This window comes from Theobroma umbraticum, unplaced genomic scaffold, assembly GCF_002168275.2.
Source record: "Theobroma umbraticum cultivar Fairchild unplaced genomic scaffold, ASM216827v3 scaffold_20.0, whole genome shotgun sequence".
Classification (NCBI taxonomy): Eukaryota; Viridiplantae; Streptophyta; class Magnoliopsida; order Malvales; family Malvaceae; genus Theobroma; species Theobroma umbraticum.
This window is the reverse complement of record NW_018397266.1, coordinates 6,326,043-6,397,873: the sequence shown is the minus strand read 5'-3', so window position 1 is coordinate 6,397,873 and position 71,831 is coordinate 6,326,043. Positions and strand designations below refer to the sequence as shown.

Genomic DNA, 71,831 nt, shown 5'->3' with positions numbered 1-71,831 from the left:
GTGTTTCCATGTGAAAAAGTTTCAAACTTGCTTAAACATTGTTTGAGTGATCCTTAAAAGTCTACAAGCTTGATTTAGATGATGAGTGTTAAATTTTTTTAAATAAGCTTTATAATCTCTCTAACACTTATTCTTGAGATGTTAAAGTGTTCAATTTCTAAGGTAGGTTCATCAAGTAAAGAGGCTAAGGTGTGTACAGCACAAACCAACTCAAAAGAACCTTCAGAGCGCTTTCTGTCTCTTATCTATCCATAGATGTTCTTCATCTATTGATAATGGTGGTTCTGCCTAGTAGCTATCAATAAATATACATGAACTATCAATAGATAACGACCATTCGACACAAAATTCAAAAGGAAAATGGATAGTTTCTTCACCAAACTTTCTCCAACAGCTCTAAAGCTTTTCCAACTATAAAAGGGATTTCTCCAACACATTTAGAAGGTTAAAAGAGTAAAGAAAAACATCATTTGAACAAGAATAAAACCTTATGAAGAAAAAGAAGAAAAAGAGGGAGAAACCAAGCTAGAACAAGCAAACTCAATTCTTCCACCAAGCTTTTAAGCTTTCTTATGCTATATAATTCATTTGTGCCTTCATTCCCATCTTTTGTAAACTTTCTTATCATTATCATACTCTTCCAACTTTGTATTTACTTAGCAAAATCCACCTTAAAAACATACATTTGCTTCAATCTTATAAAAGAGAAAAAGGTTATGTCATAGCCTCTAAAAGGTAGTGTTGCAAAGGTTGTGCTTGATCCATAAAAGGCATTATGTTGAAAGGTTGTGCTTGATCCATAAAAGGCATTATATTGAGAGATTGTGCTTGATCATTGAAATGCATTGTAAAGGTTATACTTGAGCCTTAAAAAGTATTTTCATACTGAATTTGAAACTCCTTAGCTTGCTAAGGAAAGAGATGTAGGCACCTACAAGGAGTGTTGAACCTCTATAAATTTTGTGTCTTTTTTCTTTACCTTTAACTCTTTTAACTTTTGCATTTCATCTTGAAGAAGTTTTAGAAATTTGTCTACAACTTACTTATTCTTCACTTTTACACTTGTGCATTTTACATTAAAGAGTTTAAAAAATTTGTTTTCAACTTGTTTGTTCGTTAAGTTGCTAATTAAATTTCCTTTGGTATGTTTTAAAGTGAAAAAAAATTTAAGAAACTTGTCTTCAAGCTTGCCTTCATTAAAAGTTTAATTTATTGAAAATTTTTTTTCTAAATCCAATTCAACTTCCCCCTCTTAGATATTTCCTCATTATTATTGAGCTAACATTCCTAACGAAGGGCTTAATCATATGGAGATAAAATATTTGACAGTTGAAGAACTTGTAATTGAAAGTGCAAATGGTATGCCATATAAGCCATTCAGTTGGTTGTAGAGATATATTATGTTATTTTTTGTACTTAATTTTAATATAAAGCTCTCTTTATCTTTATGTTTGTAATTATGAATGTTATTAACTAATAAGATGAAGTACATGGAATAAGTTCTATTTGTAATTATGAGATTTTTGTTGCATCAAAGCACTATTCCAAAAATTTTCCTAATCAATGCCTTATCAAGATTGGACATTTATAAAGGCAAGAGACAAACACATGGTTATGTTCCTTATTTATGAAGTGAGCTATCAATCTCATAGATTGAAGTATTAGGATATTTGACCTAACATGTGGATGCTTGTTACGTGAACAAGTACACTGAATATGATCCAAAATGAGAACATCATTTGGTATTTCACCCAAATGTCTATGGAACAAATTCTCATATGACAATTGTGTAAGTGATCCTTCAACTTGAGATCATCAAGTTTCCTTATGTATGGAAAGTTATACTTTGATACTATTTTTAGTGATCCTAATCAAAGATGCTCATAAAAGATAGTTGTTGGGTATAGCATGAGGTATATGAAGGCAAATGAATGATCGATTGAAGATTCATCACCTTAAGTGATACTAAAGAGAATATCCCAATTCCTTCTTGATAAGCAATAACTCAAGGAGTCCTTGACCAACTTAGAATGGGATTGGAAAAGGAGTTTTTCGAATCTTATTATGGAGTTGATTACAAGTATCAAGTGCTACTCTAAGAAAGATAATAAATAATAGCCGTTGAGCCAAGTTTTATGTCTTCTCAAGATTTAGTAAATGAAGAGATATTAATTACATGGAAAGATTGTTCATTGAAAGGTTGGCTCTTCTTAACATTTGGTTAGTCATGACACGTTGTTTGATGTCAATCTTGACTTATAAATATGAGCTAACCAATTTGGGAATTGATGATGAATACAAATGTGTTTGATTCATCTAATCCGAATTTGTTCTAGATTATAATTGGTATTTATTGCTAATATGTTAGAAATCTAATGAGTCATACATAGTTAAAATGTCTATTTAAGGATGTAAAAGTAAGGGATTTAGTTGGATTTAATTGAAGAAGCTATGGACCTTAAGGACTTAATTGAATATTTTTATAAATTAGGGTAATTTTTGTAATTAATATAAGAGATATATTAAAGCCTACTTTAAAAGTGGTTGTGATTATGTGTGACCATTTGAGAGGCATGAAAACAAAGAAAAAGGTGTTCAACGAAACCCTAGAATCTTTTCACCTCCCTTTACCTTATGTTTTCGCTTATGTTTCCCTTTTTCTCATTCTCCTTCTCAGCTTTCGTCTTTCCTTGACTGAAGAATGAGCAATCAACACCTCACATACCTAGCTAGCACTAGCCTTGGTATTAAGCAAACTGCAAAACCACCTTTGGTGGTTTTTTAAGATTGCTTCTTATATGGATCAATATTGGAGGCTGCACAATTGGGTAGCTTACAGTTTGTAAAAACCCAAGCTTGGTAGGAGGTTCTTTGAAGCACAAATTGTTGTGGGCTTATTAATTAAGAAAACAAAGCCACAAAGGTAAAACAAACTTCTACCAAATTGGTAAGATTAAGTCAATATTTAATAACCAAGGATGATTTTACTTGAGGGAAAAGTTTTAAGTTTTTGTTATGTTTTTTAAATTGTTTGGATGGCTTTTCCTAACTATAAAAAAAAGTGACATTTCAATATGGCATATTGGGACTGATGATAAAATAGTTGAGCCTCTAATCAAGGGATTGCGCCTTCTCACTTTCAAGAAACATATTATTAACATGAATATCGTGGAACCTTTTGATGCACTTAGTTAGTGGGAGGATTTGTCATTGTTTTATGCTTTATTCTTAATTTTATGTGGAGTATATCACTAATGATGTATTTGAATTTATTATTAATAATAATTATTTAAGGATATTTAGTCATAAAGTATTTATGTATATATACATTTTGTATATGTGAAGAGTGAGGACTTAAGACTTGGGTTAGTCTTGAACATAGGTTGAGGCATAAATTAATAGCCTTGAAGATATATCGTCTTTGACATGTGAAGTATATTTCTAGATATGTAAGGTAAACATACAAGTATATTGAATAAATCATAAAATATATCCCTTGCACGCTTGGGCAGCATAAAGTAGAGAATAAATTAATGATTGATAAATTAATACAGCACATAAAACAAATCATCAAGATTATTCACAACTACATTGCTACATTGAGTTCACATCTATTAGATCAAGTGATATATGTGATTATAGTAGTGTTGTGTCTTTATAGACATAGTTACTATTATTTTTCAATGTCACAAAATTTTATTGGATAGATTGATGTTTGGAATAGTCTCAGGATGATTTTTTAAAAAAATAAAGGAATTAGACCCATAAATTTTTCTATTGTCCTAGCCTATGAGTCGGTAGTAAGAAAATTTATTTTTCAAAATTTAAATTTAAATAATGTAGTTCAAGTCGAAGATTGTTAGATTTTCCCTAATAATTGAAGGGTAGACTTACATTATTTAATTTACTTTTTGGGTTTTGTAAAAGTCAAGCTAATTTAATTTAATCTTTATAAAATGATAATATTATAATCCATAATATGATCTAATAAAATGAATTACACTCAAATGTTATTTGTGGATTTCTTAGTGTAGGTTTATTTAGAAAACTTTAAATAGAACTAACGATTTATTATATAAAGGAAATGATAATTCTTCTCTCCTCTTTGCAAAGAACATTAAAAATCTCACTCATTGAAAAGTTATAAATTAAGGAGAAAGAAGATTGCAATACACTAAATTCTAATAGTTAATCTGATGAGTATTATTTTTATTGTCAAATCATATATTAAGAATCAAATATGCTTTTGTGATCTAAATATCAACTACAACATGTCCTGGATTCAATATATTTTATTAAAAATAAAATTTAACAGATTACTGACCTGTAGCTAAAATTTTTTGATTAAATTAATCAAATTTCTCCATCCCAAAGTTCCTCAGCAGTCCTGAAAGGCCCATATTTGGAGATGTAATCTTCACCGCCGCAAAGTCTGCTTTGTGGGATCTCATTGATCGTTTTCACCTCGTCTTCGCTCAAAGTCCAGCTGAATATCTCAAGGTTGCTTTTCATCCTGTCCTTGTTGAAACTCTTCACTAATATACTTATCCCTTGCTCATATGCCCATCTCAGACAAATCTGTTTTTGGATGTAGAATTGTTGTGTGTTGACTTTTTTTATTTTTGTTCTTTTTTCACAACGAAATATTGGAGAAAAGAAAGAGCACAATTTTTTCTTTTAATTTGGGGAAGTACCTGAGCAACGGTCTTTCCTTTTTCCTTAGCTATTTCTTGGAGCAATTCACACTCCAGAACTCTGTTGCTGCCCCATATGGTACCTTTGGCTCCCAATGGAGCGTAAGCTGTCAAGAGGATACCATTTGCCCTGCAAAACTCTCTTAGCTTCTTTTGTTGCCACAGTGGGTTCAATTCCACCTTGCACAAATTGTAACAACTTCCTTATCACTGTTCAAAGTTCAAACCAGAATGAAATGCTTTTGAAAGGAGAGTAACCTGATTAACAGCTGGAGGGATCTTTGCAAAGGCTAGAATGTCAGCCAACTTTTTGCAGGAAAAATTGCTAACACCAACAGACTTTGTGAGGCCAAGCCTTTGGCAATCTTCCATGGCTTTCCATACCGAATTGAAATCCACTGGGAGGAAATCTTCCTGCTTTATGGGGAATTCATAAGTCCCTGGTTTTGAGCTCACTGGCCAATGAATAAGATAAAGATCAAGATACTCAAGCTTGAGATTTCTGCAGGACAAACAGTTTAAACCAAAGAACTTTCATTTTGACATAGTTTACAGAAAATTTTGTGTAAAGAAAGAAGCTAAAAGAGGAAATATAAGTTGGCACTAATTTACCGTAAGCTCCTCTGAAGGGCAGGGAGAACAAGTTCCCCATGGGCATCGCCGCACCAAAGCTTGGAAGTGATGAAGAGCTCGTCTCTACATTTAATTAAGCCAACCGAAAATGCTTCTGCGATTGCTTCACCAAGTGGCTGCTCTGTCCCGTACAAGCAAGCTGTATCAAAGTGCCTGTAACCAAGTTCCATTGCTTGGAAAATCGCCGTTTTCGTAAGTTCTGATCCTACAGGTGGAGAAGCTGCAGTGCCAAAGCCCAAAAGCGGCATTCGCCGGCCACTGGAGGCCAAAACGCATTCTGGAATGTTGAAAGAGGTTGCCTTAAAATTGCTATCCATCTGCTTCGCAGTGTCAGCCTGGGTTCTTCAAGAAGTCAACAATGTTGTTTCTTACTCTTGATTTAGCAAAGTAGTAGTTGTTGAGCTTGGCATGCTTTTGGATGGTTTGAGTGTAGTGTACAGGAGCAACACGACAAGGATGGACCGGGCAGGTGAACTAAATTATTGCAATCAGGATTCCACTGACCACTTGGGCTTGGCCTTTGTTTAATTCTATTGGGGATAGAAATCTGCAGTTTTTGTCCTTTCTTCAGTTGCCTTGGACTCAGACTGGACATAGTGCCTGATCTGTTGCCTGTAGGTAGCTTTGGTCACGAGCGGAGAGCTTTGGACCTTCATCTTCTTGCTTCTGGTTCCCCCACTGGATCAGTTCTTCATCCAGGCTTTACCGTCCCCAGTCCAGCCGTCAAAATCAAAATCCAAATCCTTCCATTTTCTTAGGGATGGCAATGGGAAATTTGCTACAATGTATCTACAAGTATCGAACTCGATTATATAGAATTAGGATATGGTATAATCAGGTTAAAATAAAGTTTGGATAGTAATTTTATTATCTATATCGAGTTTGGATACCACTCCTTGAGTATTCAATACCTGAACTCAATTATGTTTTTTTTTTTAATTTTATGTAATTAAAGATAAACTCGTATTATTAATTAAATTAATTTATGAAATTATGATTATTAACTTATAATATCTTTTAATGCATATACTCTATATATTATACTAATTTATAAGGAATATAATTATTATTATATATATACTCTTAGTATATATACTTTAAATATAAACATATTTACTTTCTATTTTACATTAATGTTACAAAAATTATAACTTATAAAATTATTAGTTATAATATAATACCTTTGTTTTATAAACTTATAAAATATATACATAAAACAAAGTTGTGAGATTAGAATAATTTTGGAACCTAGTTATTTTTTTTTTAATTCAGGGACAAACCCATATAGTTAATTAAACTTGTAATGTTTAAGTTGTTATTTGAATATTTGTTTTTAGTTATTTAAGTTTATATTTGAGATATTTGTTTTTTATTTTTTAAATGTAAATTTATTGTTTGTGTGCTTTTATAAATTTAATTATTAGTCAATTATATGGAATATGGATGAAAATATTATTATATATAGATATGGGTACAAATTTGGGTTCGGGTAATTGGGTACTCATGAAGAGCATTTTAATATATTTTTTTTAGATAATCGGATTTTTAAATGAGTTCAGGTAATTATCGGGTTGTAAGTATGCATTAAGATTTAGGTTAGGATAGTAAATTTTAAAAATATTCAAGTATATAGGGTTCGAGTACCTCATTTATTGATTAAGCTCAGGTTTAGGTTCAGATATCTCAAAATTAACAAGTACCATACCCACTGACATCCCTACATTTCCTACCTTATTTGTGTCTCAACTTTCACAAAATGCCACTTGAATTTTTTTTACTATTTAACAATACACGTTTAGGTTTAATTTTTTTTCCTTTCTTTCTCTCTCATATTTTTTCTCTATTTTCTCTATCAATCAATGGTTGGTAATCTTTTTCTTCTTCTTCTTGTTATTGTTCTAGTGAAAATGCAAATGGTTCATGGCTTTGGGTTGGTAAAGCAATCAAATCGAGGAGAAAAGCAAATGAATCATTCTTCTGTTTTTTGTTCTTCCAGCAAGAAAAGTAAATGAATATGGCTTTGGGTTGGGTTGGGATCCGATGGAAATAAGGAGTCGTTTGGTATGTTGTAAATGGGAGACATTCCTTATAATTTAAATAGCTGTAATGACTTTGCAGTATTTAGTTTACAATTTAGACATAGGAAAGTCTTCCCGTTGCAAAGTCATTATAATGTGATGAACGAATATCATTCCATTTTCTCACAGAGGCAAAGCAACTTTCCCTTTGTAAAAGGAAAGTTACAAATTTTATTTTTTCCCAATTATCTTACCCATTGCCCGACCTTCCCTTCTATTTTTTCCTCCTTTTCTTCTAAGATTCCTTTCACTATTTACTTTATCTTTTTTCTCCTTTCTACATTCATTTCTCCTTCTTCTTTTTTTCTTTTTCTTTTCAAATTTTGGATTTTTGAAAAGGAAATGAAAGATTGAAGATTTTGGGTTTTTTGATAAATTGATTTTTTTTCATTTTTTTATATTCCGATGATATATCTTTATGATTGTGGGCTTGTGGATCTGAGTTTTTGTGCTTACAGTGGAGAATTCCTATGTCTAAAAATATTTTGTGATTTTTATTGGCTTAGGGTTTAGGGATTTTTCTTTTCAGCTTTCTTGTTTTTCTTTTTAACTTGGTTTCTTCAACTTTTATTTGAGTTTTATTGTTTTTCTTTCCCAAGAGGAAGTCAAATGAAAATCTTAGGTGGCATAACAAGAGGCACCAGAGAGAGCCAATCTCAAGGAAGCTAGAATGCATTGGACATCATTTTTTAAGTCCTCAAGGCTCTCAAACACTATTAAAGATTCGAGATCTATTAGAAAAGTCAATACTGAACTTTGAACCCTTCACTTCCAAAAGAGCCTTGCAAGTCTTAAGCTTTAATAGCTAGTCTTGACATTTATCATCTTGCCACACCTCATGAGATTAAGAGGGTGTCAAAATTGATTACGATTTGAGCAAAATCTTTTTGTAAAAGAAATTTTGATTCTAAAAATGCAAGTTTAGAGAATCATATTTCATTTACGAGCTTAGACGAAGAAATACCAATTTTCTTCCTTTCTCTATGAAGTGGTGAAACCTTTCTTATTGACTAATGCCTTAATGTGTTAAACCATCCAATCCATTTGAAAGACCAAATTGTTATTTGACTCATCCAAAGCCCTTTCAAGCAATAATCATCAATTTTCAAGAGATTGAAGTATCACATATTATAAAAGTGTTGTATTGACTCATTTTTGTATCAAAATTTAAATATCTTTGGTGATAAAATATAGTATTGTGGGACAATTTTGTTGTCATTTTGTGAAAATTCAAGATATTTCTAAATGCAAAAAAAAAAGTGCTTCAGAAAGGAAAGAATTCTAGATCTTTGTTAAGTGTTAGACTTGAGTTGCATCATATTTTGATTAGACAAAAATTACATATTACCTTGAACTTAATGTCAAGCATTTGAAATTGTTCCAAATATATTTTTAATCTCTTGAGGTTACATAATTGCTTGAAAAAGCCATACATCATTAGAAAATATCATAAAAGCTTTCAAACAATACATATTTAACTAAGAAAATAAAAAGCAAACATGCTTTGAATTATTATTTGATTGTAGGAACAAGGCAAGGAAAAAATAGCTGAAGAAAAGCACCAAAATGCTAAAGAAACCTCAAGACATAAGTTAAGAGTCGATCCTAGAAAAGCTCAAGTCAATCCAAAGGCAGAAATAATGCAAAACTTGAAGAACATAAATCTATAGTTGTTGTTCAATTTTCTACCCAAGCAAGTGTATGTATCACAAAGATAATATAGAGATGAGTAGAGTATCGATCCCATAGAGAATTGAATTAGTCCTTACTATTAATTACTAAAATTAACTCACCTTAATTTTATCTAAATAATTAAAATTAACAAGAAAAATTGAAACTAATAAACTAATAATTAAAACTAATATATCAGCAAAATTACTTATAATGATTACCAAACTTAAGATTATGATATCCCTCAATACTTTATCTAAATATTGTCTCTCTCTCTCTCTTAACTTAGTTTAATATATTAAGTTGCTAACCTAGAGTTCTAAATTATTTACAAGTCTCTGTTGAGTTTCTCATAAAAATACCTCATCCAATTAATTTACTATATGCCTATGCAAATTATATTAAAGAAAGATTCATTAAGTTTGTACTCTAATTTTGGCTATGTATGGCTTATTGGTGTATGTCTACCCTATATGTAAATCAAACCATCTAATTACCTAAGTGCATTCGATCATACGCTATTCTATTCAGGGTCTACCTAAATCTCCTTCGTCATTGTTTAACTCAGGTTTCCAATTCAATCAAATTGATGGCCAGTCTACCAGAAGCATTAACAACAGAAGAAAAAAACAACTTAAATCCATCAAACATAAGCAAAAAAAAAATCAGACTACATATTGATTCAATCATAATCTTGGATAAAAAGTTTAGTTTCCCATCAAGTCACACATCATCATCAAATAAAATTTAAACGTTAAAAACAAAACCAAGAGAATAAAGAAGATAGAAAAACTCAAAAATTGTATTCTTGATCTCCAAATCTCCTTGAATCCTTCAAATTCTTCTTAGCTTCAATGACTTTGTGGCTTAACTCTCAACTGTCAATCTGGTGTTTCGTTCTCTTTCAAAAGTCCTCCAAAAGTTTGTTTTTACAAGGCTTTGAAATCAATTTAGGTGAAGAAAGAAGTCAATTTCAGTTGGGATTTCCTGATCAAACAATGTGGGCCATAGCCTTATCCAATTAATTAACAGAAATCGATATTGCTCTAGGACTACTACAGTGGGTCAACTCCAACAAGATTTTTGACCACCTTCTAAGTGAAACTAGGTGAAGTGGTAAAAATGAAAGTTAGCTTTTTTTCTCTTAGCTTTCCAATGGTATCAGAATCATATCATTTGGAGTTCTGTAGAGCAAGTTATGTCCAAAATACGAAATATGTGCAATAAAAGTATACACCTTGAAATGGCTCTTCTTCTTCCATTAAAATTCTTCTTTCATCAAATACCTACAAAAATACAAATAAATCAATAACAACCTATCTTAACCACAGTAACACCAAATTAAACATAAAATTAACTAAGATTAGATTGACTCACTTAAATTAACTAATTTAAAATAATTAAATAAAATTTACTAATTTCTATGCATTATTACAAAAACTATACTAAATGACTATCACAATTAAGCCCAAATAACTCTATATTATATAGTTGTCAATAGTCGACCTTATTCTAAAAAGCACAAGAAAATGAAGAATTGAAGAAACATAGTCGACCTTGATCAATTAATTATTTTGTGCATATGTGTTGTTAGTTGAGTACACACAAGTATACGTATCGACCAAGTAATATAAACAATAAGTCTATAATCGTATCCCACAAGGATTTGCTCCTAATGTTTCACTAAATATTAAGATTATAACAGACTAATCTTATTTGAGTAACTCGATTATATAAAAAATCAATTAAAACTAAATTTCAATCAAACAGTAAACTAATTGAAAAAAATTAAAAATTCACTAGAGAAAGGCACTAGAGTAAAAGCTAGAATTATGGGTTCATTCAATACTTCATTTGACATTTGTTTCTTTCAATATTTACATTCATGGATAGTTTGCCAACCTAGAATCCAAACCTATGCACAAGTCTTTGTCAAGATATTTGCACAAATACCTAACTCAATTAGCTCACTCTATGTCTATAGTAATCAATTAAATAAGGCTCATTAAGCTAGTGTTCTAATTTGGCTATGTATGGCATTTAGGCATATGTCTACCCTAATTGTGAATCAAATCACCTAAGTGGCGTGAACATATATTATTCAAACATTAGTCCAATCTAAAATCACTTTGTCGAGTCTTATTCAAATTCACAAATTATTCAATAGTTGGCCAGCCAATCAAAGCATTATGAACAAATTTGAATAAACAAAATCACACCTATTCATAGTAAATAAAAGATAAACAAATATTCAAACTACATGTTGATATCCACCACAATCCTTGAAAGGTAGTTTAGCTCATAATATCTAATAAAAACAGTGTCCAAAGGAATTAGTCATTAATCCAAGTCAAAAAAATTAAGAGAAAAGAAAAAGTGAAGAGGGAAACTAATAATTGAAGCTTTTCTATCTCAATTCTCTTTCAAATTCTCTTGTTTTCTTGGTTTGTTCTTGGTTCTTTCTCTCCAAAATAATTTCTTGTCATCCTCTCTTGAAAACTCTTAAAAAGGTGCCATAAATAGTTCACAAAAGCCTTACTTTGAAAAATTCCTATCAAAATTTCAATTTTGGAAATACGATTGGCATTGCGGCCTTGCTTTCCTTGGCGTCACGATGCCCTGGCCTCGGGTGCCGGTATGGTGCCCATTTTTCTTCCAATGCTGCAACCTCACTTTACCAACACCGTGGCACTCTGCTCTCGGGTCCTACTAGGGGACACTAATACAACGTGGCATCACAGCCTTGAGTAACTCAAGGTTGCAACCTTTACTTCCTTATGTTTCCATGTGCAGAACTGCAGTAGTCTAACCTTTTCTAATATGATTTTCACCTTGATATTATCTAACTTGGAGCTCTATCTCTGAGATATTCCATGATTCAAAAATCACTTTAATTGGACTTCTTTAGCTTAAATTATCCTTGAAATACTACATCATATATGAATGAAGCCATCACCATACCTACACAAATTTTTATCAACTAAGGTCTTTTCATCAACTTTCCTACAAGAACAATAAAATATATCAACAATAAAAGTAATTTAAAGTAAAATAATATAAACTTAAACTAAGATCACTTAGACTAACTAATCAACTTGTATTAAACTAAATTAAGCAAATTAACTAATATACTTAAATTTCAAACATAAAATCTAAAAAACGTAGCTACTTAAGCCCTCAAATCACAAAATGACTCTATATAATAGAGTTATCACACCCTTAAAATTAAGATTTGCTAATCCTTGGGCAAAACATAAACTAAAATGCAAAAACATTAGTGAAGAAAACAACTTAACTAGAAATAAATTGCCCCAACTCAACAATCACCTTTAATATCCTCATAAGTTAATTCATAAACTCAACTCTAAGCAACACATAAATACTCTTCAAGTTCATGTTTCAATTCAATGCAAGCTCACCATCAAGTGGATTTTGGTGTGTGTGTGTGTGTGTGTGTGCGCGCGCTATCTTTTCACTAAGAATATCATAAAATCCAGATAAGTTTATGCAAATGCAAAATTCAAATTAGTACAAAAGTTCCATAGGTTTGCTTTTCATCTTTCTCTCCACTAGTGTATTCTAATACTAAATTAAGGATCAATAGTTATTTATCAAATTTTAATGTATGGCTAGGGTTAAGGTAATATATATATATATATATATATTAGCTCGAATCACCCTAAGCACATAGTCATTCTAGAACCTATCTAAAACTTTACTTTTTTCACCAAGCAGACCCTTTTTTCATCAAATTTTTCTTTTGTTCGACACTTCATTTTTTTTTCATTTTTTTCTTTTTCTTTTACTTATTTCTTTTATTAAGTAGTGAGATAAATACAATCATGCTTTCAATCTTTTAATCGCTTTTCATTTTTACTACCTTTTTCACTATCTAGCTCATTACACTTCCTAAATTGATTTATGCACTTAGAAGTGACGGATGCACAAATTAGAACTATTTATGTAAGGGTCTAAGGTACTAATTAAGTGCTTAAAGAAAGAAAAGGTTACATTAGGCTTTAAGGGGAATTCTAAGGATAAATATATAACAAGGTTGGCTCAAAAGGCTCAAATGGTCCAAAGATTCTCCATGAGAGAAAATCAAACAAATTCTAGAACTCAAGACATAATTCAAAAATTCAGATTCACATAAACCTTCTCTAGATATGTACAATAAATCTAAGCAAAAGCCACAATTCTCAAATTATAAAAGTTGCATTGTAACAATGACGTTTAGTATAAAATTTACATAATACTCAAACAATATTCACATGTTTCAAAGAATCAAAATAAGAATATAACTAAGTTCTCATCATTGAATAGGTAAATTAAAAGAAATTGGTGCAATTAAATCTAGCTCAAGTTTCTAAAACATGGAACAAATTAAATGATAATCGACTTAACTAAACATAAATGCAAAATAATTAAAACAAAGCTTAAAAAGTGAAGAATCTCTAGTGAGGATGAAGAAAATGAAGGATTCAACATCTCAAATTGTGTCCCCAAGACTCAGGATGGAGCATTTAACACATTAGGCATTCCAAGACATCCTCATTACTTATTTCAGAATCCGTAATCAAAGAAGCTTCGAGTAGGTTAGTAAGGTGACTATCCCTTGAAACTTCATATGTGATCCTATCAACCACATTCATTGTAAAACATTCATCAAGATTGTTAGTAAACTTTAAAACTTTAAATATATTAAAGGTTACTTTTGATATTGCACTCTCAAGGTAAGGTCTCCCTTCTCCACATTGATTAGTGCTCTAGCAATGTGTAAGAAATGTCTCCCAATGACGATAGGGACTTTTCAATCCTCCTTCATATTAAGGACTATGAAATCTACAAGAAAGATTAATTTAGGGTAATATACTCCCACTCTTAAGTTTTAATCTAAATTTCAAACGGGTCTATTACTTTTAGAAATAGACATTCCTCCCTCAAAAAATATCTTTTACTGGATACATAGGTTCAACCGTCAATCAACCATTAGTGTTTCTATTAGTTTGATGATGTGGCAATATTAAAATCATAATTTTATCTTTTATTAATTTTAAAAATTACCATTATATTTTTTTATTACTTTTATATTAGTTTTATTTTTTATTAGTAAAAAAATGACATTTTAGTCTTTTCATAATCTTTGTTAACAATGTTTACACTTTTGGGATAGAGTGTCCATTTCAAAAACTAATGGACCCGCTTAAAATTTTGATTAAAACTTAAGGGTGTAGGGGTATTTTACCCATGAATTTATCAACTTTCTGAGCACATCTTATACTATTCGTCTCATATATGTGAAAGTTAGATCTGTCAATTGTAAAGTCACAATAGTGGGCTTAGTCTCCCCCCAACCCAATTTATTGTAGATAAATAAAGGAATCAAATTAATACTTACCCCCAAATCACCCAAAGCCTTGCCAAAAAATAATGCACTAATTGTACAAGGAGTAGTAAAGCTACCAAGGTCCTTAAGCTTTAGAGGAAACTTGTTCGATATGATTGCACTGCACTCCTTAGTGAATGCCAGTGTCTCAAATTCACCCAACCTCCTCTTCTTAGACAAGACCATGATGAGAGGAACTCCTAAGCAGATCCTTGTATCTCTCCCCAGCCTTATAAAAGATCTCGCATCTAGCTGCATGAATGATGTGATATCATTTCTTATCTTTGCTATCTTGGTGAAAGGAAAGAATTTGGTAAGGAACTTCTAAGCAAGGTCATCTCATGTCATAATGAAGCTAGTAAAATGCGAGTACAACCACATCTTAGCTTTGTCCCTTAATGAAAAAAGCAAAAGTATCAAATGGATTACATCATCTGTGACTCTATTGTGTTTAGAGGTGTCACATATCTCCAAAAAGTTTAAATGTGGGCATTTGGATCATCATTTAGAAGTCCCTTAAATTGGACCGAAGTATAGATCGTGGTGATGATGTCCGACTTTATCTTGAAATCGTTGGCTTAAGTAACTAGCCTAGGAATGCTCGAAGGAAGCCTTTGTACCAATGGAATAACATAATACCTTAAGCAATGATTTTCTTCCATTACTCGCTCTTGTATTTGTTGCTCACCCTGTTGATTAGCCATTGTATTAGCCTGGGCAAACCCTTGTTGATTTTCTCGTCAAAATCTTCAAAATATTCTCTCAATTTTTGGATCATAAAACATAATCTCTAAGTGTTTTACTTTTCTCATATAATTATAAAATGAACCTGAAAAAAAAAAGAAAGAAAAACTCAAATCAAGACTAATCTGTTGAATTTTAATATTAGCAAAATAAATAGGAATCACAAATCCCCTGACAACAGTGTCAAAAACTTATTGTCAGTTTAGTTCATGCAAATATATGTATCGAACAAGTAATATAGACAGTAAGTCTAGAATCATATCTTGTTGGGATTTACTCCTAATGTTTTACTAATCTTATTCCAGTAACTCGATTATATAGGAAATCAATTAAAACTAAATTCAATCAAACAGTAAACTAATTAACAAAAACTAAAAATTCACTAGAGAAAGGAAATAGATTAAAACTTAGGATTATGGGTTCATTCAATACTTCATCTGACATCTGTTTCTCTCAATATTTACATTCATAGGTGGTTTTACTAACCTAGAATCCAAACCTATACATAAGTCTCGGTTGAGATGCTTACACAAATACCTAACTTAATTGAGTCCCTATATATTTATAGTAATCGATTAAATAAGGTTCATTAAACTAGTGTTCTAATTTGGTTGTATTAGGCATTTAGGCGTATGTCTTCCCTAATTATGAATCAAGCCACCTAAGTGATGTGAATATAAACTATTCAAACTTTAGTCTAATCTAAAATCACCTTATCGAGTCTCATTTAGATTCACAAATCATTCAATTGTTGGCCAGACAATCAAAAATTTTATGAACAAATTTGAATAAGCAAAACCATACCTATTCATAGTAAATAAAAGCGAAACAAATATTCAAACTACATGTTGACATCCACCACAATCCTAAAAAGGTAGTTTAGATCATGATATCTAATAAAAACATTGTCCAAAGAAAATTAGTCATTAATCCAAGTCAAAGAAATTACGAGAAAAACAAAAGTAAAGAAAGAAACTAATAATTGAAGCTTTTCAATCTCAATTCTCTCTCAAATTCTCTTGCTTTCGTGATTTGTTCACGAATCTTTTTCTCCAAAATAATTGCTTGCCATCCACTCTTGAAAACCTACTAAAATGGTTCCTTAAATAGTTCACAAAAGCCCTAGTTTACAGAAATCCCATCAAACTTTTATTTTTGGAAATACGTCTAACATAGCAGCGCCCTAGCTGTGAGTATCAATGTAGTGCTCACTTTTCTTCCATAGACACGGCCCTCTACTCTCAAGTCCTACTATGGGACACTAGTGCATCTTAGCGCCACAGCCTTGAGTAACTCAAGGTCGCAGCCTTCATTTCCTTATGCTGCCTTGTGCATAACTACAGCAGCTCAACCTTTTCCAACGTAATTTTCACCTCGATTTGATCCAAACTAGGCCAAGTGGTAAACATTAAAATTATAGCCTTATCTCCTAGCTTTCCAATGGTCAAGAATCACATCAATTGGACTTCTGTAGCTCAAATTATCCTTGAAATACTGCAATATATACGAATAAAGCCATCATCATACTTGCACGGATCTTCATCAACTAAGGTCTTTCCATTAACTTTTTTACAAGAATAATAAAATAAATCAACAATAACTAAACTTAAAGTAATTTAAATAAAAATAATATCAAATTAAACTAAGATCATTTAAACTAACTAATCAACTTATATTAAACTAAATTAAGCAAATTAACTAAAATACCTAAATTTCAAACATAAAATCTTAAAAACTTAGCTACTTAAGTCCCCAAAATGTGACAAAACAACTCTATATGATAACGTTATCAATATGTTTGATTAGAATAACCCTTAAGGATCCAAAGAAATTTGGATACCAAATATCTAGTAAACGTGATCTTTATAGGTATCACCAACAAGGAAGAGCAATTTGTAGATTGAACATCAAATGAAAAATGGATGATATCTATTTTCTTATCTCTTTTAAATTTGACGAATGCTTGATTGAATGAAATTTGATTGATTGTGAATTACTTATTTGATTATTGAGTGTAGTTTACTTTGCATTGGCTTCAAAATATATGTTTAAATACTGATTATGCAACATTGTTGATTGCAAGAAATGTGAGCATAAGATGCACTTACAATTGAACATAAATGATTTAATGACGATGATAAGATGATAGTTTGAGCATAACAATATTTGACTACTTAAATTGATTTCATCAATATGAGCTTATAGGAGAAAATCATTTGCCATGCTTGAGCTTATATTGATATTTAGCTTAACAATTCTATCACATATTGAAAATGCTATTATGACTTGTTCTTGATGAAAATGAATGCATGAATAAATGTTTGAATTTGTTGATCTTATGTGCTTGCATGGATGACATTATTTCTTTGGAATGAAAAGTGCATATGATCATATTGATTAAATCATTTCTGGAGGAATTGAAATATTAAAATGCTTGGTTTAGAATAAATTCTTGGAATATGCTTTATGATTGTGCTGCTTTGATTGTTTCAAATTAATTTCTTGATTATGCATATGGAATTGGTTATGATGAACACATTGAACTTAATGAAAAATATTTTTAGTTCATTTATCATTTTGGTCAAGTCATCTTGCTTGATCTTAAGATTTGAAGTCTGTAACTTGACTTGGATTATGCGTTTGAATGAGAAATTTAAATTCTCAAGTTACATCATGATATATATTGTGTTGATATGGTTGAAGAATCTTTAAAATGTACTTTTGAATGTTAACAATGTTCTTCACGAGCTTAAATGATTGCATGATCTAAAGACTTATATGCTTCCAACCTTAGCTTATAAGCTACCTGATTGACTTAGATCAAAATGATAAATGGCTTGTAGCTTGAGTTAGCAATGAATATCTAATGAGCCTTAATTGAATAATTATTTCTTGAATCTTAACAATTAGTATTCATTAATACTTGGATGCTTACATTAGATATATTCATGAGTTAAGTGCTTTATTTCCAAATATTTCATAACAACTAGTATCACTCATGAATCATGGATCATTAAGAAATAACATACATGAATGAAATTCAATGTCTGCATATTCTTAATAAATATATATTTATACGTTTGGAAATTGAAACTTTGCTTGTGACATGATGAAAATAATTGAAATCATGATTAGTGTAAATAGTCAAAATTCTTTGTGTAATCATGCTAATGCTTGCTTGATCATAATATTTTCTTATGTATGATTACAACAAGTGCAAAATGACTTAACAATACTTCATTGACAATCAAATTGTCTTGATGAGAGAACTTCTCCTTGATTTGATAGCTAGAACTCTTATTGAAATGCTTACTTGAAAATATTGTTGAAAAGAGATCACCAAAAAGGGCTAAATGATTATGTTTTCATGATGACATGCTAATATTGAGGAAATTCTCTCTTAAATTGCTATTCTTATATAATTTAGAGAATTTCTTCAAAGTACTTGATTGATAATGTTTGGACAATGCATGATGATGATTGGAAAAGATGCTCAATGAAAAATGATATCTTGGACATGCATTAGAGCTAATGTGCATAAACTTTTTGAAATTATGAGTATTTGAAGCATATTTTGAATATTTATTTAAATACTCATACTGTACTGGTTCCTTGAATATATGAGTATGAAATTGACATGTTAAACATTCTATTTAAATACTCATTTATCATATGATCATTAATTGTCCCTATACTTAGCTCATGATCCATCTAAGGGCAGGTAAGATTATGCTTTGATGTGATTAACCACTTAACTCCTTCTTGTTGGAAAGGAATCTAATGAATGTTTAAGGGAGAATTGATCATTGACATTGTCCTATGATAATTGACTACTTGAAATCATCAACAATGATCTTGACAAAATCTCAACAAGTGGTGTTCATCTCTATTGGTAATGTCCCTTAAACACCATTTCATCTCAACAAGTGCTTGAATAATGATTACCATATCCTTTGATATACATGGTTATGTATGCGCTTGTGAATATATTTGCATAATTGGTTGTGCACTTAATATGTTACTTAATTTTTTTTTTCAAATGAATATGTGCACGTACTAGTATGTAAAGTTGCACACACATCACTAAATCATGTTCACATTACATAAAGACTTATGAATGTCTCATACTTAATTATGCATATCCAACTTGAACTTAAAGGATAAAATGCCTACACTTTTGCCTATGCATATACATATGTGTGGCATTCTTGATTGATTGATAATATACTCCTTATTGACTTACTTGAAAATATATGAAATGGAGATATATCTTAATCTATTGATATATTTCATAATGCCTTGATTGAATATCTTACATCGAAATATGTCTTGGTTGAAAATATCTATATATATTGCTCATTGGATGTGCTAAATGAGTATATTTCCCTATGCTTTTGTTGATTATATTTTGTTTGGAAATATCTCTTGATTTAATGCTCTCATATTATGATGAATAAATATATTTCTTTATCTACTAATTGAATATCTTTGCATGGAAATATATCTCATTGTTTTGATCTGATGATTAGTGATTATTTTTGGACTTAATGCTTATTTATACTTTATGATTATTACTAACGATTATCTTGAGTTTAAGTGCTTAAAGCTCACACTTTTTAACCAATTTGATATGATAAAAAGAGGGAGAAGGTTTATGAGCATATTGAAATGCTCTTATATTAGCTGAATTTTTCTTGAAAATATTTTTAAACTTCTTGCATAAATTGAGAGTGAGAATTTTCAAAGTTCATATTCATTTCTTATACCCTTCTCACTTACACTTAAATGTTTTCATCAAGGGCAGGGAGACTAATTAAGTTAGGGGAAGATTTTAAGAAATTTCAAATGCAATATGCTCATGTTTTTGACATATCAAAAAGGGAAAAATTGTTAGCCTTAAGTTACATCATGTTTTTATTTAAAAAAAATTACATGTTATCTTGAACTTAATGTCAAGCATTTGAAATTGTCTCAAAAATATTTTTAATCCCCTGAGATTTAGGGATTGTTTGAAAAAGTCATGCATCATTAGAAAATATCATATAAGCTTTCAAACAATGCATATTCAACTAAAAAAATAAAGAGCAAACATGCCTTGAATTATTATTTAATTGTAAGAACAAAGCAAGGAAGAAATAGTCGAAGAAAAGCACCAAAAAGCTAAAAAAACCCCAAGATACAAGTCAAAAGTCAACCCTAGAAAAGCTCAAGTCGATCCAAAGGCAAAAAGAGTGCAAAAATTGAAGAATATAACGCCATAGTCGACCTTAGAGAGCCTATAGTCGACCTTATTCCCAAGAGCTCAAGAAAATGAAGAATTAAATAGACATAATTGACCTTGGCTCGAATATAGTTGACCTTGACAAGTCAAAAACATAAAAAAGTGAACTTTACCTAGACATAATCCATTATAGAGAAGGCATAGTTGACTATAGCAGCTTAGACTTGCGAAAAACAAGCTTTCTAGAATTAAATCGAGTAAAGGAAGGTTGTACTTAACTATGGAGTCCTAATTTGAGAAATTTAAAGAACATAGTCAACCCTAAGAGTGTTGTAGTCAAGCCTCAAGATTCAACAATGGTCTAATTTGATTTAAACTTATGTCTAATGGCTCCAAACTTCACGCTAGCTATAAATAGTCACCTTTGAGCCATTTGGAAATAAGAAAAGACTTGAGATAAAGTTTCAAACCCCAAAGAGACCTCCAAAAAACCTATCCTCGCTCTCTAGCTTTTTCCTCCAAGCTTAGAAAAGTTTTATATTTGCTTCATTTAAGCTAATATTTCTTTTCTTCACATACTCAAGCTTAAACTCCTAGCACTCAACCTTTGTAGAGGCATTTTCTTGCTAAATTTTGTACTTCATTATAAAGGTTCTAGCTTAACTTTGAAAAGCTATTTATGGGTTTATAGTTGAGCTCTTAAAAACCATTGTTCGTGGGTTTCGCTTTATCTCGTGAAAAGCTTGTAAGGGTTTCGAGCAAAACCTAGAAAAAGCATTATGAGGATTTCACTTTATCTCGTAAAAAGCTCATTTCTCTTAATGGATTTGAAATTCCTACATGTTTCAAAGGAGTGGATGTAAACACTAGAAAAAGTTGGACCACTATAAATATCTTGTGTCTTGTCTTTAATTTTTCGCATTGAGATTTACTGCTTACATAACTTGATTCATTAATTTTTGCTTCGAAAAATATTTTATCTTGATTCATTATTTTTGCTTGCACTTGACTTAGGAAAATATTCTTAATTTGATTTATTATTTGTTCATCACTTGACTTGGGAAAATATTATTACTTAGATTTACTATTTATTCATTATTTGACTAAGGAAAATATCTCTCCTTTGATGTATTATTTGTTCATTTCAACTAACTATTGAAAATTGGTTTAGAAAGATCACACACTTTATTTTTGACCTAAAAAGAGATTTTTGGTTGCAAAAGTTTTGCTTTTTATACTTAGTGTTTAAAAGAATTTATAGATACCAATTCACCCCCTCTTTTGGTATATTGCTTATTGAGACTTCTACACTAGCAATAAGGTAACTTCAGTTGTCATCATATAAAGATCATAATGAGACAAGTATTTTTGTGAATCATATCTCAGGGAAAAGTGAGAAGAATATCATGTAAAAATAATATTCCAAGGTTCAAGAGGCATGGAACCATTGAAATCAAATTTAAATTGTTACATAATTCCTTGTTGGTATCTTTTTTCGGGAAATGATTTCAACAATCTGAATTAATATAACAAGACTAGCAAGAAGGTACTGTCGTGACTAAAAGATTGACAACTACACAAAAATATCATCAAATAGTGCATAAAGACAAGAAGAATGGTTTTTCAATAGGGAAAACATTGAAAATGAAAGGATGACATAAGAAGTCATTCTCCTTCCATCATACAATCATGCATACATGTACATAATCATGTAACATTGATAATGGAAAGTTACATGCAATATTTAAATTTTAACACATATTTTCTAGGCATTTTGGAAGGTAGAAGCCCATCCATCATAGAGGATATACCAAAGATATCAGGTTTTGATTAATTTGGGAATCATTTTCAAGATTGAAATCCTCTAGTAACCATTTTCAAATCCTCTGGATACAATCTTTGAAACATCCAAGTACATTCTCATAAAGCCTCCGAATACAATCTCTAAAGCCTTCAGGTAATCATCAAAAGATTTCTTTTAAATTACATAGCTTTATTGAAAGATAAAGAGCATAACTTTTTTTTTTTCAAAAAACCTTCGGGTACATCTTTAAAATCTTCGAGCACCATTTTTAAGCATTCTTAAAACCTCTGGGTACCTCTTCAAAACCTCTAGGTACATTCTCCAAAACCTCCAACCACTTTTTTCAAAACCTCCAAATACATCTTCAAAGCCTTCGGATAACAATTTTAAAACCTCAAGGTAGAATTTTTAAAACCTTTAAGTAACCTTTTTCAAAATCTTTAAGTCGAGGAATAAAATGTCAAACTCATTTTAAGATGGTTCTCGTCTTGGTGGCTTTAAATTTCCTTTTTAAAGAAAATGTCGTCTATGTATCTATGCATAGTTCTAGAATTTTAGAAAGTACGTAAAAAAAGGCAACTGACACACCTCATTCTATCCGAGTCAATTTCAAGCACTCGTTTATTTTATTTATTCTAATTTATTTTAATTTTTATTATTATTTGCTTGATTGTGGGCCATAATTGAGTCTAACTTAGACTTTTGCCTTTTTAAGCATCATTTGGGCTTTAGAAGCCCAAAGGCCAACGTCATTGTTAAATGGATTCATTTTGGGCTCTTCAAATTCAAAAGCCCCTAAGTGTAGAAAAAATAAAAAGAAAAATAAAAGAAAAGAGAAAAGAAGACTTTGACCTTAATGCCATGCTTGGCATGGTAGCCAAGGCCCTACCATAACAGTCAACTTAGTTGGCTACCATGACAGCTATCCCTTCTCCTTAAGAAAAATCTACTTATTTTCAAGCAAGGGCTTTTACTCTTGTCATTTTACCTTTCCCGAATTGCATGGGAAGGGAAATATTTGAAAAAAACAAGGGTTTGGCTACCATTGGTAGCATCCAAAGTGCTACTAATGGCAACAGGCATGGGAGGAAGGCTTTTAAAATCCTCTTCCTCACCTATAAATAAGGAGGGACAAAAAAAAGAAAAAAAAAAGAGGAATTGGAGAGGAAGAAAAAGCCTAAAAATAAAATAAAAAAACTAGAAAGAAAAAACCCTAAGAAACCAAAACAACAAAGAAAAACCCTAGTTTTTCTAGTAGTCACGGATCACAAAAATTCATCATCATCTAGCAAAAGAAAAGGAAAAAAATGACAGAAAACATGGGAGAAGGTTGAGTTTATTTTCATGGGTTTTTTGGCTTTGAAGTTAGAGCAAAGGTTAGAGAGTAGGGAATGAAAGAGGAAAAGAGGAGAAGTTGGTAGTCTGACAATAGTGGCTACAATGGAGAAAGGCGATAAAAAAGATTACGAGAGTTTGGGTTTAGAGAGAATGAGGACCATTAGAGAGAAAAAAATTAGAAAATAAAGCTTGAGGGAGAAAAAAGGGTTTAAATAGGTATAGGTAGGGTTAAGGGGGATAAGTGCTAAAACAGTGTCATTTTGAAAGGAAGCAAGAAACCCCCCAACTGAACACCAATACGACGCATTTTGTGAGAGAAAGAATGGGTTGAAGCGAACCAAGCTCTAGCCTACATAGAAGAAGTTAGAGCCTGTCAAGCCCAAGCTAGGTAATGGACTTAGAAACTTAGCTTGACTTTCTATTGGGCTTGATTTGTTTGTGTTTGGGTTTTGGTTTATTTATATTTTTTTGAGTATTTATTTGCTTATTTTTAGTTTTCTATTAATGTGTTGATGCAAAGTTTTTTTATGGAATAGTTAGCTATATGAAATATAAGTAGGGGGTGTGTGTGTGTGTGTGTGTGTGTGTGTGTATACAAAAACAAGAGAAATGTGATAGGAATAAAAAAATTAAAAATAGAAATAAAATGGTTATTTTGTATTAACCTAAGATGAAACTTCACTCGAGAGTGTGAAAAGTCGCACTTTATGGTTGAACTTCTAAGGCAAGAAGCTTAATTAGTTCTTTCACCAAAGCACTGGAAAAACCTAACATTATGTTCCAATGGCCTTCTTACTCAAATAACCATTTTAAACATCTTTTTTTAAAATAATAATGATAAAAAGGGTTTTAAAGTAAAAGGAAATAAATTTATTAAATATGTATATACATAATATTAGATTAATTATTTTGAATTAATTTTTAATGATGGAATTTTCACCCGAGATATTGAAGAGTCACATTTTCAAGACTACATTCTTAAGTGAGGAATTGGATTAAGGTTTTCATTGAAGCGTCAAGATGAATCCTAATCTTTATATTCTAATTTTTTGTTAATTCAAATAATTATCTTAATAGGAATAATAATTTAAGGGAATTAATTTATTAAATATTTTAGTTAAAATTAACTAATTAAAAATTAATATAGTAATCAACAATAATTCAAGTAATTATTCTAAATAAGAGAATTTTGAAGTCAATTTATTTACTTGATTAAAAGGTAATTTAAAGATCGAGGTAAATTGTCTTCAACCAATCTTCAATGATAGATCTCTCACAAATATGTAAAGAGTCACATTTTCGAGTTGGATTTCCTAGATGAACATTTAATTAGGATTTTCACCAAAGCTTGGGAAAGTCCTAATTTTATATTTTGAAACTCCATTAGTTCAAATAGATATTTTGAAATTTAATAAGAATAAAAAAAGTATTCAATTAAATAATAATATCAATTATATAATTGCAAAGTTCTAGATCAAATAATACATTTATAAATGTATTCATTTTGCATCATCTATGATTTTGCATCATTTATAAATGAATTTTGCCAATGGGTATGAAAGCCCCGATGATAGGATTTTCTCGAGAAGCTTGTAGGAATGAGTTTTCTCAGGAATCTTTCTAGATGAGTAAAAACTTTTAGACTTCACTAAAACATTGAGATAGTCTATGAATGATTTTTTCTATACAAGGTTTTTGTTTATCATTATTTAAAATTGAAAATTCATACCACAATTTCATGGTTGCATCATGTGCATTAATAAGAAATTTGATTCATAAGTGACAATCTTTGACGATGGAATCTTCTTGAGAAGCTTGTAAGGACAAGCTTTCTCAAAAAATTCCCTAAGTGACAAGAAATTCTTAGTCTTCACCAAAGAGTTGAGATAGTCTTAAAAAATTTCTCTAAGAAGAAGATTTCATTCAAACATTGAAAAAATATAATAAATAATGATAATAATGAATAAAATAAATAAATAATATAAATAAATTAGAGAAAGAAAGAAAGAAAGATAAGGAAAAATAAGACATGTAAAATCAAGAACAAAATAATGAATAATGATTAAGGGAACATAAGAATAAACTAAAAGTTAAGCTTAAAATAAGATAATATATGATTAAATGATACCGTTTATGGAACAAGCATCACGGGGGTACTAATCTTCCTTGTGCGCAACTATTTTCCCGAACTAAACTCTAAAAATCTCAAACAAAGTTTTTGTTATTTAGACAAACTTAAAATCAATTTAGGACATCAGCAAATAGTACGAATCTAATAAGTGGCCAATTGTACCTTATAAAAAAGATTGATAATGACTCTAAATTTTCATGTCGAGGTAGACGAGTTCTCAGACTTGCACATAGCGACAAGGAGTTGATTAAAAACAATGGTGCCATTTGATTCTCACTAATTTTGGATCAAAATTAAAAATGGAAATGAAAATTGACAAAATAAATAATAATATTTTTTGAAGATTTAACCACACATCTATAATAAAAGTAAATTTTAATTTTCAAAAAATTTTCCATTTCATCATTTTTTTTACCATAACACTATAAACATATCAATATTTATCAATTGTGTAAAACATCCAAAATTTATATTTATAAACATGTATTCATTAAGTAATGATCTTTGAAATATTTTTTATTATAATTAGTATAATAGAACGAATCTAATAAGTGGCCAATCGTACCTCATAAAAAAGATTGGTGATGACTCCAAATTTTCATGTCAAGGCGGACTAGTTCTCGGAACCACACATAGCAACAAGGAGTTGATTAAAAATAACGGTGCCATTTGATTCTCACTAATTTAGGATTAAAATTAAGAATGGAAATGAAAATGGACAAAATAAATAATAATATTTTTCAAAGCATTTAACTATATATCTATGATGAATGTTAACTTTAATTTTCAAAAAATTTTCCATTTCATCATTTTTTTTTTTACCATGACACTATAAACATATCAATATTTTTCAATTGTGTAAAACATCCAAAATTTATATTTAAAAATGTGTATTCATTAAATGATGATCTTTGAAATATTTTTATTACAATTATTAGTAAGATTTATTCAATTTATAAATAAAAAATTTAATTGCATTGAATGATTTCATTAAAAAATAGTTTTTTAATATTTTAATAGTATAAAATAATTTAAATATTAATATTTTAAGCTAAAATTTTTTCATTAAATATTAATTGTTTTTAATTTTTTAATATGTTAAATTAAATATTAATATTCATCAAACCTATACTACAAGTTTTAATATAAGAGTATTTTTCCAGTTCTACAGAAAATGTTTTATGCCTCTTAAGGGTGTAAAAGATATTTTGCATGGTCAATGCATATTTTTCAAGTTGGCCCATAAAATTTTTTATATCTAGAATAAAATTTTCATCCTCATCCTCCGAACAAGTATAAGTCTTAAAAACATAACAAACGAACCCTAAAAATTTGTAATTTTCTTTTTTTTTATACAGTTAAAAGAGAATTTCTCGAAGAATAGATGCATATATTTATTATTGAACCAAATGCTTAAGATAAAAATATGAAATTTTCAACACAACAAAGATGAATGATTCATATGCCTAGTAACATATGATTTAATTAAAAGGAAAAAACCATTTTACTTCATTAATTTTATTTCTCTTTATTGTGGAAAAAGAGCACTATTTTAAAACTAAAAACTTGGATACGCCATACTCTATACCTTTAATATGAAAGTTACTTGATCGTTGTGCTATAATTCTCCAGTGCCCCTAACTCTTTAGAAGTGAGCAAGAGAGGGAAGGAGAGAGGGTCTATTGAACTTTAACTTACATTAGATTTTAGTTTCAAACCTAACTCTTACTCCTCTCATAGCCTCAACTAAATCTTAAATGGTGTTTGGTGCTTAATAATGTTATGTGATTACAGGTAATATGATTGTAAATAATATGATTGCAAGTAATATGATTGCCAGCAATGTGATTAAAGGGAAAATAATATTACAGTATTTGATATACAAGTAAAATAATAATTAAAACATAAGGAAGATAACATTACAGTGTTTGATTTACAAGTACTTTATTGAAAATATAATGTTAATTTTAAAAATTACCTCCATTTATTAAAATGTAAGTTTAATATACTTGTATTTTGTATTGTTAATTTTTATATAATATCATCTCTTAAATATATTTTTAATGTCATATATTTTACTTTCATTTCTTATTATAATCTTATATATTTTATTTTTATTTCTTTAATATAATTTTTATATTATATATGTTATTTTAATTTCTTTTACCTATATTATATAAATTTTTAATTTTTTATATTATATTATATTTTATTTATAATTTTTACATTATATATTTTATTTTAATACTTTTTATTTTAATTATAACATTACAAAAATATTTTTAACAAAGTAATAAAATTGAAGGGTAAAAATATCTTTAATAACATTATAGAATGCAATGTAATTTGATTGCATTGATTTTGGATTACAATCACATTACAGTCAAGAAATGTAATGTGATTGCATTGCAATCTTATATTGCAGTAGTCTATTCCAAAACAAACACTGTAATATAATTTAATTAGACACGTTGTAGAGAATATGCTTCCACTTCTCTCATACCAAATACTACCTTATAGTGACTCTGATGCATAAAGGTTTGAATTGCTCCTAATCATGTCATAGGGTAATCTATGAACCACATAATTCTGCAACTATTGAAAGGGGAATTTCATATAGGCAAAAGTCAAATTGTTAAAGGTGTTAAGAAAATTGTCCAAAAAACAATAAAAATAAATTTTAAAAAAATCAAATAAACATAAAAATTTACATAGTATTATGGAGCAATAAAAATACAATAAAATCTCTTTCAATGGTTTTTCAAATAAACCAACCTGACCTCTTGTACTCTCTCATTAGTTTCATAAGACACTCACTGGCACCTAATCTAACTCCACCTCGAGCAAAAGGCATATAGTTACAAGGTGTTTTACTCAATTTCTAAAGCCTAAAGATTCATATTTATATAATATAAAAGATCAAAGTAAAACAAGATAATTAAGACTTAATGAAAAATAAGAAGTTTAAAAATTGTAAAATTCTGTACTCAATGTTATTCATAGATTAGAGTCATAATTAGATAAGATTTTGAATTCTAGGTAATCCAAAACTCAACAAAAGAAATAAAACATAATGTGGACGAGACCTTCAAAGCCTGAAATTCAACTTTGAAATTGATCATTTGACAAAAAGGAAAAACTCTCCCCATTGCAACGTAGAAAATTTCTCAAGAGTTCTAGAAATTCCGGGAAAATTTGAGCTTACTCTTCCATATATACAATTACACCATGATGCCTGTATTTTGGAAAATTGTTTTGAAAATGAAATAAAAGTACACCTGATGATATTCAACAGCCAAAACCCAATTTGTAGAGTCACGGTCAGAATTTTGGAATGGATGAACTTAATTGACAAGGATATTTGACCAATCCCTGCATAAATTATTGGTTACAAAAATTTTCTCAACCTTTATAAATTTTGTGGTTGACGTGACATTTGGCATCTAGTGCCCAGGTCAAAATTTATCTCCTGCTTCTAATCTTTCGACATATGACTATTCTCAAACGACTAATTAGATACCTGCCAGTTTCATCAAAATCTTGCCATTAAGAGACAGAAAAATCCTCTGAGCAAAATATACACAAAAAAATTAAAGTAATTAACAAGTAATAAAACGCAATATCAGGCATGAACATGAAGAGTTGTGTTAAACAAACTACAATCGAAATCCTAATACATGTAAAAATATTCTAAACAAATGTTTTAACAATAAACGGAGAAAGAGAACTGACTAAACAGAAATTAATACAAAGGAAGCCATGAATCGAACTATATGTTTTGCATTGATAAGCATTATGACCTTATTTCTGGGTTGTCTTGCTACACTTTTCCTTGATCCAATTAATAACCGCAGCTGCTCCTACCTTAGCTTTCTTCATGCCTGTTACTGCTGCAGCTTTCGTTTTGCCAAGTCCGTCTTCAACCTTCTTTGAGCATTTAGCCTTAGCCCCTCCGCTGCTGCACTTTCTAGGCTCGGTAGGTAGGGCGTCCGGCCCGTAGTCCCATTGATCAGCCCATGAGGTCCCGGATGAGCTGTGCGGCTCCATTTTCAAGCTTTATCAATGCAAAGAAAAAGGAAAAGCTACAGGGGGAAAGCTCGGATTTTTATGTTTAGTTCTCTTTCGTGGAGTTTACAAACGCACCAACGTCAAGCCGAAAGCAAGCATTTTACGCTTCTTGGTGGAAGTTTGTTGTCTTCCGTACGAAAAATGTATAGAACAATGTTTTTATTCGCAATTGTGTTTGTGTTTTGTAAAAAATTTTAACAGTCCGCAGTAAATCAACCCTCTAACTCACCTTACCTTAAGTTATTATCTAAAGTTAAAAATTAACTATAAAAAAATGACTAAGACCTAAAACGAACAAAAGTTGGCTGATAGGTTCTAAAATTTTTTGGGCTTTTACTGTCAAATTGTTGTGAGATATTTTAGTTTCATTGAAATGACGTCTAAAATACTCAAATAAAATTATTATTAAATTAAAAACTATATTTTTGTTAATTGAAAATTTTTATTTTATGATATAATTGCAAAATGTAATTCATAATTTAATTATGTTATTGATTATTTAAATAAAAAGTGTTGATTAATATATTAATTTCAAGATTTAAAATGTTAATATTAATTTGATTTTTGATAAAATTAATTGAAAAATGCTTCAACACTCAAGTTATGCATTATTTTATTGAAAGACGCCTCCAAATCATTTTTATAATACTTTTTTATTTTCTCAAATACGTACAATTGACAAAATTGATTATATTATGTCGATGTGCATTAGTATTCAATAAAATCTAAAAATTAGTTAAAAAAACATTTACAAAATTTAATTTAGAAAAATAAACCAGCAGCATCGTACGTGCGGGTTCATTTTTAGTTTTATATGATAATAGTATAGTATCTTGTAAAATCACTTTAACTTTTACTATATCACAACATTTTTAATCTGAGAAAAAAAGCTGAGAAATTACATTGGTTTCATATATAGATTTATTATTGTAAAATTTTCTTTCCACAAGAACAAAGAAATTAATTCCACAAATATAAGAAAATATATGGATCCATGTTATATTACAAAAGAATTCATTAATATATTTCATTCTAAAAACTATATATTTACCTTAAATGTCATTTACAATAATTCAATATTTAAGCACATAATACTATAAGTTGAGTTAGGTTTAAGTCTGACTAGATTAAAGTTAGTAGTATTCTAGCTAGGACAAGCAATTCAATGGAAGGTTCGATAGGTAATGGTAACCTATTTTTAAAGTGGTAATGTAGTCTTTTGATTAATTTATTGCAAAGGCTGCTTTTGGCCACAGCAGAGTCAAGGGTGGTGGCGGAAACGTGCATAAGGAAGAAATGAAACGTGGTTGTGATTCAAATCCTTAGCGTGGATCGACTGCGCTCCTAAGAAAAGGCCATGCAAATTGGTATTTTACTAATAATTTTCTCTTTTTTTTTGTTTAAGTTTATGGACGCAAGAAGTATTAGGACTTTTATTTATTTGGGTGTGTGATCAAGAAAACTAGTTATTGTATCCTAACATTCCCAAAGTACCTTATGAGTTTATTCCATTTAAAGATTCATGATTTTACATCAATTTGTTTTAAATCAAATAAGTTTTTATTGAAAATAGAAACAAGATAAGAATGATCTTATTATTATTATTATTATTGGATAAGCAAAATAAGATGCTTATGTTATATAGTTGTCATATTTCACCCCCTTTATATTTTTATTATTTAATTTTTATACTCTTTATATGTATATATTACATATTTTAAACTAGTTAAATTTATATCTTTATATTATATTTGAAACGTTGAAACTTATCATGCTGGGATTATTTTTTTTATTTTATAAATCCTTTTTAAATTTATATTTAATTTGGCGTATGAAAATTCATATTAAACACTTTTATTCCATAAAAAATTATGAGAATTATTCCATTACAAATGTCAAACCATTTAGCGAAATTTAAAAGTAATATCGCTTAGCTTTTGTGCTCCACATAGGTTAATTAACGACTATACAACTAATACTTCCAAATGCACATTAAATATATAAAAGATGATAATTAATGTTAATGCATGTGATTGGAACTTAATTAACTAATGCGAAGATTGTTATTTTAATACGCGACTAATCTGGTGGGGTTTATGATTGACTAACTCAGACTTAACCGGAAATGGTTTGACTCTTTTCTCCTTGCCTGGAGGCAACCTTTGCCTTAAAAATGAATTTTTGGGAGGCCAGATCCTTAACATGGCAAAAGGCCGTTTTCTGATGCCTCAGGCGTCTGTTAGTGATCTCTTTGGATGATTTGATTCTTTATTCTTTGCCGCTTAACTGACTGAGTTAACTAAGCTACCTATAGGAATTCGTTTGAAAGCTGTAAATGACTGTAAACGGCTCAAGGCCGCCCAACATTGAGTTGGGTATATCTCACTCCTGTTTCCCTCATTAAGATGTCATTCATTACAAATTCATACATGTGCGTGCATTTACATAAACAAAATAAAAATTTTTATGCTAAAACTTAGGATTTATAAAACAATAGAGAGAGAATTAAAGTAGGAGAGTGATACATAGGTATAAAGTTCTTTTATATGTATTTTGTGAAGACAAAATTTCAAAAACATAAAAAAAAAAAAAGGCATGAGCAAGTTAATGGACTGGAAAGATAACAACTCAAATTCTTATATTTGTACCCAAAAAAAATTCATTCCTATATTATTTTGGTAATGAAGATACAAGTTTATGTATTTAAAGGGTTGTTAAATGACTCTTTGATAATGATATTACTTTATTAATTTAGTCCAATTCTGAATTTAATCCTTCTATCCTATGAAAATATTAGATATAATCTTTGTAGTATAATTTATATAAATTAAGTTTCAGCAATTCAAAAAGCTGTTAATTTCGATCGAATAGTTAACACCATTAGAATTTTGCTGTCAAATACGTTGATGTGGAAAGGTGGAGGTCGTGCAAAGCTCCCGGTTGTTTTGTGATGTACAAGTTGTGATTGGGGACTTAGAATTTTTCTTTTCCGCAGATCTTTTTGTTCTATTGCCGGCTGCAGGCTGTGACTGTTATGAAAAGGAAGCGATTAACTTGTTCTTCTTTGTTCCTTTTGAATAATGAAATTCTATTCTGTTTCTAGAAAAAAATAGATTGATGTGGTGTTTATGTAAGTTTTTTAGATTTTTTTAATTATTTCTTTTAAACATGACGTGGATTTATCAAACCCCATGTCAGTCTCCACCCTTGAGTGATGTGGCATTTGATAAAAAATAAAGCTAACTAATTAATAAAAAAATATATAATTTTCTTTTGATATCTTTTCTCCTACTTCATGTTCTTCTCTCTTCTTTTTTTTTTTCCCGTTTCCAACTCTGGCCCCTCACTTATTTTTTAATTTAGAGTAATTTGATAATTTTATATTTTTATTAGATGAAATTAACAAAGTAACCTCTTTGGAACAAAACTTAATCACTTGAGGTTAGTTAAAAAAATAAATTATAAAATATTAGGTGAAACGAATTGAAAACTCGAAACTGAATAAGATGCAAATGAAATTTATCAAAAAAAAAATTACGAGATATCACTCTTGCACATAAAACAGATTGTTTCATGTCCATCATAAGGTATAACATGTTCCTAATAATTGATTATTTGGTTCGTATATATCTTTAATATTCCCATTAAGGAAAAAGTAGAAAGGGGTGGGAGTGGGACAACATAGCGTCTGTCTAATAATTTCTTCAAAATGTAGATTAAAAAAAGATGCATAGATCGACCTCAGCAAAATTGTAGCAGTTCTAGATATATGTTGTGGTTCTTTTATTGGTCAAGAAAATAAACAACCACCAAAAAGTTAAGCAAGGTAACATTTAAACCTGCAAAGAACTTAAGTCTTAAAGGAAATATAAATAGACAAATTCATTCATTATGCTATCATCCACAAAAATCAATTTATATGGCCAAAGAAAAAGGAAGCATCAACTTAAAAATACGTGTAAGAAAGAAAGAGGTATTACTATTTTATATATATATATATATATATATATTGTGTTCCTTCTTGAAAATTTTTAACTCCAATATGAAAACATAAATCCTTGCTTGACTTTCCCCTTTCTTTTCAGTACCGCGTCAAAGTTCAGGTGAGGTTCCACAGGCTGCCTAACTTCAACGTACGTCGTTATTCCACGTGTCACACAAAGGAAGCCTCAACGACTTTTCCAGCAAAGGAAGCACAGCGTCCCTATTCGCTCAACCCCCAATTTTGACCTTAGCCCCTGTCAAAATAATTCCATTTTTTAATTAGAAGCAGTAAACATCAGCACTTGGAACATTCCCAGAAAACGCAACCGTTTCAATCCATAATTTCGATACCATGAACCCGTTCAACCCCACTACAATATTATCTTCTTCATCCTTTGGCGAAACATTTCAATGCAAATATGTGGCTACGTCGAATACATAGGTACAAACTAGACAAATAAAAAACCCCAACAAATCGAAGCAGCCGGCTTCAACTTCCAGAGACAAGAAAAAAAACACGTTTAGACTTCTTTGTTTTCTTATTATCTACCATCTCCCATAAAGCTTGCCCTCGTTTCCATTCTTTTTCAACGTCCAGAAAGAGCGAAAGCAAGGGAAAAGAGATGAAGCATCAAGTTTTTGTGATTACCATTTTGGTTTCGCTCTCATTATTCGCTTCAGTTTCAGCTAGATTCTTTCCAAATATAACAGCTATTCCGCCGTGGCTAGTTCCTAACGCCACCTCACTCGCCCCTTGGGATGCTTTCACGAAATTCGCCGGTTGCCAGTCGGGCGAAAAGAGAGACGGCTTGTCCAAGCTCAAACATTACTTTAACAACTTCGGTTATATCCCCAACTCTCCGACAAATTTTAGCGACGATTTCGATGACGAGCTGGAAAAAGCCTTGAAAATATACCAACAGAATTTCAACCTTAATGTTACCGGTCAACTGGATGATCAGACTCTTCAACAGATCGTACGACCGAGGTGCGGTAACGCCGATATAATCAACGGGACGAGTTCCATGAACTCCGGCAAATCGTCATCGTTTCACACCACTGGACACTTCCGTACGACGGCTCATTATACTTTCTTCCCGGAAGACCATTTTGGCCTGCCAATAGGCGGGACCTGACATACGGGTTCTTACCCGCAAACGAATTATCAGACGAGGTAAAGGCCGTGTTCACACGCTCCTTCGAGAAATGGTCGGCCGTTACGCCGTTGACCTTCACTCAAACGGATTCATTCTTCTCCGCCGACATTAAAATTGCTTTTTACAGCGGAGATCACGGAGATGGGGAACCCTTCGACGGGGTTCTAGGAACTTTGGCTCACGCGTTTTCTCCGACCAACGGAAGGTTCCATTTGGACATGGAGGAAAACTGGGTAGTGTCGGGCGATGTCACGACGTCTTCGCTGTCGTCGGCGGTGGATCTGGAGTCCGTGGCTGTCCACGAGATCGGGCATTTGTTGGGGCTGGGACATTCGTCGGTTGAAGATGCGATTATGTTCCCAACGATTTCTTCAAGAACAAGGAAAGTGGAGCTGGCGAATGATGATATTGATGGGATTCAGTCATTGTACGGTAGTAATCCAAACTACAATGGTTCGACGACTACTTCACCTACTCAAGAGAGGGAAACTAGCGATGGTGAAGCCCGCCACTTGGGTTCACAGTGGGGCCTTGGCGTTTTCTTGACCGTCGGATTTAGCTTCTTATTTTTGTAGATTATTATGTAATTATTTTATTTGAGTATATTAATTCTTTGTTTTTATTGGGTGATTTTTACGCTGTGCTGCCCCATGCCATGAGGTTATTTATCAGCCATATTGTTAGAGGTGTATATGTATTGATTTTTAAGTATACTTAGTACTTGATTACACAGATACTTTATAATTTTTTTTTTCTTTTAAAGTTCTTTTTCCAGCATTGGAAGTTTTTTTCATTATGTTATGCCTGGATAAACAAAATTAGCCAAAGGAAAATTTTAATTTAGACAAGACTCAAAATCATGAAATTTTGAGTACACAAATTAAATCATAAAATATAAGTAGATTAACATAACTTTTGTTGGTACGAGTGATGTGATATTAGATTTTATTATAGGAAATATTACTTTCTATCTTACAATTCCATTTTTTCTTAAAATTTGAATTTAAAATTTTTAAATTAAAATCTTAAATTCTAATAATGAGAGTATCCCATAGATTTATCTTTTGCCCGTAATTATATAAGATTAATAAGTTGATTTTTGGATGTGAACTGACTAGATGGCAACTAAACATCATGATCTTCCCCTAGGCCTCCATGCTTTTGAGGCTCCTAGACCAAATATCTTTTCTTTACTGTTAACTGATATATTAGGCATATCTTGCTCCAGACTTATGTGATTTGAGTTTTTACTGAATAAATGCCTCATCTATTTCAATAAAAAGAAATTCTTTTATTGTATGGACCTTTTATTTTTCTTTTGCCAACACTGTTCCTTTATTTCTAGTTATTAGCAATTTGAGTTTACAAAAAAGTTATGTGGATAGAAGTGGTGCTTTTAAAGAAGAAAAAAATGGGTGCAATGTGATATCTTCTGTTTGTTTAACCCTACCTGGATTTCTATAAATGGATTAATGCGGCAGTACATTCATTGTTTCACTGGGCCTCCCGCAATGAGACTCTCCTTCACGGTTGGCGGAAAAGGGCACAATACTGTGAAAGGACTGGGAATTATACCAAAATTTCCATTTAAGTTTTTATTCTTTTATTTGAATTAATTAACTTTTTAACTTGTTTCTTTTTTTCTAAACTAGTGAAATTTGGATTCATAATGTTGACATAATTAAAAGCTCAGTTAATTCAATTGTGTTGCCATACATGTGGGCAAAATTTTGATGACACGGCAATGCTAGCACAGACAAAAATAGATGATGTGGCAATTTTTAAGTAACTAAATGAAAACTAATTAATTAAAGTTGTTCATTGGAAAAATTGATTAAAAACCAAGACAGTAAGAAATTCAAACTCTCTAATCTTTATAAAGAAATAAAATCCAAACATTCATAATTTGAGAGATCTAGTAATATTTTCTGTTTAATAAAAAATATCAACACCAAACTAATAATATTGTCTGGGAATCAACAAATGAGATTAAACTTAAACCAAAGTACCAATACCTTCTTCTGAAGGTTGAGCAAAATCAATTGATTTTTTTGAACCGGATTGAGTTCAATTAATTTAATTCAATCAATTCAGCAAACAGTCTTTTCTAATATTATTGTTTGATGCAATATTTGATGACAAAATTTCCCCCTCTAATGAATCAAACAATCAAAATTTAAAATTTTGAGTTTTAAGATAATTAATTAAACTAATTCAATTTTCAACTAGTTCGATTTTTATTTAAAATTTGATTAATGTAGCTAATTTTTTATAAAAATTTAATTTATTCAATTTTCGTTTTATATACATGGAACCGATCAAATGGATCATTTGCAGTGTCCTACCCCTCATTCCTATTGTCGCAGTTGTGACCCCTACTTTGGAAGGGTAAAGATGGTAGAATCTGTGCCGTACCAAACGATGGGGCTCTGGTTTCCAGCAGGACAGTGATGACAAAATCTCTTCTCTTGTTCTTTTGAGCTTGAAGAAAGACTCAAAGGATGAACGAGCTAGATTTCCCCATGGTTGGAGGTCGGAAGCCTTTAAAGTGTTTCCTATATTTGGTTTCTATGAAGAATTGTACTTTGTTCGGATACCCGTTCTCTTTGGCTACTGCGGCCTTTGCATCTCTATGCTTTTCTTTTTCTGGTAAAATTGCAATTCTATATTCATTATTTCTGTTGAAAAATCTCCTATTTTTTTTACTTATTTATTCAAAAAAATCTAAAATTACAAATATATTTGGGATTGTTAATCCATTTCAATAAATATTTCCACGACTTGATTAGCCATGGTTAAGCTATATGAATTTGTAAATTTTGGACCAACTGCACGACTTGTTTCCTTGCAAAATAACGAAAATGAAATAAATGCTTAGAACCTTTATGGTGGGTTGGGAGACTAGTATTTGAACGCAGAGTCTTAATTCAAATCTTATGAGGGCTCTTAGGCCTTAGACCCTTAGTTCGCTTATAACATGAATTAATACGGGGCCAGCATTCGTAACATTATTGGGCCTCTTGCTTCCTCTTTGGTAGCCAACTTGCTTCAAAGATTTCCATAAATATGGCAATGCCAATAGGTCGAAGATTAATGCTAGGTGACCATATTCATGAAGCATGAAAGCATCAAATCTGAAAAATTATAACCAAACTTGTTTCACAACCAGAAGCATAAAATTCAATTCATGGATTTTTGCCTCCATCTACGTTGCAGGTGGAAGATTTAATACGTAATGTAATAAGTATAATAATAAAGTTATTATACATAATATATATAATATTGACTTATGAGTATACCTCATCCTAAATCATGTAAATTTTTATATAATTTTTAAAGATTAAAATACTTTAACTTACTTAATGTGATAATTATTGTAATTCTTTAATGTAATTTTAAAATATATAAGTTATGGCACTCATTAGACTACTATTAAAATGATATTTTTATTTTTAAAATGTAAACTTTGTTAATTCTAATCCTAAAATATTAAACAAGCACAAGTGGAGCTAGCTGATTTTTGTTGGGAGGGTCAAACACAGAAGAATTAAGATAAAAAATTTTAAAAGTTAATATGTTAAATTTAATCAATAATTAAAAGATTGATAATAGAAATATAAAACTATAATGCGTAAAATATAAATTGTTAAATACGATATATAGAATTAATAATTTTTTTTTATTAAATCAAGATTGTTTAAATATTATATATTCAAGATAATTTTATTTTAACTAAATATAAAACGTAAAGCAAATAAAAAAAATACTCAAGTTAATTTTCTTTTACATAATTAGAATTAATAAAAAAATGATACATTGATGAAATTTTAAATAATAGTGTAATATTATAACTTATATTTGAGACTTACATAATAATTTATTATTTTTAAATATTAAAATCATAAAAAATAAAATTTATAAACAGAAAAATGAAAACTATGGCAAATTGAGAAGAGATACTACATATGACATAACAAAAAAGCAAAAAAGAAAATATAATCGATGGTTTGTAGATATTTAAGAAAAAAAATCTATAAAAACTTATAACATATGAGTAACTAAAATAAAAAAAAAAACATAAATAAAATAATAATATCAATTGAAAAAAGAAATTTTAAAATTGAGTGAGATATATAAAATTATTTTATTATTTTTATTTATATTAATTATTAAATAAAAATTATTTTAAAAGAACCATTAAAAGAATATATAAAAAATTTTAAAAATTTTATATGTTATAAAAAATTTTTAAAAATTTTATATGTTAGCCAAAATTTTTAAAAATTTTGGCCCCCAGCACTTAAGCAGGCTCTGCCCTTGTAGACAAGTCTCTAAACTTTGCCACTTTTCTTAAATAATTTCCTTTTCTTCTCTTGTACCCAGATAAAGTGTTATCTCATGGTTTATATCCAAATAGGCTCTTATATTTATATTATATATGGTAATGATAATGATAACAGCATTTGAAACGTAAATTAAAGCATGAAATGTGATAATCGTGATTTCAGGGAACGACTGCCTGCAAAATATCCTGTACAACGGGACCCATCAGGATGGGAACTCGCAGCACGTAAATCATGAGATAACAACGACCGCTAAAAGCTTATCTAGAATTTTCCTTTATGATTCTCAAACAACCATCCAAAAAGATGAAAACCTAACATCAGAAGAGGCTAAACCTACAATAAAACATGAGACAAATGCAAGCTATATTTGTATTTCTTTTAATAGTGTAGCCATCGAGCTTGGTGGTCCCTTGTAAGGAACAAGTCTAGGCCCCACTGATGTGAGCTTTTCCTACCAAACTCAAAGCTAAGGCAAAGAGTTAAAAATTCCAAAACTTGTATTCAAACCCTTTAGTGGAAGCATCCGGTTTTATCTCAATAACAGGCATTGCAGGTTTACATTTGAATGCATGCTCTCATCTGACATACTGATTTTCATGGCAAGTTCCCCTATCTTAGCATATGTGGACACATAGCTTAGGAAAGAGCAGCCAACGGTAGCTTTTTCCATCGACTGCTAAAATGTGCCATCTGCTATGTTTTGTTTAATAAGCCTCCCTTCCCTTCATGGTGATGCATTTATCAAGATGTTTGACATAAACCTAACCACCCATATAATCTTGTCAACTGTTTCTTGTGTTCAGCTTTGACAAAAATGGGACTTCTCCCATGTCACTTGTCTTGCCACAGAGATGATGAATCTCAATCAGGGTCCAATCATCTTCATTCAGAATCATCAAACTCTTCCATCTCCTCTCCATCAAGTCTACAGTCTGTTCCCTCCCTTACTCCAGTTTCGCAACATGATCAAACCCCAACCATCCACCATAAGTGCATAGCCACCCTTAAAGTTAACTCCTATGTATTCTCCCTCGCTCTTGCCAGGAAAGTCCTTTATAGTGGCTCTTCAAACGGTGAGATACGAGCGTGGAGCCAGGATTTTTCTGAGCAAGATAATCCAACTGATAACATTGTAGCTACTAGCAACACCGCAGTTAAGTCCCTAGTGGTTTTAGGGGATAAGCTTTTCAGTGCTCACCAAGATAACAAAGTCCGCATATGGAAAATTCATAATCACTTACAGCAGAAATACAAATGCATAGCCACTCTCCCAACATTGAATGATCGCTTCCTAAGGTGCTTCTCAAAAAAGAATTATGTTCAAGTTCGGCGTCACAGAAAAAGCATATGGGTACATCATGTTGATGCTGTATCTGCACTGGCAATATCAATAGATTGCTCTCTTCTTTATTCTGCCTCATGGGATCGAACATTCAAAGTTTGGCGGACATCTGATTTCAAGTGTTTGGAGTCTGTACAAAATGCACATGATGACGCCATTAATGCCATAGTATTGGCTAAAGATGGCTTTGTTTATACAGGTTCAGCAGACAAGACATTTAAGGTATGGAAGAAGCATGCAGGAGAAAATAAACATTTGCTGCTAGCAACACTGGAGAAACACAAATCAGCTGTTAATGCTTTAGCTCTTAATAATGATGGGACTGTACTTTATTCTGGTGCATGTGATCGATCCATTCTTGTTTGGGAAAGAGAATGCAGTGCCAAGGGCGGTGGTAATAGGCACATGGTTTTGGTGGGTGCACTTAAAGGGCATACCAAGGCTATATTGTGCTTGGCAGTTGTGATGGATTTGATATGCAGTGGATCAGCTGATAAAACAGTTAGGATTTGGAGGAGAGGAACTGACAAAAGCTATTCTTGCTTGGCAGTTTTGGAAGGGCACAGAAGGCCAGTTAAATGCTTGACGGCAGCTGTTGATGGTAATACTAATACTGCAGGTGCTTCTGAACCTGGTACTACTTACATGGTTTGCAGTGGGAGTTTGGACTATGATATTAAAGTCTGGCAAGTATGGGCTCCACTTTTCTGATCCTTTTCTTTGTGATTTTATAAATTGGGTTTTTCTGGCATGTACAAGACTTAGTAGCTTCAGGAAAATTAGGAATTGAATTGTATTAACATTTGTGGTTTTACTGAAATATATAGATAGTGTTCTATTTTGAATTTGATTTCAGATGCGAGATCCATTAATTGGATCAAATGAGTTGATGTTTCTGCAATGTATCCCATAGCATAGAAGCTATTAAGAAATATTCTCTAAAATTCCAGAGTTTGATCATTTCTGAAAAATGAAAACAACGCTAGTATGCTTAGGCTAACATGCACAAAATATACCCAAAATTTAATAAGAAAATTCAAAGTTTATCAACTTTATTAAAACCAAAGCATTGATGTTGGAAATTGCTGCTGCAAGTGTTTCAACTTTCTTTAGCATCATGTGACAGGAGACCTAACAGCATTTAAAGGGGTTTCATACAGAAAAGACAATCAATGCATAGAAAAGGAAAAATCTGACCTTCCCTTCATCTTTTACAGTAAGAAGCATTTAATTATCTTCTCAACGATTTGTATGCTTCATGAGTTGCCTGCAAGAGGTGGCAAAAGTTTTACATAAAATAAAAAAGCTAGAAAGTTGGATTAGCAAGGATCAACAATTAAAATATTTCATATTTCTCCCATACATGGGTATTGCTCAACTAAACAAGGCAAAAACTAGTTTTTATTATCATCGCAGATCAGTGTCAATTTGCATTTTGACCCAGCAAAATGTTCAGAGGAATTACTAAACTATTCTAAGAGAAGCTTGACACTGTTGCCGCAAAGATATGATCTGAATCTGTCATATGCCATCAGATCACAGCCAACTAAATTCAGTAAACTGCCTGCACTGAAAAGGACACAACCAGAAGGGTTTATGCATGAAAAAAAACTCATATTGCTGCCAGTACCAGACATTAAATGAATACATTATGTCATTGAGTAGCTTATGGGATGATACGATGGTATATCAAAGTGTTAACACCAAATTAAACCTTGTTCCAAAAAATGAGCACCAATATGCTTTGACCAGAAGTAAAAAAATAAATTACAGAACTGACTGTGACCTAGTATCCATGTGGCATTAAACAACACCTTAAGAACTAATAATTGCTCAGTCAAAAAATTATAACTATTAATAATTCAAATATCATGAGGTATACAACAGTCATTCAATTTTCTTGTTGAACTGAGATATGTTAATTTGTTATTTCAGGAAATTTTTAATTTTTATGTTCCTCAGAGTACCAACACAAACTCAAGAGGAATTAATGTGCATTTTGATTTGAACAATATCTACGTTTCTTACCCTTAACAGATAAATCAGACAACCGAAAGCTCTGATTTTGGACAGATGTTTGAAATGGTCCTACACAAATATGGAGAACAGCTAAATTGCTAAAAAGAAGTAGATTATTCTTCTCACACAGTAAAAGGGAATCTAAAAAATAGAAAAAAACTTTACCCAGGAATGAGTATTGCCTCACTAAAATAAATTAGTATGATTTTGAAGTTTTCAGCACGATTTCATGAGTACTTTGTTGGTATCATTATATCTGTTGATCATATATTTCTATAATTTATTATTACATCTTTACTAAAATATATTATTCCATGATGTGTTGTAAAGATTTAGTCCTCTTAATTAATCACAAGTGGGCTGTCAGTTAGGTTAAAAGTCATCCACCAGGCCTTAGTTTATTAAACCATCACTTTATCCTCTACAAACTTTTGTTTTTTTTCTTGATATTTAAAGATAATGGAGATGGGACTTTTTCAAACAGGGCACAAGGTCCAGTTAACAATCCTTTTGAAGGTAATTACAGAAAGATGCTAAACATCATCAACCTATTTCATGTAGCAGCTTTGTGCACATCCATGTTTCTGCTGCCACATTGATTAACGTATCCATGGCAAGAAATATTCTCCTCATTGCCTTTTATCCATAGCCCTTATAAACTGGAAAGGTATTGCTAAATCAAACAGCAGTTATACTGTAGTCTGACGTGAGAATGACAACATCCAACACCTAAGGCAAGGATCAAAGCCAGCAGCCCACCGACAATGAAATAGTTATGCATAGCAAAGCCTAAGAAATAAGGATTTAAGTAAATCTGCAGCGATACCTCTTACTTCACAACCGCTAAGCAAATTTAACATTTTTCAAAGTTCAAGTTTAACCTATGCAAACATATTATTCAGCAGTTTAATATTGAAATAGTAATCATGACATGTTAAAGCAAATATAATTTGGCACCTCTTCTTTCTAAACTACAAAGAGCATTCAAGCTGAATGCCTTTTTCTGAGCTAAAAACCAGAATGATGTTTTCTCAGAAAATTTTTAATGCCTTTCTAATTTTGTAAGTTGCATAGAGGACAGCAATATTAATCACAGAACTACTAATTTTCTGAAAATTATTACTACAACATCATCTGCCATGTCTGGTAAGCAAATTTCTAACAGGCTACTTTCTTTCTGGAGGTAGGTATAATTATGCCCTAATAAGAAATATTTGCTATCAGAACAAGGCATACTATACCTAACATGAACCAAAGAAATCTAAATAATCCATCTCATTTTCCTCTCCCCCCTACTTCTTTTCCTTCTTCTCCCTCTCCTCATGTAAACACATCAGATACAGAAAGCTGAAGCATAAGTTCTTAAGATGCCACAGGTCTCACTGACAGGGAAGAGTGTGTGTTGAGGTTAGGACCTATATTGAATGTTACCATAATCAATCACGAATTCCTTCGACATTACTTGGATGATGCCTGTAAATCACATGTGAAGCTCTTGTGCATTGTGATCTGCGCACTAATTGTAGATTTATCGGAGGAATCACTTCTATCAAACAAGAATGTTTACTCAAGTATAACTAATTTAAGGGAAGATCAACACGGAGAATGTGTGGCTGGTCCAAACATTATTTGAACCCATCTGGAAGATCAAGAAATGACCAATTTATCTCATGAGAGTTGAAGAAATCAATGAAAGAGCAGAGAGTTAAGCCGGTAGATAAATTTACATTAGCAACCTTGATGCTAAGAATCAAGGACCTCCCATTTGCAAACCATTATATATGTGTGTGTGTGTGTGTGTGTGTGTGTGTGTCTATGTATATATATTTACTACAGTCATCTTCGACAAATTTGCAGTAAAATGCCAGAGTTTCTTGTAGAAGTGAATATGATCATGGGGAAAAAGAACATTGTAGCAGAATTTCTTCCATTGTAATAAATTTCATCCAAATGCACAAAATATGATGTTTACTTAATGCTGAACTGTAAACTCTAAAGTTTTGGCTAAATAAAATCACAGATAAACATAGCATCAACAAAGATAGATACCCAATTACCCATTATAAAAACTAAATAAATAAATAAAGATAGATACCAGAGAAGAGGTCTAACTTGAAAATTCACCTGATTCAGTTTCCTCCTGCGCCGTCATATTCCAAAACAAGCATGGGTAAATTTCAAAGTTGAGAGTAATCAATCCCCAAATTATAACAAATGGTAATGCAAAGAATGGCTAAAAACAAAAGGAAAAAACAGAATCCAAGTTGAGGAGTTATTATAATTTCTGGAAGACGAAAGTTTCCAGATAATTACAACGTATTAGCCTGGCGAATTTATTATCTTTTGTTCAAAGCACTTCCACTGGAAATGTAAAGAAACAAAAACAAGGAAAAGGAAAAGATTACAATCAAATTTTACGACAGAAACTGACCTGGGCCACACGATTTACGCCCTGCCAATTAAAAAAAAAAGTGGTTATTTTCTGTTAGAAATTTCAGGATCATCATACGGGAAAATCTAAAACGTGTTTTATGGCGGGGAAAATGTTTTTATATATATATATATATATATATATATATATTTGTGTCTTGCAAATGCAATTCGCAATAATATTTTAAAAAGCTCTGAATTTAATTTTTTTATTTAAAATTTCTCAAATTTTATTATATTTATTAATAAACTATTATTAATAAAAAATTTTCTTTCAAAACTATAAATAAATTAGTTTTCAAATATAAATTTATTAAAATTTAATCTTATCAAAATATTAAAAATAATTAGAATCTTAATTTAAAATAACATAGTATATACCAGATAAAAAGAATAATAAAGAGTAACATATATGTCGATTTTGAAACTATAGGATAGTGTAGGACTTCTAACATTAATAATCAACCAAAATAATCAATTTTTTATAAATAACAACAAGCTGCACATAATTTTTTTTTTTAAAAAAAATTGGATTAAGCTGGTAAGATACATTAAGGATGACTTCATTTTAACAATGATGATTAATAAAAAAAAATCAAAGAAATCTTTAAAGTGCATCATTAAATATGCTCCAAATTTTCATATATTAAAAAATATGCATGAAAAATGATTAATCTTATACTTAGGGGGTGTGCAAACCATTATTTCAGTTAATTCAGTTTTAGATATTTAATAACTGAACTAATCCAACTCATATTTAAAAATAATTGAAACTGAATCAAATTTTACAAATAACCAAATTAACCAAAATCGAACTAATTCAGTTAGTTCGGTTTGGTTTCCAAAAATTAGATTTGAGAAATTTTTTATTTTGTTTTTTTGTATATATTTATTTATGTTGTATTTTTTTTTATAAATCTATACTACAAAAATATTAAAAATGATAATAAAAAATTATAATAAATAAAATGGTTACTCATACAAATAACAACAAATAATTAAAAACATAAATGAAAACAACAATAAATAGTCACGAGTAAATAACAACAAATCATTAGCAATATTAAACAATGGATAAAAACAATAACAAATAGTCTTTAACAAATAATAACAAATCATTAACAGTCTTCAACAATGGATAAAAGTAACAACAAATAGCCTTGATTGCAAATAATCTTCAAAGATTACTTTCACCTCAAATGGCTCTTGATGTTATTAGCAACTTAGCATAAACACAGGTTGTACCTTCAAAAATTGAAAAAAAAATTATTAATTTTAAATAGATAAAATAAAAAAGTAAGTTAGGTCATGTTAAATATTTTATAAATTTAAATAGATATTAGATAACATTAGTTTGTTACTTGATTACCTCAAAGATTATCAATTACATTATCCATTGTAATCTTTGACAACTTTAAAATACATAAACAAAGAAGTGAGAAATAAAAAAAAACATATTAACAATTGAAAAAATAAATATGAAATGATGATATAAATAAAATACTTACCTTCATCAACTTTCTCAAACTCTGCCAAATCATTCTCAATGTCATTAAGATAATAAGAAGATCCACATAGCCAATCTTGAGAACAAGTAAGGGCTTGCACCATCTTAGGCAATAAAAAACTCCTATATGCATCAAGCACATGACCACCTGTGTTAAAGGTTGATTCCGAAGCCACTGTTAATAGAGGAATCACCAATATATCACGAGTTAGTAGGGCAAGAGTAGGATCTCTATGACTATTGAGTCTCCACCAAATGCAAACATCAACATCATCGCTATCAGTTGCATCAGGCTCATTTAAACTCAAATACTTCTCCAATTCTAATTTATCCTCTTCCCTACCAATTGCAATCTTATATTTCTTAAATTCATTTAGAAGAACAACACTAGCACTGGAGTCAATATCATAATCAAATTTTGAAATTTGACTCACTTGGGATTGGCTACTATTACTAATATTCTCAAGAGGAAATTGTACTTTTTTTTTATATTCAGCAAGCAACTTTTCTATTTTTTTTTAAACTCACACAAATCGACGAAGCTTGCTCATTCGAATGCATTTTCCTTAAACAAAACACCACAAATACAAGTTTCTTTCTTGGATTAAGAATAGAGGAACTTATTCATTTTTTCTATATTTCTCCAATACTTATCAAATTTCTTTTTCATTCTCTTTGCCATTGTTTGCAATTCAACATCAAGATGTCTTTGCCTATCTCTTAAAATGCAGTAAACACCATAAATATCATCAAGAGAAGTATTAATAGTGGCATAAAAAGTACTTGAAACTTTTACAATGAGTGTATAAAAATGTTTCAAGACAAGATTCAACCTCTAAACATTTTCCTAATCTTCATGTTCAGATATCTCATTCCCTGTCAACAAATCAATTCTATACTGAGAATTGGCTTCCTTAAATAAATTAAAGGCTCTTTCAAACTTTTTAGCTGTTTCTAACATCAAGTAAGTGAAATTTTTTCTAGTACTAACATCCAAACACAACAAACTCTTTGATTGAATATTTGCAGACTCAACACATTCTTTGAACTTTACTAACCTAGTAGGTGACTTTCTCACATATCTAACTGCCCCTCTAATATAAGCAATTGAATCATTCATTTCCTTCAGTCTATCAATGACAATGAGATTAATGATATGTGCAATGCATCTCATATGTAGAAATTTGCTTTCAAAAAACCTATTTCCTGATAAGTTCAATTATTTCTTTATATATGCTATTGCAACATCATTGGAACCTTCATTATCATAGTAATAGTGAAAACATTACTAATACCCTAATCACGTAAACATTTATTAATAATTTTCCCCATGGCCTCACTTTTGTGATTATAAATGGGACAAAAGTTTAAAATTCTTTTGTGTAATTTCCAACCATTGTCTATAAAGTAACCTATAAGACACATATAATTCTCTCTTTGAATTGATGTCCATGTGTTTGTGGTTAAAGAAACTCTAAAAGAAGATATTTTGAATATATGCTTGAAATGGTTCTTTCTATCAACAAAAAGTTTATAGCAATCTCCAGCACTAGTCCATTATGATGGCACGATAAATCTAGGACATGAAGTTGACATGAATTCTTTTTCTACAAATCTAAAAGGCAACTCATCTTTGATGATCATCTTAGCTAGAGACTTTCTAATGGCTTCTTGACTAAATTGTCAAGTCCCTACCCATCACCCGATTCAAAAACTAACTCAGTTTAAGCAAAATCATTAGGAGCAATAGGAAACTTTTTGCAAGAATTCATGTGATTCTTTAATGAAGTTGTGCCATTATATATAGTATTAGCAGATAGTACCCTATCACAATAATTACATCTAGCTTTATGTTCACCTTGATCATTGATGAATTTGGTGAAATGTTTCCAAACTTCACACCTTGGTGGAAGTGCTTTCCTTTTCTTAGAATTGACAACATCATTATCATCGGTGGAGATTATAGTTTGTTGTGTAGTTAGTGACGGTGACGATGACAACATGTGAATAGGCGTAGATCATGTAACAGCATCACTAGGAGTAAAAGCTAGATTATCGCTTTAACTTGCCATTGAAATCTTCAATCTGTCACTCAAAAAAATCAATTGATTAGCAAATATGTAATCAAGAATCTAGTAAAGAATCTATCACTAATAACACATATTAAAAAAATTAGCAAATATAATCATTTAATATAATCATTCATATGTAGAAATTTGCTTTCAATTAAATATGTTGCACTAATTTCCTTCACTCTACTGCATCATCAAATATCATGTTTTCAGGCACTGGTTGCATGATCAAAAACTGTTAATTCTCTTAAAATTGTCCATAGTTTGTAGTTTTATTTTCTTAGGGTTGGGGATTTTAACAGTAAGTGCCTTACCTGTGAACATTAGTGTAATGAATAGATTCATCATATGTATTTTGTTTTTAGAAATGTCTTATCCATGATATATCTACATTGTAAGTTTGTAACTCAATATGTGCATGACTCACTATAAATGGGTCATTATCCTTTCATTTTCAAACCTTATAACTTATAAGAATTTGATATATGTTTAAGCTAATAAATTTCATTCTTCTTTCTTGGTACAAAAAAGGAGACAAATGTAAAGAAAAAGTGGCATGAGCATTGTGAATTTACTCAATAAAAGTTTGGCAATTATAGGCAAATGGTGTTAAAGATTTAGGAATGAGACAAATTCTTCTCGAAAAAGGTTATCCTCAAGAAATATGTAAGATCTAAGACTCAATCTTGGATCCCTTCCATAAACAACATTAAAAAGATGTCAAGGGTGTGAGGGTGTGGGGGGGTATCATAAGCATAAAAAAATGTAACAAGCCTATCATCATTTTTAAGAAATGAGGCATGCCGATGGATGGTGGGCAATAGGAAGAATGTTATGTTTTGGTTTAATTCTTGGGTGGATAGTAAACCTTTAAAAACAAAGTTCCCTAGTTGTTTTTATTGGCAACAAACAAAGAGGCAGGTGAGAGATTATGCTAAGGAGATTTCCTCGTACAATATTAGGTGGGAGGTTGAATTTCAAATAGACTCATTCAAGTGGAATACGCACTACACAATAAATTGATGGCCACTTTATGTAATGAGTGCATAATATAAAGGGAGGAGGATATGATGATTTGGATTTTCAATAAGAATGGGAGCTTTTCAATCAAGCATCTTTCTATCTCTTAATTGTGTAGTAGAAAGCTAGGTTAAAGGAGCTCTTACAAATTAAGATTTGGAAAATTAGAATACCACCCAAAAGTTCAATGCCTTATATGGCTTCTTTATTTAGACAGGTTGCAATCAAATAAAAAAAAACCTTTAACTTAAAGAAGAATATTTGTTTTGCAATGCTTACTCTGAACTTTTAGGAAAGGTTCCAATAATTGTAGAATTTTTGGATTTGGGATGGTAAACTTAAAACCTAGTTGGTAATCAAATATTACGTATCATTAATTCCTTTATATTTTTCTCCTTAGTTAATGTACCCTTATTTTATCCATCTCCACCCAACTACAAGAAACTAAAATTCAAGAATTCCATTTTCTTTTTTCTCATATTTCCATGAACCAAACAGACCCACCCTTGAACAAGCATTAACCAAAAATTTAACCTAAGAGAACACAGAACAAAAGGAACTAAAATGAAAACCAAAAAAAATAAAAGAAAAAACTTATGTGATGTGGGAAGGGTGAACGACAGCAGCAAGAGCCAATAGGAATTGAAGTGATGAACTAAAAAGGAGAGAAGAAAAAGAGAAAAGGGTGGAAATGGCAGAAAGAGGAATAGTTGAAGAGAAAAGATTAGGTTTAGGATTTATTTTCCATGTAAAAGCCCCATAATACCCTTACTCAAGTTCAGTTAGTTCGGTTACGAAAATTCCTAACCAAAATCGAACTGAATTAATTCTAATAATCGAACTATCCTAATCGAACTATCTAAAGAACTGAACTAATCAAACTGAAAAAACTGAACTCACTTCAGTTCGGTTTGATTGTTCTATTCAGTTTGCATTTGCACACCCCGACTTCTGCTAAATTATATCTCATTTTTTAAGATTTTTTTTGCCTAATAAGTATAACCTACTTTTCTTTATAACTAGAGTTTGATTGCTAAGACGCCAAGTTGATTGTTCTTCGTTAATTTGTTGATAAATTATTTTGACATCTTTAAGTTTTGACCATAATTATACACGAGTCTATTAGTATTCAAAATGGATAGTTTGCCATAAATGTGTAAATGGTATTAATAGGTAAATGTGAAATGTCCAAATTACCTTTTTTTTCCTTCACTCTTTTTCACTATTTTCTTTTTTCCCGAACCGACGGATGATGCTCCTTTATGTCAATCGACCACCTCATGGCTAGGTCTGGCCATTAAATGCCAGATCTAATTGGATCTCTTTAAGGGAAACACGGGGTAGCATAAGATTGGCGTTCCTTTAGAGGGCACGGGGGCAATGCAGCCAAATAGCACTCATCTTGAGGAAATCCAACCAAAGCTAGATCTGGCACTCCTTGACTAGAGTCAGATTTGGCACTCTTACCGCAAGAATGCTAAAGGTAAGGTGGAGAGGATTTTTTTTTTGAATAGGAGAGAAAAAAATTTTAAAAATGAAAAATTATAATTTATATCATGTGGCAATTTTCAAAATTAATGAAGGCTAAATTTGTTTAGAAAATATTGCCACATCATCAAACTAATGGAAATAGTAATAGTGGACTAATGCCTAGACTTATGTGTTTAGTGAAAGTTATCTTTTTGGGACGAATTGTCTGTTTAAAATTTTAATGAATCTGTGTATAATTATGGTCAAAACTTAAGGAGTTCAGTGTATTTTACCCTATAAAACATAAAAATTTAATTCACATGCAAAATATTATCAAATTGTTAAAATTCAAAATGGAAAAAAAATTTAGCTTTAACATTTAATATATTGTGATTAAATTTTCGTTGGATTTTCATGTAAAGTTGTTCTTGTTGTAATTGTTTTATTTTTAAAGTTATAAATTATATGATCAAATGTAGGATTTTTTAATCTATTTAAAACAAAAAAATTCCAAAGAAAAAAGCCTTATTAGGCTTAGATTTTTTTTTGTTTTTAATTTACTAGCTTTTCCATGGTTTGAAAATGCTTATTAGGGCTGAGGGTTGCTATGTAGGCTTTCAAAGGTTTTTTTTTGGGTATTTGATTTGATTTTTTATCAAATTTTTAGAGATTTATTATTAATTAATTAACTGATAAATAATATTATTAAAATTTTGAGCAAGTCAAGAATACCTATAGTATTTTATTTTTTTAAGATAAAGCCTTTTATATTCTTATTGAATGTGGTAAGCATAAGCTCACTACATCTTGAGGCAACAAAGCTTGAATATCATGTGGAGGATCAACTAACATGACTAATCTATTCGCATTCATGAAACTAATCTTGGCCAAATAACCTGCAACTTTATTCCTTTTTCGGAAAACATGTCGAGCCACCACTTCCCATTGTCAGTGGAAAAGGCTCTTAATTGCTTAGATCAAATCCAAATTGTGACGAGGATGAGGACAGACCGTGTTAATGATTGGAACTACTATTTTATTGTCAATTTGCAAGTCAACTATCCTATAGCCCAACTCCCAAGATAGTTTGAGCCTTTTGAAATGCCTTAGAGTTTAGCTCTAAATGCTGACCATTTCTCTAGTTGAAGAGAGACGCCAGCCAACCAGTTCTGCTGTGCATCCCTAAGCACTCCTTTAACTGCATCTTTACTCAATACTTGTCTAAAATCACCATCCACATTTAGAGCTATGAAATTAGCTATAGGAGGCTACCATCCAATTAAAATTTCCTCTATTCTCTGTAAAGTGAAACCATGTTCCCTAATAGAATTTACGTTTGCCAACTATACATCTAATGACCAGCTTTGTATTGCAACCATTCAACCTTTAGTTGAGACTATCTTGTTCATAAATACTAACAAGTTTTGCCATTTTTAGAGCATCCAACAAGCAATTCCAAAGACTAGGCTCCATGACATTACATTAATTAACACTTCAGTTGTGCTTAAGTTGAAAAACAACAATCAAGTAAGGGAAAAGAATGGAAATTCCCTTACAGATTCTGTGGTAAGAGCCTACACCAAACAACCATCGCCAACGAACAATCTCGCAAAGTATGAATTATTAATTCCTTATCTATTTGACATTGTGGGAACCTAGTGTCATTGGATAGTTTTTTGTGTACCATCTCTTTGTTAGTGAGTAGCTTATTGTGAAAATAAAGGTGTTAGCTTTCCAATGATTATATATTTTTAATTATGACAAAATGATCCTAATTTGCTTGAATATTATTTGAGTGATTCTTGACAAGTCCTTGCAATGATTTAATTCTCATACACTTGTTCTTACATGATGACAAGCTTGTTTATCTTAGTTGTGTAAATTCTTGAAGTCACTGAATTTTCACTTGCTTAATAAATGTTGACAAGCTTGAATGACTTAATTGTATGAGCGTTAAATTTGCTTGAAAGAATTCTATTTATGATCCCTTTAACATTTATCTTTGAGATATTGAAGTTGCAAGATAGATTCTCAAATGGTGAAGTTTATCTTAAAGCATTCAAAGATCAACAAAGTTGTCTCAAGCCAAGAAGTTCATTATTAACTCAATAGTTGTTCACAAGAATAAAGCAAAGAAGAAATAACTGAAGTTTAGTGCCAAAATGTCAAGCAATGTTAAAGAAAGAAAACTCCAAATGATCTTAGAGCAAGGCATGTCGATCCCATGGTAGAACAGGCAAGAACAGACAAGGAAACTTGAAGAATATAAATCATAATTGACCTTGTAACTCCTATAGTAGATCCTGAGGGAGAGAGCTTGTGGAAATGAAGTTCTACATAGACACAGTCAACCTTGGTCTTTACATAGTTGACCCTAGCAAGCTTGATGATTGCAAAAGTGAGAAAGTCAAAGACATAGTTGACCTTGACTTCATCATAGTCGACTACCTTAGCATAGATTTGAAAAACACAAGCTCTCTAGAAACAGATCTACTAGAAAACTTCTATATTCGACTACATATGACTGTTAGACACAACATTCAAAAAGAAAACAACTACTTTCTTGCTCTACTAACCTCCAATGGCTCCAAGATAGTTTTAACTATAAAAAAGGCCATTTGGAGGCATTTCAAAGTAAGGAAAAAGAAAGAAAAAAAAGGTCAAACTCTTTAGGATCAAAGTCTTAAAAGAAATGAGAGAAACCACGCCTTCATAAGCTAAAATTTTTTAATGCTTTCACTCCCATCTTTATATCCTATCTTCATACCCAATGTGAGGCATTCTTCCTTTATTATTCCAAACTAGCAAAATCCACCTTTAGAGACACATTTGCTATTTCTTGTAAAGGTTCTAACTGATCCTTGAAAAGTTAGTGTAGGTTTGTGATGAGCCCGTTAAAAACCATGGGTTTGTGGTAAACTTGTTAAAAACCATGGATTATCGCTTGATCTAGTAAAATGTCATTGTAAAGGTTATCGCTTGATCCCGTGAAAAAGAAAAAATCCCTTTGTGAATTGTGTAAGGGTATCGCTTCTAGTCAAAAAGCAAGAATCCTTTTTATGGATTGTGTAAGGGTTATCACTTTATGCTAAAAAAGCAAATATCCTGTTAATGGATTAGAAATTCCTTAGTGAACTAAGAGAGTGGATGTAGGCATTTGAAAAGGTGAACCACTATAAATCTTTTTGTCTTGATTTCCTTTTGTGCTTTGTGATTTATTGTTGAAACTCTACTCTAGAAAAATCATTTATTTTGATTTTAACACAAGTAGAAAATCCATTTAACAGAAGATTTGATTTTTATCTAGTGTCTTTATTTATCATTGTTTTGTTTTATCATATTCCATCTGAAGAGAATCCATTTCATAAACTGCTTGTGGTTTGATTCATAGTTTTCACATCTTGTTTCGTATTTTTGTCAAATCTTTTTCTACCATCATTACTTACCTAATTCTTGTTGAAAAGATTTTTTGAGATATTTTTCTTAAGTTGCTTTATTTGGTTTACAATTTGAAAACTTTTTAAGCATTTCAAAGGGATCAATTGTCTATGTTTGATTGAGCATATTTGATTAAAACTTGCATGTACATTAAGGTTTTTGTTGAAATTCCTCTTACAAATTTTTGAAATGAGTTTTGTGGTCTAAGATCAATCCTTAAGATTTTATAATCGATTACAAAATTGTTTGAAAGGTATTGAAGTTAATTGGTTAATAGGATCATAACCATAGTTGACTAGAGATTCATTATAGTCTACTATAACAACTTGTTTTTTATTCTCCAAAATTTTTAAAAGTCCAATTCACCCCTTTCTTAGACGTTCTTGTCACTTGATCATTGAACTAACTTTTCTAACAATTGGTGTTAGAGCTTGGTCTCAATTTTGTAGGTCTAACTATCTTCGAGTAAAGATTTTGGTTAACTCCAAAAGGCAAAAAGAGATGAGAAATCTAGCATGCTAGAACAAGGAGGAACAACTTGAAGATTGAGTGCTCTCTAGACACACAAAATGAGAATGGGTGACTTCTTTTTCAAAAACCTCTTTATGCTTTCAAATATAAGAATTTTACTTGAGATTGTTTGATTTAGCTTGTTTTTTAAAAGGTGTTTGCATTTTTGATTGAAAATGTTTTGTTTCTTATTCTTGCTTGAATATTGAGTGCATAATTCGTCTTTAAACTTTATTAACAAACCTTGATTATGCAAATTGATTTAAATGATATTAATATTACAAAGTACATAACCTTGAGGAAAGTATGAACCTATGAGACTAAAACTATGCATTTATTTTTTATCTTGAATATATCATCATTGTCTTTTTTGAGTTTATTGAATTTGATTGATTGTTGAAAAATGTTTGATAAAATTTCCTCATGATTTATGAAATTGTTTTTATAAAAAAAAATATATCTTTGACCACTTAAGCATAAAAGGTTTAATGTTGATGACATGATGGCAATATGAACATAATTGATAATTTGCATTCTACTTGTCTAAACAAGGAAAATTGAGTTTAAATTGTTGACTTTTTAATTTCCTTGTGTTTATAATAAATTGACCATTTGAACAATCTTGACTTGAAATTTAGGACTTACTTGAATAGTTCAAATTGGTTAATAATGAGCTTGATATGTCTAGATTACTTTAATTGGTCTTTCTAAAACTAAATGAGCTTATATGAGAAAAATGCTTGCCATCTTAAAGCCTTTAGTGATTTATGAATTGAACAAGCTTGTTTCATGATAAGAACACTCTCTGACTTGTTCTTATTGGATGTGCATGTTTACTTGCAAGCTTAAATAGTTATAAAGGCATTTTTGGTACATGTTTGTAAAATATTTGAAAATGACCCTTGATATGTATAAATATGATTCATTATGCTCATTACACATTTCATAAATCATTAAGAGCATAATTGAATAAAGTTGAATGACATTGAGCTCATAATTTTACTCAAAGCATGTCAAACTCAAATCTTATATGTTTCAAGTGCAATATTTTTTTTTGAAAAAAGAAATTAAATTTTGTCAATTGATTTTTTAAAAAATCTTCTTGATTTCATTTGATTGATTTTAATATATTCTTGAATTTAAAAATATAGCTTGGTTGTACAAATTGCTTTTGATACATGCATATAAATTTCTTATTCATTGGTGATTTTCTCATGTTTTGTGAAAGTGATTGAAAATATTTTCTTTGCTGACTCCATGTGTTTTTGATGATAAGAAAACATTCCTCATTCATTGATGTCTAACTTCATTACTTAAGTGTGTAGGATAAAGTTTAAATGCCCTCAATAAATTTGATGAATAAAGGCAGGTCAAGAAGCTTGTTAACTTAGGAGAAAAGTTAATCAGTTAAAGAGGTAAAGAAAAAATGACTTTGTAAAAATAGAACATTATTAACTTATTATTAACAAGATGCCTTAATCAGTTAAGGCAAATTTAGGCGCTATATAAAAGTGAGACAGAAAAGCCTTAATCAGTTAACACAAGGTTTAATTGATTAAAAAGGTGCTGGAAGTGAAACACAAAAGCTTGCTAATCGGTTAAGCAAAAGGGTTAATTGGTTAAAGCTCAAGAATTGATACATTTAGAAGCACCAAAATTTAAATTCAAAGTGAAGTTGACTGTTAAAGGGCACTAAAGTTTGAAGATTTCTTAATCAGTTAAAGCCCATTTTAATCAATTAAGAATGAAGAGAGAGAAGCTTTAACTAGTTAAGAGGAGTATTAATCAATTAAGAGAAAGCTAGCCAAAAACAGTGTTTAAAGGTGCTTGAAAACATAAAGTTATTAATCTATTAAAATTGTTGTTAACTGTTATCACAGAGAAATAGTGTACAAGTCAGAGAAGGCTTAATCGGTTAAAGCCTGCCTTTAACCAATTAATAAAAAAATTTTTGCCCATTTGAATTTAAATACTAGAAGCCAAAATAATGGCTAAAAGGCATTGAACCTGTTCACAATGGCTGAAACTACTTCTAACAACCCAATTTGATTTTCCAAGTTTAAAAGGGTCTTCCAACGGTCAAAGATTGAAAAGAAGCTACCAAAACCACATTTTAAGATATAAAGTTTCTCTTACACACTTGTTTTTCTTTCTTATTCTTGTAAAAGTGTTTTAAGCTTCATTGTGTACATCTTAGATTAGCAAGGGTGATCAATTGTTTTTTAGTCTTCTTAATTCTTGATTAATTAGAGTGTGCAAAGCACTCTAAGATTTATTGTCAGGGTCTAGAGCTTTGTTAGAAGCTTACTTTGTAAAAGCTTGGTGGAAGTTGTCAATTGCACTAATTTAGTGAAGTTAGGTTGAAAATCTTTGATTGAGAGATCAAGGTAGTGGATGTAAGTCAAGGGGACCGAACAACTATAAATATTTATGTTTTATCCACTTCTCTCTACCCTCTCTTTACTTGGTGTCTTTTAACCTTAATAAGTTTTAAACTTTTCATCTCATATTGTTCAAAAAGGTTTCAAGCATAAGAGCTATTTTCAAAAATAATTTTAAATGCTATTCACCCTTTGTAGCACTCCATTGGGACCAACAAAATTATTAGAGCCTAAACCTCAAAATTAAGGCTTAACATCCTTAAGAAAGATCCAAATGACTTTGCAAAAGTCTTTTGTTGTTGATGGATAATCAACAAATAGGCCTCCTCTATTTAATGGATCAAATTATGCTTATTAGAACATTAAAATGCTATCTACATTAGAGCTCTTGATTATAAAATATGATATGTGATTAAAGAAGGATCTTACACTTCCATTTTTTCTAGTTTTGTCATGGAAGAGAAAATTTCCAAACTAAAGGTAAAGTGGATTAAAGCTGAAATGGAACAGGTTTAAACTAATTTCAGAGCTATTAACATTTTTCATTATGCATTGACTCTTATTGAATTCAATAAATTCTCTAGTTATTCCATTGCCAAAAAAATTTGGAAAAAACTTAGAGTCATCTATGAAGGGACTTCTCAAGTTAAGGAGTCCAAGATTTTCTTACTCACTTATAACTATGAAATGTTCAAAATGGAATTGGGTGAAAATATTTTTACTATGTTTGATAGGTTTACCAACATTACAAACAAACTCAATCAACTTGGCAAAACCATCGTTTAACATAAGTTAGTTAAGAGATTGCTTTAATGCCTCTTAAAAAGCTAAAAACCTAAAGTCACTGTTATTCAAGAGTCTAAGGATCTAACTGCAGTTATTCTTGATGAAATCTATGGATCACTCGTCACACATGAACTTGAGATGAAAGAAGATAGAGAGAAATAAAAGAGAAAAGCTTGTATTGAAAAAGGAAAACCTTGCCTTGAAGATTAACACACTTGATGAAGAACTTGAAAATCTTTCAAGTGATGAAGATGAAGAGTTAACTATGATGGCTAAAAGATTCAAAACGCTCATGGGGCAAAAAAGTAGAAGGATTGGAAGAAAGAATTATAAGAAGGATCAAGGTTCATCATGGAAAAGCAAGTACAAGAGTGATCTCAACAAAAAAGAGAAAATGGTTTGTTTTGAATGTAAAAAACCTAGACATTTTAGATTAAAATGCCCATTAATCAAAGAAGATAAAGAAACTAAAAGAGCAATGGTGGTAGCAACATGGCTTGATAGTGACTCCTCAAGCTCATAAGAAGAAAAAGAAAAAATGAGAAAAAGGCCAAATTTCTCGTTGATGGCAAAAAAAGAAGAATTTGAGGTAACATTTAACTTTTGTGATATTTCTTATGATGAACTTCAAAATGAGTACAATTACTTATATGTTGAATTTGAAAAGCTTGTATTGAAATATAAAACTATGAGAAATAAAGTCATTGCATTGGATAATGAACTAGAAAAATCAAATATAACTTCAATTCTGTTTTTTATCAAAGAAATATTTTTCAAATTAGATTTGAGCAGTCCAAAACAGAGTTTGAACTCTTGAAGTTGGAATTAGAGAGAAAAGATATAGCCTTGCAAAAGGCAATTGATGAAAGTGTTGCTCTCAAAGCTTTAATGAAAGAGAACTAAAAATTGAAACTAAAAAATAAAGAGAAACTAAAAGGAAATGCAATGTTTAGAAAGAAAAGTTATGCATCTTCATGTCATTGTTATGTGTGTGGCAAGAGAGATCATTTCTCTTATGATTGTTATCATAAGGGATGTAACCTTCCTAAAACCAAATTAGTTTGGGTGCCTAAAAAATCTCATGTGCTTGCTAACCCTCAAGGATCTATTAAAGTATGGGTACCTCTAAAGAAAAATTGAAGATTTATTAGTAAAAGCAAAAGGAACAATATCCTAAAGCTTAACCAAAGGAAAAAAAACCTTAATACTTGGATAGTAGCTGCTCAAGGCATATGACCGAGAATAAGAACTATTTGCAAAGCTTGATAAAAAGAAAAGTGGTAGTGCTTCTTTTAGTGATGACTCCAAAGCTATTATCCAAGGAATTGGAACCATTGGTAACACTTTTAAAACCCAATCAAGCATGTTTTATTCATTAAAGGTTTTAAGCATAACTTGTTAAGCATTAGTCACCTTTCTGATAAAGGCTTTTAAGTTTTCTTTGATTCTCATAGATGTTAAGTAATTGATATTAACACTAATAAAGTTGTATTCAGTGGGAAAAGAATTAAGAACATATATGTTATCTTTCTTGATGAAATTGAGCTTTATAATGAATCATATCTTATGGCATGATGTATGTGATTGTTAGTTGTGGCATAAAAGATTAGGACATCTTGGCATGCACACTATTTTAAAACTCCTATGAAAAGATTTAGTCATTGGACTTCCAAAGATGTCTTTTGAGAATGACAAAGTTAGTGATGCATGTCAATTTAGAAAACAAGTTAAAAGCTTATTTAAATATAAGAAAGTGATCTCAACTTCTAGACCACTTGAACTATTGCATGTTGACTTGTTTAAACCAATTAATGTCACTAGTTTAGGAGGCAAGTCATATGGCTTTGTTATGATTAATCGAGATATACATGGGTGTATTTTTTAGCTTACAAAGATGATTAATTGCCTACTTTTGTTAAACATTGTAAAAGAGTACAAAATGAGAAAGGGCTTACCATTATTAGTGTTAAAAATGACCATGGTGTGAATTTGAAAGTATGATTTTGAAATCTTTTACAATGAAAATAGTTTTGACCACAATTTTTCAATTGCTAGAACTCCACAATAAAATGAAGTTGTTGAAGAAAAAATACGACTTTAAAGGAAATGGCAAGAACAATGCTTTGTGAAAATAATTTACCAAAATACTTTTGGGCTAAAGTTGTGAATATAGTAGCTTACATTTTGAATAGAGTTTCCATTAGAGCCATGATTACTAAAAAATACATAGTGTTTAACAAAAGAACTTTGCTTATAGAAGAGTCAATTCACATTGTTTTTTATGAGACTAATGCTGTACAAAGAAATATAGTGTTTGATGATGATAATGCAAATGATATTGAAAAGAAAATGGAAAAATTAAGCTTGGATAATAGAAAAGATAATGGAAAGAGCTCAAAGGAGAAAGATGGACAAAAACGACCTCTAGAAGACTTGCAAAGAGCTCAAAATTAACATAACGATTTTCCTAGAAACTGGAGATTTGTAGGAAATCATCTTTAAGAACAAATTATTGGTGATCCCTCATAAAGTATCAAAACCAAAAGAAGACAAAGGAAAATTTTTGAATATCTGGCAGTCCATTTCACAAATGGAACCAAGGAAGAAAGTTAGATGATTGCCATGCAAGAAGAACTTGGTCAATTTGAAAAAAACAAGGTTTGAACCTTAGTTCCAAAGCCACCAACCATCCAATTATTGGTACAAAATGGGTATTTAGAAATAAATTGAATGAGTTAGGAAATGTGGTAAGAAACAAAGTAAGGTTAATCCCTCAAAGTTACAATTAAGAGGAATGGTGAATTTGAAATAAGCATGATAGAAGAGCTAAAATTCTTCCTTGGTTTACAAATCAAGTAATGTATGGAGAATATTCATCAAACCAAGAAAAATACACTAAGGAAATGTTGAAAAAATTTAGTGTGATGAATCTGAAATCAATTGGAACATCTATGAGTCCTTCCACAAAGCTTGACAAAGAAGATAAAGGAAAATATGTGGATCAAAAACTTTATAAAGGTATGATTAAGAAACTTCTTTATTTAACTGCAAGTAAACTTGACATTTTGTTTTAGTGTTTGCCTATATGTAAGATTCCAATCATGTTCCAAGGAATCACATTTGGTAGTAGTGAAGAGGATTTATAGATATCTCTTGGACACTTAAGGCTTAAGACTATGGTATCCAAAAGGATCATCTTTAATTTTCTTAGTTATTCTGATGCTAATTTTGTTGGCAGCAAAATTGATTTAAAAAGCACTAATAGCATTTGTCAATTCTTTAGAAACATGCTTGTGTCATAGTCTTGCAAGAAGCAAAATTCGATTGCTTTTTCAATTACTGAGGTTGAATATATTTCACTAGGTAATTATTGTGCACAAATATTATGGATTAGGCAACAACTAAATGATTTTGGCATGTTTATGCGTAATGCTTCTATCTTTTGTGACAACACGAGTTCCATAAACATTTCAAAAATTCTCATTCAACACTTTAAGACTAAGCACATCGAAATTAGAAATATTTTCATTGGAGATCATGTGCTTAAGGGAGATGTTAAAATAGAATTTGTAGATACCTTACATCAATTAGTTGATATTTTCACAAAACCTTTAAATGAAGACCAATTTTGTAAAATTAGAAAAGAATTAGGAATGCTTGATGTTAATGAACTTCAATTAGGTTGAATTATACATGGTTTTGATGATATATTGTGTGACATTTGACTTTTTGTTTTAATTTATTAAAGGCACATTCTAATTAGTTAAAGAAGTCTCAGAAAAAGGTAAGACTTGTATTGATTAGTTAAGGCCTTCCTTAACCAATTAGAGCAATTTTTTGTTGAAATGATAGGCATAAGACAGAAAGATGTTAATTAGTTAAAAACTCCCTTAACTAGTTAAAGTAGTTTTGGTACTTAGAAGCATCCCAAGTCAGTAATACTTTAATCAGTTAAAGCAAGCTTTAACTATTAAAGCACCTTAGATGAAAAGAAAACGGTCACATTGGAATTTTTTAAAATTAAAACAAAAAGAAAGAATGAGGAGGTACAGGAAAACCACCCACTCAAAATATGGGTTAACCAGTTACAAAACAACGCAAAACTTTTCAACTTCTCAAAAATCTGATAACTTTAAAATTATTATAGTTTTGCTTATGAAAAAATGATCAAATTTGCTTGAACATTATTTAAGTGATCTTTGACAAGTTCTTGAAATGATTTAACTCCCATACATTTGTTCTTACATAGTTACAAGCTTAACTCTTAGAGTTATTGAACTATATCTATAAGCTTGTATGACTTACGTGTATGAGTACTTATGATTCCCATTACTTAAAATCTTATTTAAATATTAAAAAAAATCTAGATAAACTCATTAAGGGGAGTTTTGAATATCTTTTCTAATGATGAAAAAAAGGAGAGAAGGAAGACTAAGTTAAATAGAGTTTGATAAGTTTTCATGTTTAATTTATGTGTTTAATGCTTAGTTATGGTTTTGTTGAATATTATGTGTTAGCAATTATGGATATTCAATATATCTTGCTTAGCTACTATGGATGTTGTATATCTTGTTTAGCTACTGTGAATGTTATAAATATTTTATTGTAAATCTTTAAAGAAAACAGGATGCATAAACTAAGGGGGAGCAACTCATTGTGCATAAAAATTTGAAGCATTCGTATTGAACATAGACATTGCACTCTTGATCTATGAGTGTTTTGTCATTATCAAAAATAAGAAAAAGAGAATGTTGACTCCACATGTTTTTGATTATAACAAAACAAGCCTATTCATTGGTGTTTAATTATATTATTTAAGTGTGAAAGAGAAAGCTTAAAATTATTAATATATTTGATGTTTGAAAGCAAGTCCAGATGCTTATTTAGTTACAAGATGGGTTAATTGGTTAAACAAGCAAAGAAGAAAAAGCTTTAATGAAGATAGATTAGTCTTAATGGATTAATGCAAATTCTTAATCAATTAAGCAATTACGGGCACTACACTAAGGACAGACATAAAGGTCTTAACTGGTTAATATAAGATTTAAGTAGTTACGCGGGTGCTGGATGCAAAACAAAAACTTTTTAATCGGTTAAAAAAAAAAGTTAACTAGTTAAAGGTCAAAGTTAAAGTGTCAAGAAACTCCAAAATTCAAATTCAAAATATTGATGATCGTCCAAGTCACAAAACCAAGAGATTTAAAGTTGAAGAATTCTTAATTAGTTGGAGCCTATTTTAATTAGTTAAGGATGAATGAACAAAAGCTTCAATCAAATAAAGGGAGTATTAATCTGTTGACAAGAGGCTGGCCAAAAACAATGCTTGAAGGTGCTTGAAACAAAAACTTATTAATTAGTTAAAGCTGTCTATTGTTTAATTTTTTACCCACGCAAGTATACATATCGAAAAGATAATATAACGATGAATACAGTATCATTCCCACAGAGAATTGTTTGAATCCCTATTGTTAAGTACTAAAATTGACACACCCTAATCCTATCCAAACAATTAAAATTATAATTAAAACTAATAAACTAAAAATAAAACTAATCTAAAATCTATTAGCAAATTTACTTTATTAAATTTCAGTGACTACTAGATCTAAAATTATGATGTCCCTCAATACTTTATCTGATTATTGTCTCTCTCTCTTAACTCAATTTAATGGATTAAGTTTCTAGCCTAGAGTCCTCATTTATTTACAAGTCTTTGTCAAGTTTCTCATAAAAATATCTCTCTCACTTAATTTACTACATGTTTATGCAAATTAAATTGAAGAAAGATTTATTAAATTAGCGTTCTAATTTTGGCTACATATGGCTTATCAGTGTATACCCACCCTATATGCAAATCAAATCACCTAATAAACTAAGTGCATTCGATCATATGCTATTCTATTCAAGGTTTACCTAAATCTCCTTCGTCAAGGTTTAACCTAGGTTTTCAATTCAATCTAATTAGTGATCAGGCAATTAAAAGCAATAAAAATAGAAAAAAATAGACAACTTAAATCCATCAAACATAAGCAAAAGAGAGAGAAATAATTTAGATTACATATTGAGTTCAATCATAATCTTAGATAAAAAGTTTAGTTCCCCGTCAAGTCACACATCATCATTGAATAGAGTTTAAACATTGAAACTAAACCAAGAAAAATAAAAAATAAAAAAACTCCAATAGTGAAACTCTTGATCTTCAAATCTTCTTCAATCCTTCAATTTATTTTCAGTTCCAATGAGACTTCTTTCAATAATTTTGTGGCTTGAATCTCAACTCCCAATCTGGTGTCTTGTTCTTTTTTTTTTTTATCTTTCCTCAAAGTTCTTCGAAAGGTTATTTTTATAAGGTTTTGAAGTTAGGCCAAGTTGAGTGAAAAAAGAAGTAAATTTCGACTGAAATTTTCTTAGTAGATTATGTGGGTCGCAGCCTTGCCCAATTAATTAACAGAAATCATAATTGCTTTAAGATTGCTGTAGTGTGTCATTTGACAAGTTTTTTGACCATTTTCCAAGCCGAACTGGGTGCAGTAACATTAAGTTTGTATATTTTTCTCTTATCTTTCCAATGGTCCTAGAATCTCTTCATTTAGAGCTCTATGGAGAGAGTTATGATCGAAATACTGAAATATGTGCAATGCAAATCTACACCTTGAAATTACTCTCTTTCTTTCATTAAAATTCTTCTTTCTTCAAACACCTACAAAAACACAAATAAACCAATAACAACCTATCTTAACCTATTAACATCAACTTAAGCATAAAATTAACTAAGATTAAATTGACTCACCTAAATTAACTCATCCACCAATAAATCCTAGTGTAGAAAATTCAAGTCAATGGTTTGTATTCATTAAAGATTTTTAATCTTTGGTAGAATTTGATATTGAAGAAAAGACTTATGCTTGTTGTTAGTGGGTTTGTGATAAATTTGGGATTGTGATATTTGTGCTTGCAAATTCCTTATTCTATAGTGATTATTTTGAAGAATTGATGATAGGGAATTGTGAATAGTAACAAATTTCTGCACTTACTATTAACTTGTTGAATTGTGAGTATTTATGCACTAGTAAATTTGGAAGAATTCTTTGTGGGTAGATTTGAGAAATTGCTACATATATTTCTTGGAACTTCGGTTTAGATTGCTGCAAATTTGTTAAGCTTATGATGGTACTTAAGAAAAGAGCTTATGGTAGTGGAAGTACAACACGTTTTGATCAGAGCAAGTTTGTTTCTACTAGAACTGCTACACTGCATTTGCAGTCACTTTTGAAGAAATTTCCTATTCTGTAGAGAGGTATTGACCTTCACCCTAGCTTTCATGGTTCTATTCATAGAATTATTAACAAGTAGATGTGGAAAAAGTTTTGTAAGCAACTTGAGGCGATGGTATTGCCAATCGTTAGAAAATTTTATGCCAATGCCACTGAGCATGAGAATGGTCAAATTTTTGTATGAAGTTGTCAGGTACATTTTGATAGTCAAACAATTAACCAATTTTACAATTTACCAAACATTGAAAGGGATGAATATGGCAAGCACTTAGATGGAAATGTTGACTTAGATGAAGTTATTGGGTTGCTTTGCATTGAGGGTACCGAATGGAAAATGGATAAGGATGTGCTAGTATCTTTTAAAGCCAATGTCATGAAAAACAATGACAAGTATGGTATCACTTTTTGGCAGTATGGTTACTACTTGTGAAACATCTCAATGATGTAACAAAAGACAGAGCTATATTACTTTTTGCAATCGTCTCAAGGATGTCTATCAACGTCGATCAATTGTTGTTTAATAATATTATCTAATCTGCTCGCTCACCCCATGATGGACTTTGGTATCCTTCTTTGATCACGGCTTTGTGCAAACAAGCAAGAGTAATATGGGACGTGAGTGAAAAAATCTTTCAACCTAAAGTTTCTCTAGACACAAGGATCATGTGAAGGTCTTATGCTCATGAGCACTTTGTTGTTGGCAGAAGTTCATCATCAACATCACCACCTCCACTGCCATAGTTGCATCCTTAAAATTTTTCAATGTCATAGCAGATGCAACAACTTGAGCTTCACATGGACCATCAGGCAGCGTGTAGTTGAGAAATTGAGTAGATGATGAAAGCATATACAAAACATGTTGGTATGGATTTGGCCACCTTCCCTAAGTTGCCAGATGCTCCCACCTTGGATGACCATAATGAAAATGAGGAGGAGGACAACCAGTAGCGTTCGTTCGCAAGTTAAAGGACTATTCTTTTCTTTACTTTTAGTAACATTAGGGACAATGTTAACTTTAAGTTTGGGGGGGGGGGGGGAGATATTTTTAGTTTTAAAATTTTGTTTTCTTCTTTTTGCATATATGTTTTTAGACTTTAAGTTTAGTTAAGTTGCTCGTCACTTAATTTTCTGCATATTTGAAGTACTTGAGCTAGAATTAGTTGCACCAATTTCTTTGATTTATTTATCCAATGATGAGAACCTAGTTATATTCTTATCTTGATTCTTTGCAAATTTGAATATTATTTAAGTATTAGGTTAAATTCTTATTTTAAGCTTTATTGTTAAGATGAGATTTTCACAATTTGATAACCATATCTTTTTTCTTTAAATCATTGCGCACATCTAGAGAAGGTTTATGTGAATGTGAATTTTTGAATTATGTATTGAGTTCTAAAATTTGTTTGATTCTCTCTCGAGGTGAAATCCTAGGCTATAAATAGTTAAGAAAATGATTTAGGCCATCTTTGGACCGATTGGACCTTTTAAGCTACCTTGCTATATATTTATCCTTAGAATACCCCTTTGAGCTTAATGTAATATTTTCTTTATTTAAACACTTAATTATTTTCCTAAACCCTCACATAATAAGTTTCAATTTTTGAATCCTCACTCCTAAGAGCATAAGAAAACTTAGGAAGTATATCAACTTATCCAATTGAGAAACGAACTTTTATAACTCCATTGCTATCATGTACCACTCCTCCAATAGCTGCCTCTCTTGACAATGCTCCGTCAACATTAAATTTAACCCATCCTTAAGGAGGAGGTTCCCATAAAACAAATGGTCTTACTTGGTTCACACTCTAACTGCACTTCACATTTTTTTTTGGAAAAGCATAATTTATTCCTCCAGTACTAGCAATGTCATGGCCAGTCATTAGCCTGCACTTCATGTTAGTAGGATGCCTAAATATAACCTTTATTGAGTTAGCTAGTTCCAACCACTAGCTTTTGCCAAGATTGCCACTCTCAATTTTGCAATGTTGTATAGTTGATGAGCATCCCACACCTTACCATTAAAGACTAAATCATTACGAAATAACCACAATGACCACATAATAGCATAAAAAGCAAGTAACTATATATTTTGCTTCTCCCCACCATAACTTAATGATCGCCAAGCCATGAAGCAAGATTGAGGTCACGTGGAGACACCCAATTAGTATTCCATTCTAAACACCACATATTCCACCCCTTCCAAGATTCACTGCAAGTGAAGAAAAGATGACTTACGGTTTCTCGATTAGTTTGACACAACATCCATATAGCTTGATCCTCATCAATGAGTACCCTTTTCATTGATTCATACTTTATTGCCATCCTTTCCCACATCAATTGCCAAACCAAGACTTCCAGCCTATATGGAGCAAAACCCATCCATACCTTCTGCCATAATTCATTATTTGCACGCTAATTGTTGAGTGCAAGTTGGCAAAATGACTTAGAAGAATATCTACCACTTGTTGTAGCTTTCCAAATCACCTCATCATGTAATTCCTCACTTAACATGTGATGTCTGAGGAAGCTCCATAGCCTCGTCTAGTGTTGAAATTCTCAACCAAACAATTGTCAACGTAATTCGATCTTCCATTTCCAACTACATTTCGCCCATTCTCCATATTCACATAACTTGTCATTCTTTTCCACTGACAATGCAAACAAACTAGGGAACTCATGTTTAAGTATCATGCCTTTCAACTGTGCATCATGCTAGAAGTTAATTGATTTCCCATCACCTACAATAAATCCCATATTAGTTGAAACTTGCAAAAAGAACTTGTTAATAGGCTATGGAGGAGAAAAAATATTTTTTTCAAATGTTAGAACATTTAAAAGAGAAAAGAATTTAACCCAAATATTTTTTTCATAAAATATTAAAATTCAACCATGAAATCTCTCCAAAAAAAATAAGCGATTTTGGTGAATGTTTTTTAGATGAGGGAACTCTTTTAGTTTTCGCTAAAAGTGCTGCAAAGACTAAAGAAAAGTTTTCAATATTTAAAAAGAAGAAATAAAATTAGAATGCAAATAAAAGTAATTAAGGGAAATAAAATTAAATATGAAGCTAAGATTTGTTTCTTTAAAATGAAAATAAGATAATAGAAAGATTTATTTGTTTAAAACGAAAATAAGATAACTGATTACTAATTGGTACCATTAATGGTGTTAATACCTTCCAATTCCTCACATATAACTGTACTTCCAAATCTAAATCTATTTCGTAGATTGAAACGTATCTCTTTTCAATAAACCTAAATCAAGTATAAGATCTCATTAAAAAATAAATTCAATTAAATGATCAATCACACTTAAACTAAAAAAATTGATAATGATTCTTGTTTTACATTTAATAGGTGGATTATCACATTCACACCTTATGATAAAAATAATATAATAACAAACTGTTGCATCCAAGTCAAACTATATAAAGTGGGTTGGGCATTTATTAATGCAAGACCAATATATTGCCTTTCAACCAACGTTTCCTCGTCTCCTCTTGTGCTGTGGGGGTTTGAGATTTGGACCTTTACAGAAAAATCACTAAGCGGTGTATCAGATGTTGTGGGAAAGTTTGGTATACATAGAATAGAATACAACTATATTAGGTACTCTGGAAAAATTTTCCTTCGAAGGTTCACGGAGTTTTGACAAGTATTATAGCTGGGTAAAAAGGACATGGGGTGAGTTGGTTGGTGGTGGAGCATAAAGGTGATGGCCATTTGGCCCCTGCTGCTTCCTCAATAGGTAAAAGAATTTATTTCATCCCAAAGTTTATGACTTTCTGGTTGCCCCAGAAAATGAAATCGTAATCATTGTTGTGGTGAGAAAATGGGTTGACATCATCTTGTTCTCTCACTATGAAAATTTCAAATTTTGAGCAAAAGATAGAACAGTAGAGTACAGGATTAAAAGTGGATTTTTTTTCTCAGCCAATCAAGAAGTTTCATTAATGAGAGAATAGTTACAAGGATTAAAAGTGGATTACATTTTAAAACAATCCCCTCTCCCAAATTTTCAAGATTTTTAACCGCAGACAGGAGAAAACTTTGTGAAGATTAAGTTAGAAAGTTGAAACATACTTTCTGGCTGCCATTGGCCATCACTTGAATATACCCCCACTACAATGAAAATGGCTCCAAAATTTCAAAAGGGCCTGCCTCCACTCAGCCGAAAAGAGGAAGGCTGTTTGTTTATGATCATCCTTTTCTATGCTTTTCCTGTGAAATGACAGAAGCACTCTCGGTGGTGAAATCATGTGCCGGTTTGTACCAGGAAAAACTGGAAAAGCAAAAAAAAATGGAAGTCGTTTTCCTCTAATTGGCCCCTTAGGACCAACCCGATGAGGCTTTTGAGACTCGGCTGCTAAAGTTGAACCCCAAAGAGAAGTTTAAAGAGAAATTTTCTAAAAGTTATGTCCACTGAAGTGCCTAGCTTTATCAGGGTCAAACATTAAGTTAGTAAGAATGGATTAAATGTTGATTCTTTCGCCCACCCTCACCCCCCTTGCCTTTGCCATTTTATCATCAATATTTGTGTGACCTTGTTATCAAAAGTAAAACAACTCTTGAATTACGCCAAACTAGAATATGCTTATTGTTACTTTAATCCTCTTAGGAAGCTTGATAACCTACGCTTGTCTACACCAGTACCAAAAACAATGGTTTTCTTGCTTTTCATGGATTATCACAGATTTCAACCTCACTCCTGTTCTTTAACTTGTCTGCACTTAAAACGATTTCTAAGTTCTAATCAAGACCAGTTTGAATTTGATTAATGTAACTAACACGTATACACTAATTTTTAAGTATTCTATAAATATGGTTTCAGGGGCAAGCATGGACAAAAGGCAACAAATCAATGAATACTATGTTGACCACTGAAGCTAGAGAGAATCCAATGCTTGAGTCATCATGGTGCCTCACGAAATCTTTGCATGGGAGTTAAGACAGAGCCCCAGCATGTCAAAGAACAATGAGCACGTTACAGTATTCCCCCATTTAATTACCTGAAATTAGGAAGGTTATGTGCTTTGCTGAAGCAGGTAATTTAATTATAATAACCCTTTGAAATGCCAATTTTGAGAGAATTAATGTTGGTTTACATGCACAGAAGGACAAGGGTCATAAGCAAAAGTCTCTTTTAATGCTGTTCACTTGTTGGTATGAAGTGCCAGCAACGTAATCATCATTGTCATGATATCATCACCCTAATCATTATCTTCAATTTATACATCATCATCTTGTTTGCAGCCATCACATCTCATAACCGGAGCAAACATGAAAATGTCAAAATATTTCTGGTGCAGTTTATGCGTGTTTTAGAAATTAATGTTCCAATGTATTAATTGCGTATCATGATGACAATTGTAGTAATTATTAAGCTAGAAACCTGAATTATAGTTGTATCACACTAACAGCTGTAGCTAAGTATTTGGAGAAAATTATATGATGACAATTGTAGTAATTATTAAGCTAGAAACCTGAATTATAGTTGTATCACACTAACAGCTGTAGCTAAGTATTTGGAGAAAATTATCTTGCGCCTTTCAAATGCCAGAGCAGAATATGAGGGATGACAGCAGACTGTTCAAGGTGTGAGTATCGCCTATCGACTACCTTTTCTGTGAAGGTGCTTGCTGCGTTGGAATTTTTCTGGGACTGTTTGGTGGCTAAACAGGCTGCTGCCGTTGATTTGCATGGGAATTTTATGTTCTGGGATACTGGTCTTTATGGTCTGAGTTGTCGCTACTGGTTTGTGTGGCTTTGCTGAGCCCTGTGTGGCCCTTGAGAAAAGGGTTCTGTTCATACACTGAGGATGCTTCTAGGCTGTGTCAATCTTTTGAGATGTGTTTTGGTATTTTTTGGAATTGTACATTTTATAAAGGGCTGCTTCAGGCAAATTTTGTATAGGGTGCTTGTTTACGGGTTAAATGTTGTTTCCCTATGGAAGATTACGATTTTATGTAACCCCATTAGTCAATGAAATGATTCATGGAATATCCAAAAAAAATGCCAAAGCAATACTTCAGCCTAGGTAGGGGACAGTTTGAGGTTTAACATCAACATTCAACAAGAACTGGTAGGTCCACATTGATTAAACGTTAAGATTCCAAGCAAGCCACTGTGACTACAATATTCTAAGATAAAAACTGGTATAGATTTTGGGTTTGAACTATAGTACTTAAAAAATAACGATAGCTGTAACGTCCAAATTTGCAAATTTCCAATTTGATTTCCATGTCGGTGTACCTCTTTAGTCCTTAGGCTTCGGCTTACAGATGGTAGAGGAGTGCAAGAGGAGGAAATTTTAACCAGCTTAAAAATTAAA

The 71,831-nt window shown here is 30.9% G+C and overlaps 4 protein-coding genes across 5 annotated transcripts in view; 2 read left to right on the top strand and 2 right to left on the bottom strand.

The window, feature by feature from the left end:
- LOC110423257 (non-functional NADPH-dependent codeinone reductase 2-like) overlaps window positions 1-5,754 on the bottom strand; it is a 25,811-nt gene extending 20,057 nt beyond the window's left edge. Inside the window, exons 1-4 of one of the 2 annotated variants that reach the window (XM_021437422.1) lie at window positions 5,307-5,754; window positions 4,953-5,196; window positions 4,695-4,874; window positions 4,325-4,578 (exon numbers count right to left, since the gene is read on the bottom strand). In XM_021437422.1, coding sequence (XP_021293097.1) covers window positions 4,354-4,578; window positions 4,695-4,874; window positions 4,953-5,196; window positions 5,307-5,644 — 987 coding nt within the window. In that variant the 5' untranslated portion in view covers window positions 5,645-5,754 and the 3' untranslated portion in view covers window positions 4,325-4,353. Of the gene's footprint in view, window positions 1-4,192; window positions 4,579-4,694; window positions 4,875-4,952; window positions 5,197-5,306 lie in introns of those variants that run through there. The other variant, XM_021437421.1, reaches the window with a different exon arrangement.
- Window positions 5,755-29,334: 23,580 nt separating this feature from the next.
- LOC149526764 (uncharacterized) lies at window positions 29,335-29,887 on the bottom strand. Its single transcript, XM_089784747.1, has one exon. The coding sequence runs from the start codon at window positions 29,745-29,747 to the stop codon at window positions 29,502-29,504; it is 246 nt and encodes an 81-aa protein (XP_089640873.1). The 5' UTR covers window positions 29,748-29,887; the 3' UTR covers window positions 29,335-29,501.
- A 3,812-nt stretch (window positions 29,888-33,699) lies between these two features.
- On the top strand, window positions 33,700-35,645 carry MMP (matrix metalloproteinase). The gene is given in 2 exon segments (XM_021437316.2): window positions 33,700-34,844; window positions 34,847-35,645. Coding segments are annotated over 2 exon segments (1,107 nt in total). The 5' UTR covers window positions 33,700-34,375; the 3' UTR covers window positions 35,485-35,645.
- Window positions 35,646-39,413: 3,768 nt separating this feature from the next.
- LOC110423312 (Transducin/WD40 repeat-like superfamily protein) lies at window positions 39,414-41,864 on the top strand. The gene has a single exon (XM_021437499.2). The coding sequence runs from the start codon at window positions 40,070-40,072 to the stop codon at window positions 41,306-41,308; it is 1,239 nt and encodes a 412-aa protein (XP_021293174.1). The 5' UTR covers window positions 39,414-40,069; the 3' UTR covers window positions 41,309-41,864.
- Window positions 41,865-71,831: the final 29,967 nt, after the last annotated feature.

Bases quoted from the DNA above. Each gene is read 5' to 3' on its own strand.
- LOC149526764 (XM_089784747.1), bottom strand. From the start codon at position 29,747: ATGGAGCCGCACAGCTCATCCGGGACCTCATGGGCTGATCAATGGGAC.
- LOC110423312 (XM_021437499.2), top strand. From the start codon at position 40,070: ATGGGACTTCTCCCATGTCACTTGTCTTGCCACAGAGATGATGAATCT.